This window comes from Abramis brama, assembly GCF_963993115.1.
Source record: "Abramis brama genome assembly, chromosome: 11".
NCBI lineage: Eukaryota > Metazoa > Chordata > Actinopteri > Cypriniformes > Leuciscidae > Abramis > Abramis brama.
The window spans coordinates 11,329,995-11,401,023 of NC_139973.1; the positions used below are offsets into that span (position 1 = coordinate 11,329,995).

At 37.0% G+C, this 71,029-nt stretch overlaps 4 protein-coding genes across 11 annotated transcripts in view; all 4 read left to right on the top strand.

Moving 5' to 3' along the window:
* The first annotated feature begins 368 nt into the window (after positions 1-368).
* Positions 369-3,379, top strand: pfdn5 (prefoldin 5). The gene is made up of 6 exons (XM_084128415.1): positions 369-469; positions 1,050-1,152; positions 1,247-1,278; positions 1,420-1,494; positions 2,152-2,257; positions 2,746-3,379. The coding sequence occupies exons 1-6, from the start codon at positions 404-406 to the stop codon at positions 2,823-2,825; spliced, it is 462 nt and encodes a 153-aa protein (XP_083984541.1). The 5' UTR covers positions 369-403; the 3' UTR covers positions 2,826-3,379.
* Positions 3,380-3,930: 551 nt separating this feature from the next.
* Positions 3,931-28,878, top strand: larp4ab (La ribonucleoprotein 4Ab). Of its 4 annotated transcripts, none has more exons than XM_084128409.1 (17): positions 3,931-4,084; positions 9,622-9,763; positions 10,544-10,657; positions 10,749-10,839; positions 12,321-12,457; positions 12,535-12,638; positions 13,101-13,211; positions 13,718-13,771; positions 15,471-15,671; positions 17,417-17,520; positions 22,729-22,770; positions 24,134-24,325; positions 24,635-24,728; positions 24,810-24,986; positions 25,100-25,224; positions 25,411-25,606; positions 25,717-28,878. In XM_084128409.1, the coding sequence occupies exons 1-17, from the start codon at positions 3,980-3,982 to the stop codon at positions 26,092-26,094; spliced, it is 2,367 nt and encodes a 788-aa protein (XP_083984535.1). In that variant the 5' UTR covers positions 3,931-3,979; the 3' UTR covers positions 26,095-28,878. The 4 variants fall into 4 exon arrangements, with proteins under 4 accessions (XP_083984535.1, XP_083984537.1, XP_083984536.1 ...); XM_084128411.1 differs by having other exon boundaries at positions 24,680-24,728; XM_084128412.1 differs by lacking the exon at positions 3,931-4,084 and adding an exon at positions 7,808-8,201.
* Positions 28,879-29,518: 640 nt separating this feature from the next.
* On the top strand, positions 29,519-39,139 carry atf7b (activating transcription factor 7b). 3 transcript variants are annotated; one of them, XM_084128550.1, is made up of 12 exons: positions 29,519-29,658; positions 31,048-31,123; positions 31,580-31,676; positions 34,424-34,554; positions 34,662-34,820; positions 34,916-35,070; positions 35,801-35,894; positions 36,678-36,797; positions 36,982-37,077; positions 37,286-37,474; positions 38,074-38,176; positions 38,261-39,139. In XM_084128550.1, exons 2-12 carry the CDS (start codon positions 31,076-31,078, stop codon positions 38,446-38,448), a joined length of 1,380 nt encoding a protein of 459 aa, XP_083984676.1. In that variant the 5' UTR covers positions 29,519-29,658; positions 31,048-31,075; the 3' UTR covers positions 38,449-39,139. The 3 variants fall into 3 exon arrangements, with proteins under 3 accessions (XP_083984676.1, XP_083984678.1, XP_083984677.1); XM_084128551.1 differs by lacking the exon at positions 29,519-29,658 and adding an exon at positions 29,676-30,899 and having other exon boundaries at positions 31,047-31,123; XM_084128552.1 differs by lacking the exon at positions 36,982-37,077.
* A 6,473-nt stretch (positions 39,140-45,612) lies between these two features.
* Positions 45,613-71,029, top strand: part of dip2bb (disco-interacting protein 2 homolog Bb) — a 34,785-nt gene continuing 9,368 nt past the window's right edge. The window contains exons 1-29 of one of the 3 annotated variants that reach the window (XM_084128547.1): positions 45,613-45,910; positions 55,977-56,048; positions 56,390-56,581; positions 57,439-57,564; positions 58,132-58,398; positions 58,576-58,593; positions 60,157-60,297; positions 60,601-60,618; positions 61,633-61,752; positions 61,846-62,043; positions 62,128-62,219; positions 63,512-63,622; positions 63,699-63,822; positions 63,924-64,033; positions 64,117-64,219; positions 64,327-64,391; positions 65,076-65,169; positions 65,242-65,361; positions 65,475-65,589; positions 65,667-65,806; positions 66,007-66,143; positions 66,238-66,318; positions 67,112-67,239; positions 67,339-67,453; positions 67,733-67,934; positions 68,058-68,170; positions 68,297-68,320; positions 68,444-68,524; positions 68,709-68,832. In XM_084128547.1, coding sequence (XP_083984673.1) covers positions 45,826-45,910; positions 55,977-56,048; positions 56,390-56,581; positions 57,439-57,564; positions 58,132-58,398; positions 58,576-58,593; positions 60,157-60,297; positions 60,601-60,618; positions 61,633-61,752; positions 61,846-62,043; positions 62,128-62,219; positions 63,512-63,622; positions 63,699-63,822; positions 63,924-64,033; positions 64,117-64,219; positions 64,327-64,391; positions 65,076-65,169; positions 65,242-65,361; positions 65,475-65,589; positions 65,667-65,806; positions 66,007-66,143; positions 66,238-66,318; positions 67,112-67,239; positions 67,339-67,453; positions 67,733-67,934; positions 68,058-68,170; positions 68,297-68,320; positions 68,444-68,524; positions 68,709-68,832 — 3,316 coding nt within the window. In that variant the 5' untranslated portion in view covers positions 45,613-45,825. The remainder of the gene's footprint in view (positions 45,911-55,976; positions 56,049-56,389; positions 56,582-57,438; positions 57,565-58,131; positions 58,399-58,575; positions 58,594-60,156; positions 60,298-60,600; positions 60,619-61,632; positions 61,753-61,845; positions 62,044-62,127; positions 62,220-63,511; positions 63,623-63,698; positions 63,823-63,923; positions 64,034-64,116; positions 64,220-64,326; positions 64,392-65,075; positions 65,170-65,241; positions 65,362-65,474; positions 65,590-65,666; positions 65,807-66,006; positions 66,144-66,237; positions 66,319-67,111; positions 67,240-67,338; positions 67,454-67,732; positions 67,935-68,057; positions 68,171-68,296; positions 68,321-68,443; positions 68,525-68,708; positions 68,833-71,029) is intronic. The other 2 variants (XM_084128548.1, XM_084128549.1) reach the window with 2 other exon arrangements.

Consider the following 71,029-nt stretch of genomic DNA (forward strand, 5'->3'; position numbering starts at 1 on the left):
TTAAACTGGTTTTATCTTTTTTCATGATTGTTGATTGAACATATTGATTAAATGATGATTTAGGCGTCTTTGATTTATCACTCATTCCATTTTGGCCTTCTTTTAATCAAATGTTCAAGACCCACCTTACTTATGTTGGAAAGTTTACTTTGAATTTTGGCAAAATACCATACGCATAAAAGTAAAATACTTGTTGCGCTGTATGGTGTTACAGAGTGAGACATTAAGGAATATTTGTAAGCCTTACAAAATATTTAAATTATGTACTTTTTTGTATTATGCTTGTCTATTGATTTTCATTAAAAGTTATAAAGAAATTAATGAAATGCAAAATCATTGCTAAAAGTCCTTCCAGTTGTGTCCGGTTGACCCGGAAGCTTTCCTCTCCTATTCAATTGTCAACATGGCGGTGAATCTGACTGAATTGTCTCTTCCACAATTAGAAGGCTTGAAAACTCAGCTTGATCAGGTAAATTGTGCTATAAATATAACAATTCTTTGATTTCAGATCCCTAAATTGCAGCTTACGATGGTATTTTTCTGTCAGTGGTTTACTGACATGCACGCAGCGGTTGTCATGCTGTCTGTGCGCGTGCTGCTGGTAACGTTAGTGCTGTCTTTAATTCGCCATTAAACGGATAACTTACTTGTGCCAAAATTGAGTGTTCTGTAATTATTTACCAACCTTCTTATTCTTTAAAGTCATTTTAGAACATAAAAGGAGATGCAGAATGACAGCCTCGCTCACCATTCATTGGATAGAATGAAAGTGAAGGGTGTCAAAACATAAATTGACATTTTTATTTTTGTCTATTCCTTTTTATAATTATTTTAACGAGTATAATATAATGAGCAAAATGACTTTTTAACCTCTATTTTTAGGATATAGAGAAATATAAATATATATTACTTTTTGTTTTGCTTGAACAGGACAGATCTGCATACATTAGTTTAGTATAAATTATCTTTCCCCCCTATTTTTTTTTTTACAAAGCAGCAGTTTATCAGAGCCATGTTAACAAATGAAATGACAAACATTTGTTTTCTAGGAAACAGAGTTCCTGTCATCATCCATAGGCCAGTTAAAAGTCGTCCAAACAAAATATGTGGAAGCCAAAGACAGTTTGAATGTCCTTAACAAAAGCAATGAAGGTGAGTATTACTGCTAAACTTTATATGATGCTTCTTCAATATAAATAGTTAATATGTTCACTGGCTTCTTTTTGCTATTACTTTTTTCTTTTAGGAAAAGAACTACTTGTCCCTCTCACCAGTTCTGTATCCTCCCCACAGCTGAGTGATAAATTACTGCTGATTGATTTCTTTAACCCTCAACAAAGTCACATGGGCAGTTTGGTGTTTATTAATTAATTTGCATCCATCTCAGATAAGTTGTTTCCCTTAACTACTGCATTGCAGATGTACGTGCCTGGAAAGCTTCATGATGTGAATCATGTCTTAGTGGATGTCGGAACAGGTTATTTCGTGGAGAAGGTGAGCCATGATTTTGCCGATCTGTTTAATAATTTGTACTTTTAAAGGGATATTTCGATGAATTTGAATTTAAAAGATGAATTTGTATTTAAATTGGGTCATATGAGTCATTTATGTAGTACAAATGTGAAATTATTTTAGAAGTTGGTGCCTTCTAGACTGAGAAAAGCCAGAAAATGTATTTTTGGCTCATGTGGATGAAAGACAACAACTCTCAGAATGCACTTGCTTCGCTGCCCTATGAGGTCACTCCCAAGCCACGCCTACCAGTTACAGAGGGCAGTATCGGAAAAAATTATACAGCTAGGCTACTAGTTGACTTGAAACTGAAAAGACACTGTTTTATCGTGAGATCCCACCCCCTATGGGCGGGTTGAAAATATGCGGAACTAGCTCCTACTACTGGCTGTAGTCTCTAGCCTCTGGACAAAAAAGCCTCATATAACGCAAAATGACGATGTTTCCGTCATCTGAGTTTTTTTTCCAGACACACAATACAGAAATCTCTTGTCTCCGGGGGACATGAGGGAGGGAAGCACGGTCATTCGAAAATACTACCGGGTTTCTACTGATACAAACCTTAATGCTAATTGGTGAAGTATCCCTTTAAGGAAATCAAAGTCTTAAGTAAATCTCACTGCTTTTTTATCTTTTCAGAATGTAGAAGATGGCAAAGAATTCTTTAAACGCAAAATTGACTTCCTTACAAAACAAATTGAGAAAATTCAGCCTGCCCTTCAAGAAAAACATGCTATGAAACAAGGTGATTTTTTTTTATACACACACACACACACACACAACATTTGAAGTGGATGAAAACCTTTCATCAAAGTTTTACATGAATTTTGAACAATACTCGTTCTTGTCTTAGGACAACTTTGATGAACTTTTTTGATCAACTTCAAATGTTGAACACTGTATATATATTTATATATATATATATTTACTATTTCCAAGTCAGGTTACTGTAAATCATAGTTATCTAGAATACTGGTAACTGGTATTCTGTAATTCTGGTAGTTATTAGTTTCTTTCAGCTCATATCAGTATTTCATGTCTATTTATTTGGTAAGCAGTCATGTAATAAGTAGGATAATGTACAGTCTTTACCACTATCACAAAAGAAACCCCTTCAGAATCATACAAGACCCCTGATCAACCTGTTGCATACTGTCACGTTTTCTGATAATGATAGGAAAACCCGCACAAAATCGTAAATGGATTAAATATGTTTTATCTGCCTCCTAACAGCTGTGGTGGAAGTCATGAATATGAAGCTTCAGCAACTGCACAGCCAACAGGCGTCACAGTCTGGCACCACCAAAGCCTAAAAACGGTTACAAGAAGCATGGCAGAAAATCCAGAGGAGATCCTGAGCATTGACCTTTCAGACGGATCCATTCTGAACCCTTGAAACGGAGAACCACTGCTCTGATGTCAACATGTTGTTCACATCTCCTTGGGGGAGAATGAAGTCCAGCACTTTGCCTACATTAAACAACTACTTTTTTTTTTTTCTGTTCTGTTTTCATTCTCATGTTTAGTGAACATCCTGTGGCTGTATCCGCGAAGCCTTCCAAGACTGGGATTAATGTCTTTGGAGGAGATTTACTTTGTGGCAAACACTTCGCATGGATTTTTTTTTAATGCAGCAAATATTTACTTAAGAAATCGGCTAAAGAAAATGCTTGACTAAAAGTGAATTTACGGAAATTTACAAGCAAAACAATGTCCAAAACAATGGCTTGATTTGTTGTCCCATGCAGGCAGATGATTTACTGGGGCATGTTACAGAGAGCAGCAACTTTATGACTACTGTAAAATGTTATGTACTATTTTCTACCCATGCTGAAACAAATAATAAAAATTGACACTTAAAACCTGACACTACATGTATCTGTCTTTTTCTATCTATCTATCTATCTATCTATCTATCTATCTATCTATCTATCTATCTATCTATCTATCCGAAAGATTGACTTTAATTGTCATTAGTTTGAGTGCGAAGGCTGCGATAATTATTATGTGTATTATTCGCTGTGTCATGGTTCAGTTGCCCGGCTGCAGAGTTTCGCTGCGCGTCTGTCTCTGTCGTTATGCGGCGCGGCGCGTGTTGCGCTCTGTTGCCAGGGAAGAGCGAGCGCGATGGAGGGGGTGGTCGCATTGTCTGTCGGGACGGTGGCGGTGTGTGAATTTCTGCCGTCTGCCAGGAACGCTCGCTGATCCCCATTAAGGCTCAGTATTAGGATATGAAGTACACCCCTACTGGAGATAGATTCGCATGCGTTAGTGTAAGCGCAGCTCCCTTTTCCCATCTTTGTTTAGTTTCTGAAACGGTAAGACAAACCGACCCTAACTAGCTAGAGCAAGTGCTTGTTGCATTCAGCCGGTGAGAGGAGGTGAGGAGTGGCGGATCGGGCGAGGAGGAGCTTGATCGCGGATCGGGGTCGAGAGTGGCCGGCCGGTGCAGAGCCGAAGGCGGCCGATGACTTCGGAGAGTAGCAGCCAAGCGCAACAGAAGGAGGAGGTCGAGTCGGGATCAGTCGCCCGAGATCAAGAGGAGAAAACCGGCGAGGACCACGGCAGCATGGTGAGCTCAGGCCTGTGGTGCTGAATCTGCACAACCCACTTAATCTCCCGCGAAACACGACGTTACTGTGTGTTAACTTTTCGTTTAGAGTGTAGCACTTCCATATTTAGAACATACGTGTTTCGACCACATGTTTATCGAACTGTTAAGCATCAGTATCTACTTGCAATATGCTGACAAACTACCTGTGCTTTTGCGCGCTACCCGGATTGTCAGTTCGTTACGTTTTACCGATCCACTGAAATTGTTGAGCTTAACAACTGCTTAGTTGAGTATTAGCTACGCCTGGCTAGCCGGCTTTAAGTCGGACACCGGTAAGACGACATTACTAGGCAACATAAACTAAATATATTGACGCCGAGGCTTCGTCTGCGCATAAATGACACAGCACGTGTTCGTATCCTGGTCAGCGGAGTGCTCTACTGTAAATGAGCAATGTTTGCATGACTCGAGGACGCGTGACTCAAGCTATACGTTTTCTATTACAAGCGTGTTAACTCGTTTGGAAATTAAAATACCCCACGACCACCTGACAGCTTGCTTTAAGTTACAATTAACTACTTTTCGAGATTGTTTTTCTAGTTTGAGAATAATTAAAGTCTAGTGTAATAATGTTGGGTGCATTTGTCAAAAACAATTCATTTTAATCATTTATATGTATTAAAATTATTTAAATAATTGAAACTTTATTATCATAATTAAATGGTTCTCATTTAACCAAGGTTGATGATATTCTAGTCTAACAAATCAAGATGCATGACTGGTTTTCCACTTAGTAAAAAAAAAAAAAAATGCTACTAATGTACTTTAAACAGGGTTTAATTTCTAACTGTGACACCACTGTGATTACAGGTACATTATACCTTTACCAGGCACATATTTCTGTTAGTGATTTGCACAGATTCTTGTATCATGCCTGTGTGTGTGTTCTTTTTTTCTTTTTCTTTTTGTGTTGAACAGAGACTTGAGGTGCTTAGTCACTGCAATGAATGTTTTAACATGGTGAGGAAGGTCAACTTTAAAGGGGTCAATGTATGTCATATGATCCTTATAAATGTTTTCCTTTTCCTTAGGTGTGTAATGTATCTGTTTGAACATGCATACGATCTGCAAAGTTACTAAGCTCATAGTCTCCCACAAAGGGATTAATTCTATCTAACAATCCAGACCTGCCTAAAACGCATTGACCAAAGTCCAGACTTATTACTTCCTCAAACGTCTACGTCACACTGTGAAAGATTAGCATAATTCCCTCCAAAGGCATGCGCAAAGAGAGAAGATGGGGCTTCGGTGAATTGTAGTGTTGTCGTCATGTCGCTGAGACTGTTTGTTTGGAGGCGAAAGCAAAAAAAAAAAAATTTGTTTGGCCTTCCGAAAACAGATGAAATTAGGAATCAGGGATTAAGATGTATACAGCTGTTCTTAAACAGTACAACCCAAAAGTTTGCTTGTGCATTGCACAATTTAACAGAGGTCAGGACAGCTTCCTATACGTTGCCGGTTTTATACAAAGACTAATTAATTAGCGCTGTGAAACGTTCTGCTCAAGTGGTTCAGATCGATAGGCTCAAGGTGTTTGGCTAATCGCAACGCACCGGGTCTGCTGGCCAATCAGAGCACTCTGAGCTTTTCGGAAGGAGGGGCTTTGTAGAAATTACTGCTTTTCAGACAGACTAAGAATAGAGGAGCTGCAATAATGTACATTATGAGAAAATTTTGTTTTTTGAACATTAAAGCATGTTAACCATCTTTTAACCCAAATTGAACAAAATAATGAACGCCTGGGATGGCGTTCAATTTTAATACTGTGGTACATCCGTATACGATGGTGCTCAATGATTACCATATTCATGTACCATGGTATTAACATAGTATCTTAAAGAAAATCATTGTACTACCATGTTTTTAATGACAGATGTGGACTTGCACCAAAATGAAGCTCGCTCTCTCTCTCTTTAAAATTATGCAGACATCAATATTTGAAGGCCCCATGACATTTCCAGTTATTTATGAGTTAATGGGTAAAGGATAAACAAATATTTTGTACTCAACATTTCTACCTCATAAAATATTTCAACTCGGCATAACAAGAAAAATGTATATTCATAATAAGAATGGCCATGGAGTTTTATTAATTTATTAATTTAAACTTATTTATTAATTTATGAATGTAGTAATTTACATAACCTATTATGTTGAGGTTTTTAAAGACAGTTATTGTGGGGGTGAATTAAGTAAGGATTAATTGGCAACAGGCCGTTGAATTATTAGAAAATAATGCACACCCGAGGTGGTAATGTGGCCACAACGTGAAGCAGTTACACATCTGATGTGTATTGTTTTCTAATAATTCAACGGACTGGAGTAAATTATTCAGCTTATACGGTTACCACGGTTAAACATTGTTCAGTAGTAGCTAGTAATGGATGCTTGAGCCATTGACAGTAGACTAATGCATTTATTAATGCAGTTGGTAGAGAGAGAGAGAGAGAGAGATTCAGCATGTGTGAATTACCAGAGTCTGTGCGTCTCTCAAAAGTGTTTGGCAGCAGCGTCTCTACTAAAAGCAAAACTGTAAGTTTATCTGCTTCAAGAACAGCGCCGTTACCTTGCTAGTGAGAAATGTCATGTAGCTTTTAAGTTGTCAAACTATTTTACTGATAAAATCATCAGAGTAGCACTGACAACATGTTTCTGTGCGAGTGTGTGTGTCCGTACTGTGTGTATGTGTTTGAGTGGGAGAGAGAACGGGAGAAAGAGAGTATGTGCTTTCCGTACATAATAAAACTTAATTTTGTGGGGGGAAAAACATGGAAATAATTTGTCGTTTTATCCTATTGTTTACTATATTTATTTGTTTGGTCAGTGTCATTGTGGGTTTTGGTTATTTTGCTGTTGTAGGCTGTAAGGACCTTTGAAATAACTGAAATCATTTGGTAATGTGGTCAAGACCTGGAACTACTTTAGCTGGGCATTTCCCTGAAAATACACTACATATTGCACTGCACACCTTAGAACGTTCGTCAGCCACCTTATTTTAATGCTAGTTTTGTCTTATTTTAAATAATTGTAATAATTTTGAGCCCCCTTGGAAGCTCAAACCCTAATAATTTTGGGGCCCCCTGGAAAAAACACTTTTTTCTGTATGGATACATGATAACATTCAATTTACTTTGGCTTCTGACAAGCTAGTATAGATAAAGATGTCCGGAATTAGAGTTTCAGCAGTAGAAATATAATTTTAGGGAAACTATGGACTTTCCTAAATAATAAACTAAGTATTGTACGTTAAATATTGTTTTGAACAAAATGGCATACTTGATTGAATTTTGTGTCTGACTTGCTATCAAAACACATTTTTATTAGACAGTTCTGGAAGACTTTTTATAGGGCTCTCACATTTTTTTCCAAGTCTCGGTTTTCGGCAGTTTCTTTTAACAGTGGGTAAATGCAGTGAGATCCACCCACCATATTGTCCATTGTCTAAATTAGGCGTTCCTAGTACTATTCGATGCCTCGTGACATTACGATATTAGACACTGTTATATTATAGTAACACGTAATACACAAATTGTATCATTAAAAGCCGTTTTATTGCTTCCAAATGTTGTGTTATTTGTAAATTGCTCATATTTTACTTCATTCATTCATTTTTTGTCAAGCCTGTACTGCATTTGTCTCAGCTGTCGCCACGTGCTCAGCAGTGATCTTGATGGCAGAGGTTACAGTTCCGGTAACTTGAACATACATTTGACAGACGAAAGCCCACTCCAATCACAGGGAGATTCCATATGACGTATTTCAGCACGCACCAATCCCGTAACGGTGGGCGGGAGATTTTCAAAATGTGCTTCAGCATGTGATCACAAAGGCGAAGGAAAGACGAGCGAACGGCCAATCAGACTCGTCAAACGCCGTGCCAATGCTTACGCAGAGCTAAGGGGATTGATGCAGATAGTGGCCGCGAAACTCTTTGGTAGTGAACTTGCACTTTTGCTTTAAACGGAAATAAGTGGAATACGTTGCTGCGTTATTGTAAGCTAGATTTATTCGCCTACAAGGTATCTAGCGAGGGGTAACGTTGTCGGGGGAGAAGACCATGCTGTTGTTTGTGGAGGTGAGTTTAAGAGGTCATTTTGGCGACCGCGAAGGTTCTTCACAGCTGCGGCATGGAATCGATGGCGCCTGCCATGAGTTCAACAAGAAGACTTTTTTTTTGTGTGGTTTTGTAGTGCTGCTACAGTTATTATTATTTGTTTCTGGGTTTAAATCGATTAGTTGGCGATAAGCAAGGTTGGTTAAGCTACTATGTAATGCCTTGTTTATGTGGATGCGAACTGACCGTCGGTTGCGAAAGATCCACGTGCGTTCAACAAATGCTAGCTATTTAGCCAGCCTCTTTTATTAGCGTAAGGTGCGTAACTTTTATTGGTGAAATTCACAACTAGTAATGACCACATCAAAAACTGAATGAATCCACGAATCGCATCGGCTTTTTATTTATCCTCTCGTTCAAAAATAACTTTAGCCCGTTCAAATCCAATAAAGCACTAGTCAGGGTTAACCAGGCTGCGTTACAGATGCAGGTTTGTAGCTCTTTGCCCTGAACTCTCGCTCTGGTTTATCGGAGTGGCTAATCAGATTAAACGGGTGGAAGGCCAACTATTTAAAACCTATCTGTGTGTCGCGTCGGGTAAGTAATAGATCTTGTGGATGATGTTCAACCCTGATCGGGCGCAGTAGTGTAAGTATAGAGAAGTTGGAGGGGAAGTTGTACGTTACACAGCTGTGGTTTTCAAACTCGTGGAGTGTGTTAATAGTTGGAGCCCTTGCCTGTTCTGTGGTGTTTGTTTTCCTTCACCGTGCTCTTCAGACGTCCTTCATCAAATAACACACACTTCCATTTGAGGGAGCAGTTATATTCGATATAGTTCAAAATTGAGACTTTACAGCAAAGTTTGAAGCAGTGTTGTAATTTGTTCCTCGGCGTGTCATGTGAAACTTTGATAGCGTCGTATCTGTTAACCCTTAAAAGACCCAAGCACTGACATTGCATTTTCTTTTTACCCTATTGAAAGTGATATTAAAATTCGTTATTTTAATCATATTTTGGATGAATGTTTGGGGGAACTTTTCAAAATTGCAATGCTGTGATTTCAAGGCTGCAAAAGTTAACCCTTATAATGAAGTATGCATTTACTTTCTTGAAGCCTTCAAAGGGTTTGTGTCAGATCAAACCACTTACACTGTTTATAGTTTCAAGATATGGGATATTTCTTCATCACCACTGACCACAGTACAATTGTGGTCCAACTACATTCAACACTTACTCCACTTTAACTTTGATAAGGTTGTGCCATGATAGATGGCTGTCAGTTTTAGACTGATAACGGGTAGGTCAATGACCGGTAATGTTGTAGTTAAGTCTCAATTCTGTTTACTGAATCTACAGTTGGAAAGCGTTGACAGATTTCTTCTGGTTTTATTCTACTGTGATCTGAAAATTGGATTATTATTTTTTTAACCTTGTCTTCAAGGTGACCACCAAGGGGGCCGGTCTGAATCCCAATGCTAAAGTGTGGCAGGAAGTGTCTGCACCAACCGCCCAGGCTCCGGAGGCGGCCACAGAGACGTGCCATTGGCCACAAGGAGAAACTGTCTCTACTGAGGAGTCAGAGGGTATGTATATTTATTGGCAGTTGTTTGGTGCTGCAAGTAATGTGTAAAAATGGACTTCATGCTATCTTCTCAAATTGTTCACCTGGATATGAAAATTGTCCACCCCTATTCTTTTATGTAGGAAACAAAAGGATTTTGATTGCTACACATCTCATTAAGTTAATATAATTATAACATGTTTACTTGGTTTCTTTGCTTAATAACATGCAGGTAAATAAAATAGTGTATCTTTTGTAAGTTTTATTTTGATTTGAGTTAATTAGAAAATTATTTATTTTACATTTTTATGATTGAATTGACTTTTCATAAACGCATGAACACCCTGAAGTTCCCTCTCAAACCTCCAGGGGTTTGGGAAGCCCTGCTGTTGCGGTTTTTCTGGTTAGACGTGGCTAGATTCTTGGCAGGTGTTTTAAAACGAATGAAATTACTCTGCGGGGGATTCATGCAATAGCAACTAAAATAATTTCAGACATGATGTTAAAGTTTCCTAAAACCCAGTGATGATCAGTATCGCGCTTGGAAGGACCCAGAACTATTCTCACTGTAGAGATCTTTCAACCTAATTTCTCCTCTTACTCCCTCCATTCTGTTCTTTCTCATTTCTTTCTCTAATTCTCAAACTAAATTTCTTGCTCTTTCTCGCAGTGGATTGGGTCTGGCCTGATGACTGTGAGATTATGAGATCTGAGGGTTGCATGACCTATTGCTGTTCTTGCATGGTAACTGAATGGAAAGGTTTCAAATGAATTTACTACTACTGTCATTCCTCTTCTGAAGGTTTCAAGGAGTATGTTGTTGGCTATGGTGACTCTGAGTCAGCCCCTCCTATGGAGAGCAGCATGTTGAATGGCATTGAGTCAGCAGAACTGGCTTACCCACTCTACGAACCAGGTCTGCCACAAATACCCACTGTCACACTTTAATTCCATCCGTGATGCTTAATGGCTGATTGTCATTGTTGACTGTATGTTTTGTTGCTCAGTGGAGGGCGAGACCGTCGAGGAGCAGCCTCCACTGTCCGAAGAGAGTCTGAAGGAGTCGTTGAAGAAGCAGCTAGAATTTTGCTTCTCAAGGTAACACCCACTCTACGCCCAGACATGCTTACACATGCTCTCCCATATTACATTATTATTTTATTTTTTTATACATAAGACCTTCAGGGATGAATGGAAATTCATAATCACCTGAACAATAAAGCAATGCTTATTCTACTCTTGCTTGAAAAAAATTCTCATTCAGTAATTAAATGCGATGTCGTAATGGACCTATGACACTGGAAGTGATTTCATGGACAATCTGATTTGAAGCGCTTTCATTCAGCAGTATTGTAATTGTTGGTTGTCAAGCATGCACAGTTGTTAATCTCTTTATAATTTAATTCGATATGAAAAGAATAGATCACCCAAATATTAAAATGATCATCTTTTATCTTTTAGTATGCTTATTGGATACCAGAAGTCATTTAGTTTTTGCGTGTCAAAAACTAACTTTGTGTGACTGATTGAGAAGTGCATAAAAGTGTTTATCGGATGGGTCACCGTTTCCAACAGCAGATTAGTGAGTTTGACTAGTGTATCTAGATTTTCTGTTTTTGTTTTGGTTAGTAGTCCACCATATGGATTTTTTTTTTTAATGGCTGATTTATAAATCGATATTTAAAGACTTCTGTCAGTCAGTCTTAGGTGCTGTTGACACGCATTGGCTATTTACATATTAGGCATGTGACTGTATCAAATTTGTATTGCGATAATTGCTTTTATCACGGTGTACGGTATTTTATCACAAAGTGTTCACTTTTTTTTTCTTATAACAAAAAGAACTATACACTAAACTATACAAAGCTGTACACAAAAATGTGTAAAGTAAACAAATGTTTCAAACAGATTAAAGTGCAAAAGAATAAATAACAATTTACAAAAAGGTCCTTTAGTTATTAATGTTGCATTAACCAATATTAACAATGAGAAATAGCTACATTTGTTACAGAAGTTATTATTTGTTAATGTTATTTAAAAAACAACTGATCATTGTTAGTTTGTTCGCTCAGGTCCATTAAATACAGTTACAACTTTTGATTGTAATAATGTGTTATTAAATGTTGAAATTAACATTAACTAAGATTAATAAATGCTTTAGAAGTGTTTTTTCCATATCACTCTGTTAACTAATGAATTAACTAGCTTCTTTAGGATCAATTAGTTGACTAGTTGTTCAGGAAACCTACTGACTAGTCTTATTTTAAAAATACAACCAGTCAAAAGAAACACCGTTTGTAGAAATACTTCTACACTTCGGTGGAAAAAACATCTGGTCTTTTTTCATTTGCACATGTGAACTTAAGCAAACATGCCCAGTGGTGTGATAACACAGTAATATTTGGAGTAATGGGTTTCTATCAATGGAATATGCAAATCATGCAATGGAAGCTTGTAGTTAGCAAAGCTGACATTAAAATTCTGCTTAATCTGTATTCAAAGGCTTTACCAAGTGAAACTTGAATATCATTGCAAGTGTTCAACATCTGTTCATTACAATTATTCTTTTTTTTCTACAGGGAGAATCTCTCCAAAGACCTTTACCTGATATCTCAGATGGACAGTGATCAGTTTGTCCCTATTTGGACCATTGCGAGCATGGAGGGGGTCAAACTGCTGACTACTGATATGGACCTGATACTTGAGGTGCTACGAGGTAAAAAAAAAAGACACTGGCCAAAGTTACAGAGTTTGTTGTTCATTCCTTGCATTTAACTGTGTTGTCCTTCTCAGCCTCTCCCATGGTGCAGGTGGATGAGAAGGGCGAGAAGGTACGGCCAAACCACAAGAGATGCATCATCATCCTCAGAGAAGTCCCTGAGACCACACCTGTCGAGGTGAGACCACTCTGTATGTTCATCTCTTGTAGCTGTATATGGTAGAGATTGGTTATTATTACTGTGGTTACCCCGATGATGATCAGTATCGCGCTTGGAAGGATCCAGAACCATTGCTGCTGAGATTTCATTGTCCTCTTGTTTAAATCCTCCTTTATCTGTACTTTATTCTTATTTCTCTCTCTCTCTCTCTCTCTCTCTCTCTCTCTCTCTCTCTCTCTCTCTCTCTCTCTCTCTCTCTCTCTCTCTCTCTCTCTCTCTCTCTCTCTCTCTCTCTCTCTTTCTCTCTCTCTCTCTCTCTCTCTCTCTCTCTCTCTCTCTCTCTCTCTCTCTCTCAGTACAGTGGATTTTGCCCTAATGACCGTGAGATTATGAGATCTGAGGGATATCTGACCTTCTGTTTTTCAGTAGTTTTCACTTATTATTTTGATTTGCTGACTAATGCTTTTGTCTCTCTGTCAGGAGGTGGAGGCACTTTTTAAAAGTGAGAAGTGTCCGCAGGTCATCAGTGTGGAGTTTGCGCACAATAACAACTGGTACATCACATTCCAGTCCGACACTGATGCTCAACAGGTATTATTGACAAACACATTCACAAACAGCTGTCTGTATAAATAATTGGTAAAATCTTTCTTACATATGTTTTTTTTTTTTCAAGATCTCTGCTACCATATTGAGTTAACTCGTTTTTAATTCAGATGTTGCAAGTAAAAGTTTTTTTTTCATGAATGGTTGTGATGCCCTTTTCCTGTGATATGGTTCATGACCATTTAATCTGTAATGTGTAATTTTCTGTTCACTATTATAATTCATGAAATATGGCCATAATGAAATCTAAAAAGCAGTAAAGACTTGGTTTATATAAAATTATGATATACATATAATATTAGCTAGCTGCTGATTAACTAGCTGCTCTGCTTAAAACTGAAAAGTCATTTTAACAGCCATAATTTGCTGATATGAAAACCAATATGCACTTTTGCTTTGCTGTTGCATGGATGAGGCGTAACGTGTTTTTGCATTTTGTCTGCTGATTTAATTAATGCAAATGGTCTTTATCTGGCCACGTTGTTTCACAGGCTTACAGATACTTGCGTGAGGAAGTCAAAACCTTTCAGGGCAAACCAATTATGGTGAGTGCACATTGTGTTGCTCTGTCTTATAGTTTGACCAGACTGATGATTTATGCCAGCATGTGCATATGCTTGTGTGTTAGTGAATGGATGTGTGAATGCGCACTTGTCATTTAAGGCCTCCATTTAGTTTAAAAATGAATGTGCATCATAATGGATGTTGATCTTGGATGTTCTGGGCCCAGTTGTTCAAAGTTGAATCTTGATCAGAATTATCTAGATTTGGAAGTCCCATGATTTGGTGCTTCAAATTGGGTTGTACATTTCACAGTGGCTACTAGCTATGTAAAGAACAGGTTGAATAGTCAATGTGGGGTCACTTCAAGGGCTTTTATTTGAAGAGAAAAAAATACAATCATCAAACATCCCTTCCATCTTCAATTTCCTCTAAACAATCAGACCCCTATGGAGGCACTAATGGTGATGGGGGGAAAAATATGAAATTGTGTTTTAATTAGAGATGCACTATGTTCTCTGCAGATTAAAGCAATTATTTTCACTATCACCCATTGGTCGATTGTTTAAAAACAGCCAATAATCAGGGATGATTATAACCTGTCAATCATAAGGGTGTGGAAAAACGTGTTCAGACTGCAACTCATACTGTGTGAAAATCTCTTGTGTTGGATTTAGACTATAACAATATCGCATTAATAGAAAAATAGTGACATTAAAGCAGTCTCTATTTGACCCTATGGATCACCCGTAGTTCAAGCAATGTCCATTTTATCATGAAATTCGAAACAATAAATGGTCTTTTGATGCTCTTAAATGTGACATGACAGATCGCTGTAATGCTTCAGATCAAGTGGCAGCGCCAGTCATCTCTTCCACTTTAATTCAAGTTATAGCTAAAAATAAAATTGCCATAAACTGAGCTGCATACAAACATTTCAGTTTTTATTTGTGTAATTATTATATCTGAAAATAAATGGCAGTTGAATACAATAACTTGTTTTTAATTTTATCCTCTAATATTAATGTATCAGATGAGAGGGTTCCCTGTATAGTTTGCAGCATTAATTGGGGAGAAAATAGAAATTCAAACTATCAGTATCTGTATCGACAGCTGTCATTCTGAATAATTGTCATCGGCTGAGAAATTTAATATCGGTGCATCTCTTATAGGCTCTTTAATGCTTTTGTGTTCCCCCAGGAAACTTTGCGTTTATTCCCAAAGAACTCAACAGTTTTGAGTGAACACAGTTTATTGGGGAATGCAGAACATTTGCAAGAGAACACAAACATTAAAATTCTTTTTCCTCCCAGACAATTTTTTTTTACTTTTTACAGTACTCAAAGGCTTAATAATAGGTAACCTAATGTCGAATTTGTTACTTTAACAGTTAAATTAATCAAGAGCAAAAAAAGCGTATATTATGATACAAATGTTGTATTTTTTATGACCAGTTTTAACGTTTTATTACATTTTTGTTTCTGAAATCCACCCTTTTGCTGGGATCAGGATAATCCTGATTTTTATTTTATTCCTTTTTTATATCAAAGGTATCCCAAACTTACTGAAAAGTTTTGAACAGCACAAACTTGATGATTTGATCCAGATCTATACTGAGATTTCCAATTTCAGAATCGTTTATCTTTTGAACAACCCATTTTCAAGATTTCCGATCAGATTACTTTTGAACAACGAGCCCTGGTTGTAATGCAGGTCTGTCTTTGTATGTTTTTGTCATGGTAGGCTCGCATCAAGGCCATTAACACGTTCTTTGCTAAGAACGGTTATGGGGCCGTTGACTCTGGAGTGTACTCCACTCCATCACAGTACTCGTCTCCAGTTTACCTGCAGCAGGTGTACCAGCCTCCGCAGCAGTACCCTCTCTACAGCCTTCTGCCACAGACGTGGACCCCTTCACCCACCCCTTATTTTGAAACGCCACTGGTGAGAACTTGAAATATATTTTATTAATAATATAATATATAAGTGTTTTACTGCTGAATTAAGAGATTCAAGTGACAATTTCCACATAAGTGAAATTGTGAACAGTGAGTAATAAAAATAAGAATAAATACACAAATTACAAGCAGAGATGGATACTAAATAACAAAGTATTCAGGTACAGAAATTAATAATTAAGTCTAAATGTAAAATAACACTGTTTACTGTAGAAATTAAATAGTTTTATCTTTGTTAAAGCTGTATTTTGTTGTTTTATTAACATTAATGACACAGACAACAGTATGAATATTAGGCGTCTGCTGTCACTAGTACCGAATGCACAGACCGCAAAAACTGGCAAACATCCAGTATCTTTCTCAACTGTTCACTTATGACAAACGAGAGAATACTTGCCGAGACGGGTATTTTTACATCATTTTGTGTTTGTGTCCTGTTCATTCAAGGGCAACAAAACGCGAAAGAGGAATCAATTCGGTGTTCGAGCGCTGTCTGAAACGCCCCTCTCTCACTCTCTCTTTTTGATTTTCTCCTCTTCCGTGTTTAAAATTGTTTGAATGTGTAAATTGGCAAGAAAAAACGCGTCCAAATTATAAACTTTCACTCTATGATGGTTAAATTTAGCAGTTAATCCGCGAATCACATGCGTGCCGTGGGGCCTGGTCCGTACGGATCAACTGCGATCCCTTCCACCCCTAAAGACGAGTAAACTACTCTAATATGCTGCTCAATCAACAGTTATTATCAGTTAAAAATGGTTGTGCTGCATTATAATATGGTAAAAACATGATACTTTTTTTTTATTAGAATAATTCAAAAGAAAATAAGTTCTTTAAAATGTGTAAAAAAAATTAAAGTCTTTATTGTCCCTTCAATTTAATGTATCCTTGCTAAATAAAAAAACATTTATATGGTTGGTAGTGTAAATACTAACTAAAAATATTTAAGAATAATTTTATTTTATAAAAAATATTTTAGATGGTTTAAAAAAAAAGTCATTAAAGGCTGCAGTTTCAAAAATAATTGATGTTGCCATGGTGCTATATGTTCAGAAACACAATTGTAGCTTTATATGAAAGATGATCAGAGCAGATTTGGTTTTGACCCAGTGATGATAAACTAAGCGCATAGAGGGAAGCAAGGAGTGTTCAGAATTTGTGGGGAGTTTTTTTTCTTCTCCTTTTCTCTCTCTTTCTCTTTCTCTCTCTCTCTCTCTCTCCCTCCCTCTCTCTCCCTCTTAAAGTTCACTCATGTCCCAGTGAGCGTAAAGATTATGAGATCTGAGGGTCACTTGTGGAATGACGACTAAATGACTTTTCAATGTCCAAGCTTTGTCATTTTTCAACGCAGTCATTTTTCAACAGATTTGAATGTGACTCATCCAATGAGTTCCTCTTTTTGAGAGCCTTTTTAGTTAAATTTGTATTGCAGTCATGGAGGCTGAATGTATGAGCTGATGTAGTCTCAGTAGGTCTCTGGGTTTGTAATCAGGTTTGTGATTGCAGGCTGAGCTGCAGGGGAGTTACTGGAGTGAAGCGCAGTATGAAGTCAGTCAGGGCAGTTGACTGCTTTCTAAATGGTTACCATGCCAACAGTTGTTTGGTTCATTTAGCGTTTCACATTAATGTTAAGAGGTGTTTTGGGCATGCGTCACAAAAATGTGAATTGAAGATAATTTGTAGGAGTTTGAGGATGTGTGGGTTAATCTCAGCTGTTGTTTCATCTTGCAGGCTCCATTTCCAAACAGCACATTTGTTAATGGCTTTGGCACAGCAGGAAACTACAAAACTGGCTCGTCTCCAATCAGCCTTACACGAAACTACTCCCGCAACCGGTAAGATCCCGAAATGTTGTTTTAAAAATCTCTTTCTTAGCCTATCCCTTTCCCTCTCTGCCAAAAACATAATCGGTTGTTTCTTCTACCATGGGAAATTTATATCCTAGGGGTTGGTTTTTAATAAAAACTGACTTGTTCAGGGTTTCTGCTGGTCTTAAAGTCTTAATTCACCCTTCCACAAATTAAAGGACAAATCCAGTGAAAAATGAACCTAGGGGTAATTAACACATGGTTACCGAGTCGATCGTTCCCTGCGATGCGTTTTCATGAAAATCGAATGTATAGAGTTTTATCTTTAAAAACAGATTAGCTCATAACACTAGTATATGGGGCACAGAGTAAGTAAAAGTAAATCGCTAGTTAATACCACTAACAAGGCTCAAAATAGCCTCACACTAACACGGTAGCATAACGAGGGTCCCTACATGCAAACCGAAGCATTGAGAACTTTGTAAGTGTACAGACAGTTTAATACAGGCGTCATCTAGGAAAACAGTCTCGACTAATCGAGTCATGAACGCCGTGCTAAGTGAGCTGGTCGATAGGAATTACGCATAGTGAAATCTAACGTAGCACGGCGTTCGTGACTCGACTAGTCGAGACTGTTTTCCAAGATGACGCCTGTCTGTAAACGCGTAATGTACTGTCTTTATAAAGTATCTTCTTATTAAACTGTCTGTACACTTACAAAGTTCTCAATGCTTCGGTTTGCATGTAGGGAGCCTTGTTAGTGGTATTAACTAGCGATTTACTTTTACTTACTCTGTGCCCCATATACTAGTGTTATGAGCTAATCTGTTTTTAAAGATAAAACTCTTTACATTCGATTTTCATGGAAACGCATCGTAGGGAACGATCGACTCGGTAACCATGTGTTAATTACCTCTAGGTTCATTTTTCACTGGATTTGTTCTTTAAGACTTTGAAAATGCCTTAAATCAAAGCAGAAAGTCTTGAATTCATGAAGTCATGGCATTAAATGTTGTATGCAGTGCAAAAATTCAACCTCTGAAGTTGGTTAATTAATCAATACATTGCATTGGAAATAATAGTTTGAAAAATGGAAAGAAGCAGTTTTTATGTTTTAGCTTTTCTGTTTTAATCTAATCATTTAAAGCCTCTAAATCACAGCGCTGAAGTACAAACGAATTAATCCGTGAAATACAGGCTGAACGGCAGGTCAAAACATCCAACTGATGCCTGAGCATTATGATAGCAAACTGCAACTCTCAGCTGGATAAACAAGACTTCATATTTTGTATCTCTAATAAATGCATCTTGATTTAAGAATCTTTAGACATTTGCTCTGAGGAAGAATATCCTTTTTTGCAGTGTAATCCAAAGGTACAGTAAAAGTTTTTTCCATATTCTAGTGGTTGGGAGCAGAGGTATTCAAGCTATTTTTTTGTAAAATGAATTAAAAAGTAACTGATATCAGTTGGAAGTAGAGGGGTGCAATTATATATCGTCTGCAATTAATATCGTAATGACATGTTTTATCGAGTATATCCCTCACACACACTCAGAGAGTGCATGCATACACTACGTGTAGTCTTGTAGATTAGACTAATGGACAATTGGACAAAAAATATATATAGATTGTTATTTGGCTATAGGCATGTGCATTCAGCTCGAGTGCACTGTAGTAATGCGTTTTTGTGCATGTGCGTAGTCTTTCTTTACAAAGTGACATGGCCAACTACTTTTCTGGCATGCATAATACAGCGGTATAAGTTGTTTCCGCGCATCCGTGTGATAGGGGATTGTTTTGATAACATTGTCATCTGTACAAAGAAAAAATAATTTGTCACTGCTGTGAACTGACCACCACACAGAATATGAAGAATATCATAAACTTCAGGAGTCAGCTTTCCACGGCAGTCCTAAACCTGCCATGGAACCAGCACAATAACGCACAAATATCGTCTATTTATCCTTATCGAGAAAATCCCAGAAAATAGTTTTTTTTTTTTTTTTTTTTTTTTAATCGCACACCCCTAGTTGGAAGTCGTATTTTACAACTCTCTGAAGTGTTGTTAATAGAAATCATTGTGTTTCTCCATAGACAAGGACATTTAGAAAACATAATGATGTATTGAGTTCCCTTTAATTTATTCCTTAGGTTTTCTTTACTTGGTCTTAAAAAGGTCTTGCAGTCTTAAATGTACCTGCATAAAACCTGCAGAAACCCTGTTTTATGAAGGTCACATTAAAATCATCTTGTAGACTTTACCTTGCCTTGCCACTCAGAAATGTGATATTTGTGGAAATTATTTATACTAAACTATACTAAATTATCCTGACTTTGATAAAAGCTTCAGCAATTGATATCGAAAGTTGCAAAACCTGGTGCCAAGGGACTGTCTTTGAGTGAGTCATTAAATCATTCATTCAGCTAACACGTTCATGAACACTCCATGAAATGTGTATATATATTGTTATATGCTGCATATTTCTAGACAACCTTTAACCTTATTTTGATTATTCTCAGGTTAGGTAAAGTCAAATGTGTCCTAAATCATAAGCATCTGAATTTTCATACTCACAATACATAGGTCAAAAGACTTCTTCGTGGTCTGTTCATTCATTCAGCTAACACGTTCAAAAAAGCAGATTCATTCAAAGATAGATTTAATGAAAACTTTACAATAGGGCTGTCGCGATAACTGCAATATTGTAGTACCTGATCCTTAAAAAGTGGAACTCAAAATTCAAAATAATTAACACCTTTTCATTACTTCTATCTTTTAATGACGTGTTTGAATGAACGGTTTAATGACTCACTCAAAGAACACACTCATTGCCGAAACAATGTAACTGCACGCTGAGTGACAGCCTTTCAATTCACTAGAGACGCTGTTTAGTTTCGGTTAACGTAGACTAACCATGTTCCGTACACTTTTCACCTTTCACCGCAAAATGCACTTGACATGCACTTTTCACATTTCAACTGCAAAAATTGACTTCAAAATTATCATTTGTGAGCTGTTTATTTATTTTAATTGTCTATTAAAGAATGACTATTTTAAAGCTGTAGTCTACGATGTTGAAAATCGGTCGAGAAAGCCTGAGAAGTTTTAAAAAACTCATCCCGCCCCTCCACACACACCCCCCTCCCCTCTGTGCTACCTGATCCCTCCCACCGGGAAACGACCTGAACAACGTCACTCAGTCAAGCTGTGATCACCGGTAGTAAACATCGGCGCATCTTGTTCAAATTCCGATCGGCTCGAACAGACCCGCTAGGCCTACTGAAATATATTCAAGCACTTCAAGAAATATAATTACTTTGACCCGTGATAGGCGATGCTAAACGGCTAACATTCCAATGCCGACCGGCAGCATAAGCATGTTGTCAGACTGATAAAAAGCTATTTATGTAACACCTCACACCATAAAAGTATAAATAAATGCTTACCTGCTCAACAAAAAGTCAGCCGTGTCAGCGTCGGTTTTTTCGGTTTGTTATTTCTCCATTGCTGAGCTGATGCTACTTTGCTAGCTACCATAGACTGTCAGCTGCTTGCCCGCGAAATTTCATGTCGCAGGAGGGGGGCGGGGTGCGGTGGGGTGGAGACGCGAGCGTCAAGTGGAGCGGGGGATTGGATGAGAGCAGTTGACCAATGTAAGCTGTCCGGCCGGACAGCTTACATTGGTCAACTTCTCTGCAGCTGTACACCCAATAGAGTGAATGGATTTTTTTCATTCTTTTTTCTCTTCATATTGTTAGGATTGTACTGTAGAACCATAACCAGCATCTAAACGAGGTTATTAATAATGAACAATCTTTGAAATCGTAGACCATAGCTTTACATGTTAAAATATTATGAATATAATCATCACTGCATGCAGTCTGTGTTGACAGACGTGCTGCATCTCTGCTGCTTGTCTCAGTGTGAGAGTGGCGCCAAGCGCCCATCGTCCGGAATTTACGTTTAAAAATTCCCATTTCAAAGCAGTTATTCAATAAAAGGTAATATATTTAATGATTTGTGATAACATAATAATCATTTCATGAAGACTATAGTACTGTGAAAAGCATTAATCCAATTGAAATGTACATTTTCACTGCTGTAATTGTCTCCCCACCTAAAGCTAATATCTGGGCTGCAGCTTGCCTATCCTCCATTAGCAGGCGCAGTGGGCGCACCTAGCAAACTTACTGAAATCTCTCTGAAACAAACGGCAGGGGATTCTCTTTCTTGGTCAGGGATAAAAGAGGGAGAAATGATGATAACACACATATATAGTTTATGTATAACCTGTTAGTATTTATTCAGCAATTGGCGGGAAAAGGTCATCTGTACGGAACATCGTTGTTGTACGGAACATGGTTAGTCTACGTTACTGAAAATGACCTCGTTTTTGTGCAGAAGTTGTTATTCTTTAATAACGTTAGTAAAAAAAAACTTGATCATTGTTTTTATTTTAATAATGTATTATATGTTGAAACTAACATTAAGATCAATAAATGCTTCAGAAGTATTTTTCATCAGTGTGTTTAACTATTGAATTTACTAATGAAGCCTTATTATGAAGCGTTACCGAACAATAATAAAGAATCAGAACGTTTTCAGTCAATATCTAGGGCATGTTGTAGTCCAGATTAAAATGTAAAAGTTTGAAATAAATAGCCTATAAAGAATTTGGCAGTGTGATAAACACCATTGCAAATACAAAAATCTGAATGGCTGTTTTAAACAATTAAATACTTTGTTTACAGGGGTTTCCAATGTAATGGTTGCATTTCTGCTCTTCCATAAGCACCATTTGCTGTCAGAGAGTGAATGCACATTGTCATTCAGTGCGTCCCCTTCACTCGTTCCGCCTTGCTGCTCATGCGTGTTGGACTTGTTTACATCAGAGTGCACATGCCTCTTTGACGCAGCACACACACAGTTGTACATTTTAACCAGTTGATGGAAAAGTATTCTTAATGCATTCTACAAATCTGAATATTTCCTAAATAATTATTCATGGTATTTTAAAATGCCCACAATAATACCGTGCATGTTCATTATTGTGATATGTCATATTATCGTATATCAGCACATGTCTATCCCTCCATTTACAATTAAATTGTTCAAGTGTGAAATATTGTTGAAGTTTAACTACATTGATTTCCTTGTCATGTGCAGAAAGTGAGGCGGAGCTCTGTGTTTGAGACACTGGAGTCAGACTGTCTTTGTTACTTTTACTTTCTAGACTTCCACTTTATTCCAGAAAGAATGTAATCAATGCCTTCAGGTAAATTCATCTTAAATCATAATCTTATGCACGTTCATCTTAGTGCTATTTAACCATGAGTAAGAGCTCCATAGTGAAAGACCATCATGACTCGGCTAAAAGCTGTATGTTGCATGTTGGCTTTCACAGTGAATGACAGTGCATTGTCATCAGATCCGTCATGTAACCCTGTCCTTGCATGTATCATCTGTTGCTCTGCAGGTATGAGAATTTCCTGATTGTGTCTTGAAGTACATGCATTATAAATAAAATCTGCATAGGTGTTGAATGATGAGGACTGGTGAGCCAGTGGCCTATAGTGCCAATATATGCTTAATCCAATTTAATGGCAAATGAGAGAGCCTAAATAAATGTAATTTTGGTTAAAAGGAAGTAGCAATAATATTTGTTCACTTTATATTCTTTTATGTACTTGCGTCGAAAAAGTAATTTTTGGGTGCTATGCACTTGTTGTTCATGTTGTATTGCAAAACACTTTTGCTGCTATTGAGGTGGGATGCGTGTAAGGTTAGGGACAGGTTTAGTGGTATGGTTAGGTTTAAGGGTGGGTTACGGTGTAGGGATTAAATGGATCATAGTTTATCCGTTGTTTGTACGGACCAGGCCCAATGTGATTTGTGGATTAATTGCAAAGTTTAACCATCATAGAGCAAATGTTTATAATTTGCCATGTTTTGTCTTGCAAATTTACACATTCAAGCGATTTTAATCTATTCCAATGCAAGAAGATGCGATAGATAACTCAATTCGGTACGCGCTCGCTGTTGTCTGTAAGCACAGCCGTGCACACACAGAGAGTCGTGTTTAAGACGTGTGAACACTCAATTGATTCCTCTTTCGGACACATACACACAAAATTGTCAAAATACGCATCTCAGCAAGCAAATCCTCTGCCATCGTCTTGTCGGTCATCTCTTCTTACTCTCTTCACTGCGACTCTGCTGCTAGTATTGTATGGAGTAGTGTTCGTTGTCCAACTGAACAAAATGGTTTTTATTTGAAAAAAAAAAGCGAAATGACATTGGCGGTGGTGCTGTGTCGGCCATGTAATGTAATCAGTTACGTCCGAACACTGTAGCACCGGTAAACCCTGACTACCGCAGCAAGCCTGCTACAAAAGAAATGAAAATGGTGTCACTTCAGGAATTTCTCTGCAAAACATTTTTCTTTTTGTCACTACATCTCTCATGCATAACATCTCCATTTGTGATGCTTGTTCTACACAGTGAGAGAGACCACCCTTAAAGCCCAGCTGAATAAACTATCTGTTCTACAGATGTTTATTCAGCTTTGCTCTGGCTTTTGAGCCATGGTTATAGTTAAATGCTATCACTTCTGAGAAACGGCTGATTTTTCTGTGCAGGAATCATGTAAAGCCACAGCCTCGTGCTGATGCGAGTCAGCTGACGGAGACTTCGTCCGGTGCCGGTAGTCCTCAGCCCCCATGCACCCCCACTTCAGACACCACTGCCGCCACCCTCACCCCGCTCTCTGAACCGCCAGTTTCCCCCAGAGAGAACCACCTCTCCGAACTCTGCATCAGCAGCCGGGCCAGGTCAGTACACACAGATAAGACATGTAGCAGCATTTTTCTTTTACCTGTATAATTTAAGTTAACTGTATAAGAATCAGATTTGGTTGTTTTGACCCAGTGATGATCAACTAAGCGCATAGAGGGAAGCAGGGAGTGATGGGAAGACTTTAGTTCTTTATTTTCTCTCTGATCACTTCTTCTCTTGTCCTTTCATTTCCTTTATCTCTCTCGGTCTCTCTCCTTAAAGTCTCTGTCACTCCTGTCCCAGTGAGCGTTAAGATTATGAGATCTGAGGGTCATCTGTTAAGTGCGTTCTCTGAATGCTGACAGGTTTGATGATACGAGTGTATTTAACGACTTAAGTGATGTGTCCAGGAGAGGAAGCTATCGTGGCATGAGGAGGAGAAGAGAAGATGAAAGGATGGTAAGTCCCAAGTTTATTGAATGGTTCTCCAAAATTGTCATTTTTGTTGTCTCTCGTTTCATTCAATTTCATTTTACACAGAGGCAGAATCCTGAATCAGAGGTGAAAACTCCGCCTCCAAAGTTTGACCTCGCAACCACTAACTTCCCACCTTTACCAGGAGGTGTGCCGAGTTGTCTGCCAGGTGTGACCATGCAAACGGAGTCTGTGTTGGAGAATCGTATGGCAGATGTAGTTAAGGGCATCAACAGGGACAAGGTAGTTAGAACTACTTCCTGTACCTGTGTATTCTCAATTACAATTGTTTCGCTTGTTCACACAGAATCTTCAATATCACTCAAGTAAAGTTGCAATTTTTCCTTGTGCTTTAGCCTGAAACAAATAAGCAAGATGTCAGTCAAGATCCCAGAACATGTCAAGTGGAAGCCCAGTCGACCGGACTCTCCCCTCCAGCGCCAAAGCTTCCCGCCACAAAACAGGACACGCCTACCACTAGGTACACAAATGCATGCACACGCATTAGGCATCATAAACTACTAATGAACATTACTTTCACAGCATTTATTAATCAAGATTTTAAATTATAAATATACAAATTATTTGTAAATAAATATGACTATTATTAAGGTTGTTCAAATAGAAGCAGGTTGAAAATCTTGGAACTCCACATTTCTCTGTACAGTGCGTCACATCAAGTGAAGAAACCAGAGAAAGAGGTTCAGACCTCTGACACGCCTCCAGAGCCTGCATCAGTGACCCCATCAGTGACCACACACCACCACGTCCAGCTCGTTTCCGCCCCAAAACCTTTGCGCAGCCAATCAACTTCAAGCACTGAAACATCTACTCCACCTCTGCCATCAATCACATCTTTTCAGGTAAACACCTTCATTTGCTAAATTATAAATGCTCCTGGAGCCTATTCACACATGAAAGTATAAGAAATTAGATTTCTGTTAACCTTTAAGGCTTTATTGACTCTCCTCAGGAGCCTCGGAAGCTGAGCTATGCGGAGGTGTGTCAGAGGCCACCCAAAGACCCTCCCCCTGCACCAGTAGCCCCGCCCAGCCCCAGTCCCACCCCTTCTCCCACCACAAACCAACCACTACGTGAACTTCGAGTCAACAAAGCGGAAGGCCCAGCTTCATCCCGCTGCAGCCCCGGTGAGAAAATGGAGAAAGGAAGCGAGAGTCGGACGTCCAGAGAGCAGACTGGCTACCAACGTGGTAACGGTCCCAGAGGGTCAGGCTTTAAGCTCAGAGAGCAACAGAGACGACCCCCACAGGGTCGGCGCTCCTCGCCACAGTCGGGGTACAACAGACGCAGTGGAAAAGAACAAAACATCCCACCCAGATCGCCAAAGTAATGCCTCTTATGCCCATGACACATGCACACTCGTGTGTATACTTGGATACACATCTTATACATAAAGCAAGAGTATATAAATCTATATATATATATATATATCTATATAAAAATCTACATATGAAAACTGGACTGTCGCACTGTGGTGTCGAAGAATCCTCTGCCTCCCAAATGACTTGAAATCTGGGAAGTTGATTCTTAAAAATACAGAAGAAAACTAGGAATTTAAGGAAGATGAAAAAACCTCTTACACTTGAACTGAGAAATGGAGGCCATGCTTCCTGTGTTGTCTGATTTACAGCGATTAATTAGCTTGTGAATGAGTTTTGATTTTACTTGGAGTGTTTAAGGTCCTGGCACTAGTGTGTACTATGTTGTACTTTTTTTATTTTATTTTATTATTATCTATAAATGATAGTACTGTTGGTGAGAAATCAAGCACAGTTTGTATGCAACAGATCACACAAAGACGGCATAATACCGCCCCCACCGGTCCATATTTCACCTTTGTGTGTGTGTTTGTGCACTACTTCCTGTGTTTGCATCAGTCCTGAAAGGGGCTGGGGAAAATTGATTCAGATGTGATGCTCTCCCAAATAATTCTGTAATCGACACAGAATTATTTGCGATTCAAAGTGGTTTGTTCTTTAATTTATTGGAAACATGCGCAAGATTAAGCATTACAGATATCGATAAAAGGTTCCCACTGCTCACCGTCCTTGAAAAATGGGGAATTTCAAAAGCGGGATTTCCAGATTTTTTGGGGGGGGGGGAAATCATAGAAATGAATGAAAAACAACTAATGTAATAAATATCAGTTATTTATACTGCTAGAAATTACTCCAAAATGATGAGTCAATTTCTCGAAGATAATTTCTAAAAAATCCTTATGTAGTCATTAATGACGTCTGGAAAAGTCAAGGGAATGTTTGGGAGCCCTGTCGATATGTGGCATGCAAGGTCCGCCATGCAGTTTCAAACAGAACTCTCAAGCAGGTATTAAGGGTTTGGCCTGATTCAGAAAGCTCAAAGCACTTTGTGAATTAATTAAAATTTAATCATGAGGTGCTTATTGATTCCCACCCCGGTCTAAAACTGGAAGACAAGTGTATCCTGTTCAGACAAAGCAAGAGGGAAATTTGTAGGTTTAAAGGACACGACTGATCAAGACTGACGAATGGATGAAATAGTACTAGACATCCATAGAAAAAAAGATCCAGACAAATCTAATACAATTTAAGGTGATTTTGAGTTGGTGTCGTGCTGTATAATGTCGTACGGTGTCATCTGTGATGTATGGTGTTTTTGAATGCTGGGTCTGTCAGTAACGGGAAGATCAAGCTACTTTTATGCTGAAAGAATGAATAGATATCATTGTGTAAATGAGCAAAGCCACTGTTTGTCTTCCTCTTCCTTTGGAGTGAAAGTCTTGCTGGTGTTTCTATACGGTCAGCCTTTGTTTTTTCCGTCTGCTGTAGATGCTGGTGACGATAATCAGGTTGGGTTTTATATGCTCTGAGTTAGTGTGCTGCTTCGGAGTTGCTGTTCATGTCCTAGTCTGTGATATAGTGTCAGTCTATGTTGTGTGTTTTCCTTCTATTTGTTTGTTTAATAATAATAATCCGTATTTGACACTTGCGTTTATGCCTGTACATTTCAGGTGTGATTACATAAAATATACCTGCTACAGAGCTCATTTACCCGTGTTATCCAGTCTCATGTCAGCCTTGGTAAAAGAGAGGGAACTCAGGACCTCAGAGGAAATTGGTGATGTGTACGACTGCACATTTTTGTCCAATACTTATTGCAGGATTTTTTTGGTAGCCTTTTTTGAATTCAGTAATCACATTAAACTGTTTAGGGGTCTTAAGTTTCAGTTAATAATGTGTATTTGAACGTTTAAAAGATGTTTAATCAATCACACTGTTATGCATGATTCTCTCCTCAATTTGATTTCCTCCCCTCTTTATCTCATTCTCATGTATGGATGGGTTGTGCACAGATCCAGACCAAAGTCAAATCAGCAGAGAGACAATCTCAGGAAGTGCTGTTTAAATGCAGTAGCTCCTCCCTCACTCCTCTCTTATTCTGCCACTGTTTGAGCGAGTGCTTATAATCATGATTGTTGATTAGTGAGTCGAACTATGTATGTTTTAGTTTTTGAAAAATCTGTGTGCGTGTGGAACGTTATAAATGTGTCCTAATGAATAATTTCTCAATCCCCTACTTTTGATTTGACAGTTTTTAGAAGAAACATCGGAGGGAAATTATGCATCAGTTTTGTTTTAATTTATTTTGTTTTAAATTCTGTTTCTCTGTTCAACTTTAATTGTGGCTTTCTTGCCCAAACATATGCCTGTTGTTAGTTTGAGATGTTTTCAGATTTTTATTTTGTTTGGCGACATTATCCTTGGGCGCAAATTACATAGAGACTGTGCCACTAAAATTAGAAAAATCAGTGGAACTGGTTTTATTTTTTTATTATGTTAACTGAATTAATGGATTTGATTCATAACTGGTTGGTGAAATGAAATGATTACGTTTTGTTCCTAATCTTATATCCTGTGTAGGCTGTAAGCTTTTTAGACACCATGAAATGGCACGGTTACAAGTAGCAAGTCTTTAGCCAAAAAAAAAAAAGGAAAAAAAGTATTCATCCTTTCTTTTTAATTTTATAGGGGGATAGACATAGCAACTGCTGAGTGAAGTGTTTTGGATGATATCGTAGATGTTTAATGAAAATGCTTAAGGAAATGGAAGAAAAATAAATAAATGATAAAATGATTTTAATCTGTGTTTGACTTTTTTTCAACTTGAAAGTACAACCTAGTAATTCTATAGGGATTTTAAAAAATATTTAATTTAACTTAAATTTCATGAAGTATTACCACCACATAACACACAAAGTAGAACAAGTATTTTTAGAGTAATTTAAAATTGTTTGTATTGTAAAACCCTGTGACTTTCTGTATCTGTCCTGCTGCAGTTTTTTTTAAATTTAAATTAAATGCAAGTATTGTTCTGATAAAGATAAAGTAGCTAATATCCAACATAACTAAAGGGAAGAAACTCTTGTAGCATCTCCAGTAGGATTTTATATAATTTGTCCCAAATTGTGGTAACTCAATGGAATTGGAAATCATGTACAGTACACATGAGCTTTGTTATTTTGTAGTAATAAATCACAGTGCATAAATTGACGGTATTGTATTGGAAAATGTGAGCGAACTTTTGATTGCAATTTTGGGGGATTTTTAATTATTTAAAGATAAGTCAACAAGTAATGGTTAAAGCTTTACGAGCTATAGGTTAAGAGCTTTATTCTATCTGTAATGTCTGCTTTTATTGCGTCATTCGACGTGTACGGTGTGCAGCACAGACATGCGCAAACTAGAGCAATGGATTTTTCATCACTGCTTCAAATCTGTTACGTAACGACTTTAATCTGGTTTCAGTATTACCTCAACATATCGCGAGATTTACATATTGTGAGCAAGCTGGATGAAGGAGTTCCAAAGGTGGGAACGCGGAGAGAGAGGGAACGAGCGAGAGAGGGAGGAGCAGGGTAAGTTTGTAAACACTGAAATCCTTGGCTGAGGAACAGGTGACACGCAACACATTCGGATTACCTGATGCATTAAAATTAGTGATTTCAAGTGTAGCGGCGCTGGTCTCGCGAATGGTGGAGGTGTCATGAGCACCGTGTGTACACACTGCACGAGACGCGACACAATTAGAACACTCCCATTAGAATCAACGAAATCCGTGCGCGCTCGCATTGTAGATTCGTTTAATATAATGGGAGTGTTCTTGTTTTGTCCCTTCGCGTCGATCGCTTGCAGTGTAAATAGGGTGTTACAGCCTGTTGGCTCATGTGTGGTTAGCATTAGCCAGTTAGCTTTAGTGATGGGAAGTCCGACTCGTTTTCGAGAATCGGTTCTTTTGAACAGTTCGTTTTAAAGAACCGATTACACACGGATTCAGCTATTCTGTATTCAATCACGTACTTGCGTCATCTCGTAGTCACTGATTTTGTAAATCTTCTTAATAATAATAACAGTTGTATTGTAATGTAATTTGTCTTGTTTCAGTTGTTGTTTAAAAAGCCATTTAGAACCTTACATATAATTTTTTTATAACATTTTGTTTTGTTTTTTTCAATAACATTTTTTTTAACATCTTTTTAAGCTGTCATGCAGTTAAGTCATGAACATATTTACAGTACATTTTAATTGTAACATTTCTGCTATTAAGTTATTAAAGTAATTTACATTTCAGTTAACTCCAACTGCTCTTACTGTCAGTTCACTCATCGGCTCACTGATTCAGTCCGATTTGTGGACGAATCGTTCGGTCTGGTTTTGTGCATTTGTGTATTGAAAAGATCCGATTCAAAAGAACGATTCGTTCACAAATTGGACACCGCTAAGAACCATTTAAACGAAACACGGCGCGTTAGGAGTTGCGACAAACCCTCCGAAATGTTATCGTGTGGTTAACATGGTTGTTATGGCTTTGTTACATACTAGTGGCGGTTAATTTTATTGTGGATATCTTTCTGGAAATGCTTAGAGAGGAAACGCATGCTAGCTAGCGATATGTGTGGTAAAGCTATTGGGTCGAAGCTGGTTTAATTTAGCGGAAATGTGCTTTAAACGGGGATGATCTCAGACAGTAGGCAAATGAAAGCGTCTTATCATGTAATCGTCATGCACATTATGCAATCAGTTGAACCCAGCAGGCCTCTGTGCAGCAATGAAGTATGGATTCCTGTCATCTGTCAAGAGACTGAACAACATATCAAATGGAAAGTTGAGGAGGAATTTATATTTTAAATAGGGGTTTTATGTTCAGATTATTGTTCAAATTGAGCTGAAATTAATAGAAATTAGTCTTTTAAAAAGTCTGGATCTCATAAGATAAATCACATCTGTTCTTTTTGGATGGTCTTTAGAAGTAACACAGGAAGTAGTTGATCTAAAATGGGAGACGATCGACCTTTTGTCTGCACTGCCCCAGGCTGTGGACAGGTAAGAGCTGTTTTCTTTTTATTATTACTCTCAAATTCTCCTTTTCATGGTGTTCCTGTCCTACTGTGTAAGGAATATTTACAGTCCTGATCCTTTAGTCCAAGTGTTCAAGATTTTGGGATCCCAAATAGGAAGGTTTAAGAATCTTTCCCCTTAATTTCTTTTATGCCCCTTAATCTTGGGGACAGAAGCAGATTGTTGGCCAAAACTTTTATTCTGAAATCACTCCAGCTGTTTTAATCCCTGCTTCCACTGGGCAACTGTAAGAGGCTCCCATAGCACTGCATAACTGGATAACATAAGCCGTCATCAAAACAACAGATGGCCTGATATCATCCATTGCTTCTCTGTCTCTAGCTTCCATCTGATTTGAATTAGGACCCTGAATGAGACCCAAAATGACTGAAAACTTTACTGTGGGTGTGCATGTCTCTGTCAATGTTTTTCTCACGTCAGAGGTTCACCAATGAGGACCATTTGGCAGTGCACAAACATAAGCATGAGATGACGCTGAAGTTCGGACAAGCCAGAACAGATACAGTTATTATTGCAGGTTTGTGTCCCCACATAGATGCATTTCTGTCATTCTGTTGGCTCAGTCTGCGTTTTGTTCATAGTAGGTGTTGCACTGACTAGTCGACATGTCAACTTTAATGCTCTGCCATGACGTCAACTAGTCGCTGATCATGTGATTTTGACACTAACAACACGGCTGCCTTGCAAAAGACCTTCAGACTGTTCTGACTTAGTGTGCTATATCTTTTCTAACTGATCGGAGTTAAGATTTAAGTATAAATTACAATCAAAACTCCAAAAAATCCCATAGATTTACACTGGCTGTAATACTAGTTCTATAGAGGATAAGAAATCTTTGAAAACCACTTTAACTTTCCATTTCCATCAGTTAAAATGACAAATAAATGCATACTCCGAGAGCGCTCCACTAGTTATGTTTGTTTATAGTACTATCTGGATACTCAATATTGATCGGGTGAATGCACCTTTTAAACACCTATTGTACAGGTAAGTTAATAAAAAAAAAGTAAAACTAATGTGCTGCTACATTGTAACACACGCATAAACATACAGACAGAAGCTCGCACATCACATGCAGATCACGCGCACACAGAAACATTCAGGAGTGCAAAAACTTACCATCTGCTTTTGAACTAAAACCCACAGCTTTACTATTAGTTAAGAAATATAACGACCCATAGACAAAATAACTGAAACATTTTCTGACACGCTGCAGCTGTGCACAAGGCAACCCGAGTTTGAGTCTCGGCTCGAGGTTCGGGTTACTCAAGCCAACATTAAGATTGTTAACAAGCTGTTGCAAATTGTGGCATGTTGCAAAGCATTCCCATCTCTTGTTTTAATTAATTACATCTTCGGTGATTAGTTGACATCGACTTCAAAAAAATCTGAGGTTGTTTAACCCGTAGTTCAGAGTAAGTTGCAGTAAGGCCCGTTCACACCCAGAATGATAACTATTTTAGTGTCCACACCAACACACAATAAAATTGTGTTTATCGTAAGCCTGCGCTGCATTTATGTCCTCTGCTGCTGCAAACGTTTAAGCTCTTTAAAGTCGGGTGGATTCTGATTGGCTGTCAATGTTTTTAATCATTAATCAGTTGGAAAAAAACATTCTGAAAGTGATTCCAATGGTATCCTCCTTTTGTGTCGTTATCGTTAAGGCCCGCTCTCACCAAAATCAATAAAGATATAGCTATAAAGTTTTAATAGTCATTTTAATTTTATGCGAATAGGGATGACCATATTAACTATAACGATAATGACACAGAAGAACAATATCGCTGGAATTGCTCTCAGACCATTTAATTTTTTAGTTTCCATCCAAAGTTGTGAATTTAACTTGATTGGAACACCATATAAAACCTTTGTAAATAAAGTACCATTTGTAAGAGAACAAAATCGTCAGTTCCTGGGAAACTCGCACAAAATATCTTTAATAAGATGGAAGTTGCTGTAATCAGGAAAGCCACTGTGGCTTTTTTCATACATGACTTGCACCGCAGAGCGTGCAGACGAAATGCAGTAAGTACTGTCATGTCCTCTTGCGTTCAGATGCCTTGGGAACGCAGTCGTGCAAGACAGTTCTGGGAGGTCATTATACCAAATACTTTTGATGACGGACATTGGCTCAGGAATTTCAGAATGACTCAAACAACATTTGAGATGCTCTGTAATGAATTTGGTCTGCTGTTTAGTCCAGTTATCCAATCACATTTTGTTTTGAGACAAAAGCACGCCTTTTTTTTTTTTTTTTTTCATTGAGGGATTTATTATGTAAATGTGTTTCCATTGTAGTTTATGTGCATGTCTTCTTATCTGATAAAAAGCGATCCGCCTTAATTGAGCGCATACATTTTTTATGCATATTTTTAGAATTTATGGGCATCTCTGACTTTCAGTCCAGCCTTTTTTTCGCAATATCCAAAAATTCATATAAAAATAGGTGGATGGAAACATAGCTAGTGAAAGCCAATCAGAATCCATCCTGCTTTAAAGAACTCAAGTATTTAAAGTGGCAGATGACATAAATTTAGGGCATACCTATAATATACGGAATGTTGTCTTCCACTAATAATAATAATTCATTACATAGCGTTTTTCTCTGGACTTAAAGTGCTTTACATGGAAGGGGGGAATCTCCTCAACCACCACCAATGTGCAACGATGATGATGCGACGGCAGCCATTGTGCAACAGAGCGCCCGCCACACACCAGCTTATTGTTGGACAGGATATGAAGCCAATCAGTATATATGGGGATGATTAGGAGGCCATGATGATGGACAGAGGCCAATGGGCAAATTTGGCCAGGATGCCGGGATTTTTAATAACCACAGAGAGTCAGGCCCTCGGTTTAACGTCTCATCCGAAGGATCCACTAGTGTGGATACTAATGTGGTTATTGTAATAGTTATCATTCTTTGTTTGAATGGGCCTTTATAGTTATGGACTTCCCTGTTCCCTGTAACAGAATTACAATGATTATTAAAACTTTATCATTATAGTAATCGCTCTGGGTGTGAACGGGCCTTTATGTTTGATTTTCCTAAGAATCATTATTTGCTTGTTAAGCTGTGTATACGTTTTGTATATATCATAATTGTACACTTGATTTCAAGATAATAAATGTCAAGATAATAGTAATTAAGCTGTATCACACAATCAAGCGTGCCGTCTGGTTGTGATTTAGATGTTAATATAAATTTTAAAGAAACGTGCTAAGACTGTGTTTGTGTGTGTGTGTGTGTGTGTGTGTGCGCAGATCAGACACCCACTCCCACCCGGTTTCTTAAGAATTGTGAGGAGGTGGGTCTGTTTAGTGAGCTGGCTGGCTCCTTCGAGCAAGATCTTCGCAAAACACACGAGGAGGAGGAGAGGAGAATTAAGGGCACGGTAAGATTTCAAATAAGGAAAGTGTAAAGTATCAAAGGTTATCAACTTGTATGCTTTGTTTGACAATTGTTAGCATGAACTTGACATCTTGAATCTTGCCCTCAAAGCTTCAAGCTCTACAGACGCCTACAGAGGTTAAAGAGAGGGAAGGTCCTCTTGAAATTGACTCCTCCCCTCCAGACAGCCCTGACTCCACCTCCAGCATGACAAACAGCAAAGATGCAGTTGCCATGGCAAAGGAGCCTATTGCCTTGAGGAAAGCCATGGTGAATTTGAGACGAGGCAGATTACAGTATTTACAGTGCAGGTTTTTTTTGTTGTAGTGCAGAATATAATATTGTCATGTAACTCACTTTTACAGGATGTTCCTCCACGAACTGCAGCAAGTTCCACCCCTACACCAACCATAATGCGCCCAGGCTCGCTCCCACTTCACCAGGTATTCGACTCCATGATCCCAACTCAACCCTCTCCCACCTCTGTTATCACCAGGACCCCTCCGTCAAACAGACTCAGGTACACACTAGTTGACCTCATGTCAAAAAGGTTTTGTTTAGGATTGTCACGATTCGTCTTTTAAATTCGAGTACTTGATTAAAAAAAAAATTTTGATTGCAATTTGCCCGTGTCGATTAACTGCCAAAATACCGGAAGTGTTCCACGGATGAGAATCCACGGATCTCATTATTAGACAGTTTTCAAAGGCTGCACAATATATTAAAACCATTTAAGAATCATAATATAGCATAGGACTATTGTGAAATCAATTCAGTTTAATAAAAATATGCACTGCGGGCTTCAGGGTGAAGCATGACGCCTTTAATTACTTACATGTGTGCAGGTTCCGAGTTTTTTCCGACGGTGCGATTAATCGTGATTCAATATTTGAATCTATTGACAGCCCTAATTTTAAGTTATTTTAATGGTTATGGTTCACTTAGGTCTATTTTTATGACCACAAAAAAACTATCCGATTAATAATAATATCAAAATAATCAACAGATTATTTGATTACCAAAATAATCGTTCATAATCATGCATTTTGGGTGTTCATCCACTCAAATAAATAGCTAGCCTGAGTTTTTGATAGGATGTGTTGATCCTCAGCATTGGAGCAGACTCACTTCTTTGAGTTGAAACTTTTTTAATTTGCATGAGTCATTTCAGTGTTGTTCACACCTCTGATTCCTCACCCTGTGTGAGGAAAAATGTCCTAAAATAGTTCCTCTATAACTCTCTTTTTTAGCTCGCCGTCTGGTTCTTTTCCTATGCTGATGCAGCTTCCAAATGGTCAGACTGTTCCTCTGCTTCCCAGTCCAGGGCAGACTTCAGTCATATCGGTATGGAGGTCTCACATACGTATGATTATTAATCCATCATTTAACAAATCAGCTAGTTATTATGCATTTTATTTTGATATTTTTTTTATTACATTTTTTGGTTTTAAATTTTTTTATAATTTAATATTAGCTTTAATAATTTGTAGCTAATCCTTCAATACATTTAAAGACAACTACTTCAAGACAGTTGCATTCAAATACTTCAAATTACCTGCTGTTTTTTTACATAACCTGTAGTTCTCTGTTTTGTGTGAAATATAAAAAATATATAAAATACAATTTTTTATGTATTTTGTCTTCTTTTTTTCAATAAAGTTGTAGTTATTTAGCCTAAATATTTGTGGAATAGATGTTACCCTTTTGGGGGAATGTGTGTTCTTGCACTCTGCGGTTTTCTTGCACCATCAGCATATCAAGTTAAAAATAGTTATGCATTCTGCTGCACCCTGTCCAGCTGTTTTTGAATGCAAGAATACATCTGATGTGAACATTACCCTAAATCATTTTAATAATACAGACAGTCTTTTACCACTGACTAGTCAATTATGAAAATATATAGTACATCTCTACTTGTGAAAACTTTCCACAGACATACAGTATATTGCTCCTAAGTCAAAATAATAGTAATTGATTTTACTGTATCTGTGATTACATTTTCAGCAGTATGAGCCTCGAAACAAGTACACATCTTTTTTGTGTTTGTGTTTATGCTTTTGTGATTATAGTATGTTAAACTTGTGTTGCTATGTGTGTCTGTGTGTGTGTGTGTGTGTGTATATATAGCTTGCCAGATCATCAAACACAGTGCCCAATATCCCAGGGATTCCAGGCCCTCCTATTGGTGGAAGCAGCAGTGGCTCCTCCTCTCCGTCTGGATACAGTACACACTCTGATGCCAAGACGGTGAGAATGAGCACGCGTACACCCACGCTAGCACATGTAGACTTTACATAGGGATAAATGCTTTACAACGGGCTTATTATATAACGATTAACTTACTACACAGATGTAACACACAGGTTTTGAGCGTTAATTTACACGCTGTGGTGTTTCCTTGTGTTTGTGTATGGGATTTGTCTCCATCTAGAGGCTAAAAGCAGCACTATCTCAGCAGAGTCCTAGTGGACCAGCACCAATACAAAAAACAGATCACACTGAGACACCATCACCTGCTCAACCACAGGTGCTCACAGACACCTCATGCCTGTGTTACATATATGCTAGTATTTGCCTGTTTTTTTTAATAGTTTGTGACGAGTTCAATTAATGGGTTTAAATGGGATATATCAGTAAATAAGCTCAACTGAAGCATTATGTCAGTATACACTGTTTAAATGCTGACATATGCTTAAGTTCTCACTGTATCTGACAGCCCAAGCAATATCTTGTAGGTATCCCCTGCTCCCCCAAAAGGTGGCCGTAGACGACGGGGTGCAGATATTGAACCGGATGAGCGCAGGCGCCGTTTTCTTGAACGGAACAGAGCAGCCGCTTCCCGTTGCCGGCAAAAACGGAAAGTGTGGGTTAGTGCCCTGGAGAAGCGCGCCGAGGAGTTAGCTACTTCTAACGTCACGCTCACCGTGAGTCATACAGACAAGAGTGAAAAGATACAGGAAATAAGATGATTTTATGTTGTTGAAATGTACACTATGGTTGACAAATCTAGAAAGGACACATTGCAGTGATCAAAAGTGACAATTAAGACTTTTGTACTGTTAAAAAAAAATTATATTTCAGATAATGCAGTTCTATTCAACTCTTTATTCATCAAAGAATCCTGGAAAAAAAAATGTAGCACGGTTTCCACAAAGATATTATGCAGCACAACCATTTCCAACTGTGATAATAGTGAGAAATGTTTCTTGAGCAGCAAATCAGCTTATTAGAATGATTTCTGAAGGATCATGTGACACTGAAATTGTTAAAAATTCAGCTTTGCTGTCACAGGAAAACATTCAATTTTAAAATCAATTAAAATAAAACTTTTTAAGAATATAATATTTCACAACATCGCTGTTTTTTGCTGTATTTTCAATTTTTTTTAAATGCAGACTTGTTGAGCATAAGAGAGATCTCTTAAAATACATAGTATAGTTAGTATAGTATAAATAGTATAGTTCTATTTTTGATCATGCCATTGGTTGAGTCTATGTTGCTGTTGTGTACATGTGCTTGACAGGGTGAAGTGTCCCTGTTGAGGACTGAGGTGATCCGGCTGAAGGAGCTGCTGTTGGCCCATAAGGACTGCCCTGTAACGGCCATGCAGAAAAAAGCATATCTCGGTAAGATACACCCACATATTTCCTTTATATGTCATAAATCCTTCATGCCTAACATTCATCCTTCCTTCATTTCTCTCTCTTTAGCTGCAGGAGTAGATGAGGGTTCGGTGTCGGCGTTGGTGATGCCCGTGTCGGTCCCGGCTCCGGTGTCTGTTAACGGTCTGAGCGTGCGTGCGGCGGAGGCTGTTGCTGTTTTAGCGGGAATGGGCTCGGGTCAGTGGAGTAGCACGTCTGGAGATGCTTCCTCCCAATCACAGCCCACATCCAGATGATGAGCACGTCGTTCAGCCAATAGGAACTAAATATACTTTGAGTCTTTCAAAGGAGCGAATCCCCGTTTCCCCTCAAAACTCTCAGTCACGGTGTGTTTGTAAATCCTCTCATGTGACAAATGGGAACCAATGTTTCCACGTTCTGACCACAACCCCGCTCACAGACACTCTCCGGGCGACAGTGGCGACATCATAGAACGCCCCTGTCAGACTGCACAGACTAGGAAGCACTGCAGTGGAAATGAATTATCTTCTGTCATCTCGAAAAAAAATCCACCTTTACCTAAACTTGTATAGATCTTCTCACTAATGCATTCTTGTCTCGTTTGCAGATATTTCTAATTATTTTGCATTTTATTCAATGGTTTTTCTAATATAATGATTCGTTGCATGATTCTGGCCACATTAGAAAGATGATTTCTACACTATGCAGATAAGTTTAACGCCTTCTTTCTCAGTCTCTCTTTGTGACGCTTTCTCACACATACTCTCACTCACCATTTCTCCCAGTTTCCCTTTCTCTCTTCCTCTCTGTTCTAATTTTATTATCGTATGTACAGTAATTTCTCTCAGGTCTGTGCTTCTGTGGCTGTTTTGGTGAAGATCGTGTCTCACATTAGTGTAACCTGGCGCCGCAGAATGGACTCGCAAAAGCTTAAGAATGGAGAGAAAATATATTTTTATATTTGAATATCGTTATCAGTTTGTCTGCATTTTGCAATATATATATGTATATATATATGTATAAATATATAAATATATATATATATATATATATATATATATATATGGATATATATATTATATATATATATATATATATATATATATATATATATATAATATATATGGATATATATATAATATATATGGATATATGGATGTGACGGGTAGCTTAACCATGTGGACATGTTTTAGATCAGTATGATTATGATATGCTCTGCTGAATTATAGGTATCTTTAACCAAAATACATAAATCCTTTTGCATTAGAGGTTAGACCCTAAAGTTTAAGTGCATCTGGTCTCTTATTAGGGAACATGCACACAAAAACTCACACGTAATGACTCGTGCTTGCATTTTGTGAATGTACAGTAGTTAACTAACCCAGCTATGAATGTGAGGCCTTGTTTCAAAATGGTTTGCAAAGCAAAGTTGAGTCTTAGAAGCTGTTATAGAAATTCAAAATTTCTTTTTTTGGGGCCTGAAAGACTCGCACTTGGCCATCCTGAATGAATTTCATCTGGAGTGCATAACTAACACGTAACCTAAGTTGTATTCCATTAAACGGTTCACGCCTGATCACGTTATCAATAGGAGAATCTGCATTAGTTTAAGCTGGGCTTGTTATCAAAACCATTGCAGTTTTTTTTTTATTAATTCAACTTTGAATATCAGTTTTTTTATGGAAGCTCATTTCTGCCACATAAGAAAAAAAATGATAAATTATGATTTGGTAAAAGTTGAAGATAGAACTTTGATAAAAGTAGAAATTATGAGATATGAAGTCATAATTATGAGATCAATTCAAATTGTTGCTTAAAATTCATAGTTCTAAATTACATCATACTAGGTTGTAAATATATTAAAATTGAGTCATAACTGACTTTTTGTCTCATAAATATTACTTTTAATGTCATAATTATGACTTTAATTTATAATTACGATTTACTGAAGCATGATTATTATTATTTTTCTGATGTGGAGGACATTTTTTGAGGAAACATTTTGATTAGATGGTATGTAGACAATATTTAGGTTTTATTTTAATGACCCAGCCAGCCATATCAGTTTCTGTCATTGGCCTTTTTTTGCATCTGGATTTATCATATTTGGATGTAGAACATACTGCTTTCCACTGTGTGTATAACTCACTGATCCCAAATTGTGTGACGTGTCAGTGAAGCCCTAAACTAGAGCTGTAAATATGAAATGAGTGTCAGCATACAAACATTGCTTACTGTATGATATTGACTAACTGAAACGGTCCTTAAGATATGTTAAAATTAAACATTGATGGAACTCTAGCCTCTTGTACATTTAATGAGATGCTGCTTTTTGTCATTTTGTTTTGAAGGTGTTATATTCCTTTGTGTATATAGAAGTGGTGTGGTGGGACTTCTCTGTGTATATGGAATAGCTTGGATGAGATGGATATGCATTGTGTTTATGAGTGTGAGCAATATATTATAAACCTTGTGTAATGCCTTTAATTTGGAACGTCTAAATCATGTTTAAGATGATATTTACACAGGTAGCACGTTTCTGAACTAACATTTTGTCCATCAACTTAATCCTAACCCCACCCTTATCTCTATAGTCAAAATCGACCTTAAACTTTAAAATTAGAGGACACTGGTTGGTTATTTGGATTGTTTTTTTCCAGAAAACTGTATAAAAACGTTAACTGTAACTTTAAGAATGTGAAAATGATATGGTAAAAATAATGTTAATTGGTTAAGGGTGAGTATAAAAATCTGTAATAGCTCTAATGGGACTTGTCATGCACTTCTACAGTAAAATACTGTTAAATGTACAGGTTTTGGATCTAAGAACAAGTCATTTGCAGAACATTAGAACAAGTCTTATAATTTAAAAAAAAAAATTACATTCGCAGATTTCCATGTGACACTTTTTTTGTTTAAACAATTCAGTTTCTTAGTTTTTTTTTTGTTTTTGTTTTTTTGTTTGGTTATCAGTTATGTACATTAGGGTTTTATTTCACATCTTCTGTTAAATTATTGTTTATTGCATTATTTTAGTGTTGTGTGTTCCATGATGTTTTTTTTTATTTTTTTATTTGTGTGTACAACACCATGCACCATGACTCTGCTTGTGGAAAAGACTTTGATTCTTTACCAATAATGTTTTTTATGGTGGTTGTCAATGTTAAAAAGGTACAAACCAGATTTTAGTATATTAACATTATACCAGTTAAAGAAATGTTATTTTTTACCGTAAATTTTAAGTTTTTACCATAAATTTCACTGATTTATCTCAGTGTATGTCAAAGGGATAGTTCACCCAAAAATGTTGAACACAAATGTCAGTAACCAGACAGTTGTCGGCACCCATTGACCTGCATTGTAGGAAAAAAAAAAATATATATATATGGGTCCCATCGGTGAACATGATTTCACTAAGTACCACATGTTCCTGGATCAACATCTTTGTTGATCCTGGAACAACTTTCCAATCAACCAATCAGATTTGAGGGACAAGTTTACAGTTTATGTCAAGTTTAGGCTTAGAACCAGGGTGCTTCAACATTTAGGCTTCAACGTCAGTGTTACTCACCTATCATTTTCCTCTGATTTTAGGGAAAAGTTATGGGTAGGGTTAGGTTTAGGGGTAGGGATAGGGATAGGGTAAGGACTAAATTTTGGGACAGGAATGTTATTCCAGGATCAACAAAATATGTTGATCCAGGAACATGTCTTACTTGGCAAAATCACGGTGACCCGTGATTTCACCAAGTACCACATGTTCCTGGATCAACATCTTTGTTGATCCTAGAACAACTTTCCAATCAACCAATCAGATTTGAGGGACAAGTTTACAGTGTATGTCAAGTTTAGGCTTAGAACCAGGGTGAGATGCTTCAACATCAGTGTTATTCGCCTATCATTTCCCTCTGATTTTAGGGAAAAGTTATGGGTAGGGTTAGGTTTAGGGGTAGGGATAGGGCAAGGACTAAATTTTGGGACAGGAATGTTATTCCAGGATCAAGAAAATATGTTATTCCAGGAACATGTCTTACTTGGCAAAATCACGGTGAATGGGTGCCATCATATGGCAAGCCGTTTTAACTTTTATTCATTTCCAGGATATGAATTCTTGATATCAAGAATTAAATTGTTGATATCAACAATTACATTTTTTGATATCAAAAATGTAATTGTTGATATCAACAATTTAATTTTTGATATCAACAATTGAATTCTTGATATCAACAATTTAATTCTTGATATCAAGAATTCATATCCTGGAAATGAATAAAAGTTAAAACGGCTTGCCATATGATGGCACCCATTCACCGTGATTTTGCCAAGTAAGACATGTTCCTGGAATAACATATTTTCTTGATCCTGGAATAACATTCCTGTCCCAAAATTTAGTCCTTGCCCTATCCCTACCCCTAAACCTAACCCTACCCATAACTTTTCCCTAAAATCAGAGGGAAATGATAGGCGAATAACACTGATGTTGAAGCATCTCACCCTGGTTCTAAGCCTAAACTTGACATACACTGTAAACTTGTCCCTCAAATCTGATTGGTTGATTGGAAAGTTGTTCTAGGATCAACAAAGATGTTGATCCAGGAACATGTGGTACTTGGTGAAATCACGGGTCACCGTGATTTTGCCAAGTAAGACATGTTCCTGGATCAACATATTTTGTTGATCCTGGAATAACATTCCTGTCCCAAAATTTAGTCCTTACCCTATCCCTATCCCTACCCCTAAACCTAACCCTACCCATAACTTTTCCCTAAAATCAGAGGAAAATGATAGGTGAGTAACACTGACGTTGAAGCCTAAATGTTGAAGCACCCTGGTTCTAAGCCTAAACTTGACATAAACTGTAAACTTGTCCCTCAAATCTGATTGGTTGATTGGAAAGTTGTTCCAGGATCAACAAAGATGTTGATCCAGGAACATGTGGTACTTAGTGAAATCATGTTCACCGATGGGACCCATATATATATATATTTTTTTTTCCTACAATGCAGGTCAATGGGTGCCGACAACTGTCTGGTTACTGACATTTGTGTTCAACATTTTTGGGTGAACTATCCCTTTGATATCAATTTGACAACAATTGAATTCTTGATATCAACAATTTAATTCTTGATATCAAAAATGTAATTCTTGATATCAACAATTGAATTCTTGATATCTGTAATTATATTTTCACTAGTGAAATCTCACCATAGGCTGCCATTCAAAATCAATTGTTGATATCAAGAATTGATTTCTTACTAGTAGAAATATAATTTTTGATATCAATAATTACATTGTTACTAGTAAAAATGTGAATTACTGATATCAATAATTCAATTGTCACTAGTTGAAATATATATTATTGATATCAACAATTGAATTGCAACTAGTAAAAAAAATCATTTTTGACATCTGAAAATGTATTTCTGATATCAATATAATTTCAGATATCTAAAATGGCTTTCTTACTAGTAACAATCACATTCATGATATCAGAAATTAACATTGTCACTAGTGAAAATGGAATTATTGATATCAAAAATGAACATTGTTACTAGTAGCAATTCAATTGTTGATATCAAGAATAGACATTTCAACTAGTGACAACTGAATTCTTGATATCAAAAATAAAGGTTTTTACTAGTAAGAATTGTATTTCTGATATGTGTATTCAGAATTTTAACTAGTAAGAAATAAATTTTTGATATCTGTAATAGTTTTGTCGCCCTTTTAACATTTAAAACACATGTAGGATATGAATTGTTGATATCAACAATTAAATTCTTGATATCAACAATTAAATTCTTGATATCAACAATTCAATTCTTGATATCAACAATTCAATTCTTGATATCAAAAATGTAATTGTTGATATCAAAAATGTAATTGTTGATATCAACAATTTAATTGTTGATATCAACAATTGTATTTTCACTAGTGAATTGTCACCATAGGCTGCCATTCAAAATCAATTGTTGATATCAAGAATTGATTTCTTACTAGTAGAAATATAATTGTTGATATCAAGAATTACATTGTTACTAGTAAAAATGGCAATTACTGATATCAATAATTCAATTGTCACTAGTTGAAATGTCTATTCTTGATATCAACAATTTAATTGCTACTAGTACAATTTTTCATTTTTGATATCTGAAAATGTATTTCTGATATCAATATAATTTCAGATATCTAAAATGGCTTTCTTACTAGTAACAATCACATTCATAATATCAGAAATTAACATTGTCACTAGTGAAAATGGAATTATTGATATCAAAAATGAACATTGTTACTAGTAGCAATTAAATTGTTGATATCAAGAATAGACATTTCAACTAGAGACAATTGAATTCTTGATATCAAAAATAAAGGTTTTTACTAGTAAGAATTGTATTTCTGATATGTGAAACTGGAATTTTAACTAGTAAGAAATCAATTCTTGATATCAACAATGGATTTTGAATGGCAGCCTATGGTGACATTTCACTAGTGAAAATACAATTACAGATATCAAGAATTATAGTTTTTACTAGTTGAAATTCAATTGTTGATATCAAGAATTATCATTTTAACTAGTGAAAATGTAAATGCTGATATCAAGAATTAGCATTGTTACTAGTGGAAATGTAATTCCTGATATCAAAAATTGGCATTGTTACTAGTAGAAATCTAATTCCTGATATCAATAACTACCATTTTAACTAGTGAAAATTTAGTTGTTGATATCAAGAATTCATATCCTGCGAATGATTAAAAGTCAAAACGGCTTGCCTATTGCCATTCTCAGGATATAAATTGTTAATATCAAGAATTATAGTTTTTACTAGTTGAAATTCAATTGTTAATATCAAGAATTATAGTTTTTACTCGTTAAAATTAAATTGTTGATATCAAGAATGAACATTTTTACTAGTTGAAATGTAATTCCTGATATCAAAAATTGCCATTGTTACTAGTAGAAACATTATTCCTGATATCAACAATTATAATTTTAACTAGTGAAAATTGAATTGTTGATATCAACAATTCATATCCTGGAAATGAATAAAAGTTAAAACGGCTTGCCATAGCCATCACCCATAATAACTATCCCTTTAAACAAGTAAAAAAAAATCAGTGTAAAGGAATAGTTAACCCAGAAATCAAATTATGCTATTATTTATTCACCCTTATGTCGTTTATAATCTATATAAACTCTTTTTTGATAGTCTTGGTTGCAATGAACTAACCTTGCAAGGAAAAGGTCTGCGTGAAGCCTCTTCAAAATGTCTCCTTTTGTGCATCACAAAAGAAATGACAACCTACGGATTTAGAAAGACACAAGTGAGTAAATAACTACAGAATTTTCATTTTAGTGGAAGCCATTTCTTTAACCATAGTTGTTCAAGAGATTGCATTGGATAAAGATTCTCTCTCACCACAGCAGAGGGAGCAAAATCGCCACGGCTTCTGACCACAGGCTCAGGCTCCTCATCCCGAGCCCTGGTCATGTGACTCTTCCCATCGGTTGGGATTTCTCTCTCTGCATGGCGGAGATGATGGAGCTCGGTCTGCTGTCTAATACCATTTGTTATTCACTGTGAGGAGGACACGGGCATTTTTGTTGTCGGTAAACCTTTCTGCGCCGTTCTTTCCCCCGGTTTGTGGCCATAATGGCGGAGCGCGGTGTGGATGTGTCCGCTCTCCCCCAAGAGGTCCGGGAGCAGCTCGCTGAGCTGGACCTGGAGCTGTCGGAGGGTAAGCCTTTAAACAACAAGGGCTTTTCCTCTCTTGTTTGAATGCGTGCGTTTGCATAGATGTGTGTTGATTTGACAGGCTCAGTCGTGCATCCTCAATAACAGCATCCACACACAGGTTCCGAGCTGATGATGCTTCAATGTCGCCGCCGCTCGCGGAAACATACTGACCTCTTTTTCTGCATCTCACTGGTTCAACGTCGCGTTTATCTGCATTTTAAACGTCTGTTCAGCTTCGTTTTGCTCTCTAGACATTGGTCTAATATGTTTCCTTATTTACTGTTATGTTGTGCAAAACAAAAACACCGAGTCTGTGAAGCGCTGGACGTATTTATGTGATTATTTAGCCTACAGGCCATGGATATTCTGCATGTGTCCTCATATTTAGGCTACAGACTTCATCAACTACTAGTATTCAGTGTCAGTTGTAGCCTATAGTTGGTATTTACTGTCATTGGGAATAATATTTATATGTATAATAGTTTTAAAACAATAGCTTCAGCAGCCTATTACAATATAGGCTAATATAGGTATTCTCTTTATGGTCAATCTATATTGGGTAAACTAACGTATATTTTAATGGTCGATGCTTTATTAATAAGTGTAGGCTCCTGCTTGACACACTGACAGCGCTATTAATAGACCGAAACTCATTTTTCCCCCATAAACAATCAACACCCATAGGCTATAAGATACAATGAGAGGTCAGGTAGGTATGGCAAGCTATTTAAACACTTACTAACAAGGTAATTCTTATTCCATGGTATTCAATTATTTAGTTAAGAATATTATTTCTAAATAATCTTTATGAAATAAATGCAGGTTAAACAGAAGTGGACTGTCAACATCCCAACCACAGACCACCATAGAAATCACTGACAAAATTTTTGCAGTTTATATCCAGTAAGTACTAGTGTCTAGAAAATAGTCAATTGCAAATTTGACAAATATACAAATCACTACTGAATTACTTGTAATAAATAGTATCATAAAAATAGAAACTTGTTCTAAGGAATAAATGTTTAAACAGCTTGCCATAGGACATCACTCACTCAAACAATGGAACTTGGCATAGAGTGTGAAACTTTTTTCTGGGCCTTTAAATGAATAGCATCAATATAATGCAGTATATATGGATGTGTATGAAATTGATATAAATAAAATATTACTCTTTATTTAACATTTCAAATGGTTTACAGCATGAATGGTGTGTCTAAACCTCTGCTAAAAGAAATACATTGAAGAATTATAACACAGATGTGCGTGTGGTTGTTTACATTTCAGTGTGCCGTTATTGTCATTGTGATTCACTGCAGAAGGGGCTCGGGTTTGTTTGTGTGTGTGTTTAGTCATCCTTATGTGTTATATAAGCCTTTCAGCAGTGGTGTGTGAAAGATTCAGAAGAGCAAAACAATATCTTAAACAGCATTACCCAAATATAAAAAGAGATTCTCATTAATCTCTGCATCAGAGAATTGTTTGGCATAACAGCTGATCTGCCATCAGTGCAGCCTGGATTCATTCTCAGTATGTCTCCCACACAGCCAATCAAGAGAGCACCTGGAGGCAGATTACAAATGATGGACTAGTTTGCTTTTGGCTTCACTTACTATGGTCGGTGTGTTTTTGGATTCCATGGCAGTTGTGAACATCATCTTGTGTCCTTGCTGGTGCAATTTTGCAAACATACACCCACTTTATTCATCCTTTCTTTCCTATTATATATTATGTTTATGTGTGTTATGCTAAGACTGCGTATCTGTTTCTCAATGCCCACAATGCAGTCCTGGCACAACTCACAATCCCCACCTACAGTCCTCACTTTTTGGCTCTTAGACAGGAGATGCCTGCTGCAGCCCTTAGAATACAGTTAAAACTGACTTTTTAATTAAGTAGCGAGGTTTGCTTTATAGAAATGTTTGTCATGTATATGAGCATATGTTTAGCGTCACGCCCATATCTTATGTCCTTTGCACTGAAGACTTTATAGGTGACAGCACAAAGAAAATGTCACAATGAAAGACTCTTTATGTCAATCTCTGAAGGACCAGTGGGAGTAGTAAACCTCTTTAGTGGTGACTACCTCCAGCTCACTTCTGCTGATGATTTTTGTTTGAGTTCAGACATAGTAGAAGTACGGCCATAGACGATTTTTATATAGAGCTGCTGTTATTTCTATCCTGCTGAGATGGCAGGCTTTTTATTGTTTTAATAGCAGAATAATGTGTTATGACATTATTAACACATTTGCATGAATAGTAACAGTTTTTACTGTACTGTAAAATATGATTGGATATGTATTCATGCAATTGCTTTTTGGATCAGGGTTAACTAAAACTAAAGCTAAAACCATGTGGGGAAAAAACTTTTACAGTGCTTGAAATAAAATAAACGTGAACAAAAACCTTTACAGTGCTTGAAATAAACTAAACGTGAACAAACAAAATAAAATATATTGGTATAAATTTGTTTTGACTTATTTTATTTCAGCTAGTAGCTAAGATAATAACCTCTTTTTTTTAGTTTAACTTGAAGTACTAAAATAACTAAAAGTAAATGAAAGTAAAATAAAAATGAATAAGAACTACATGGATATATAAAAAACTAATAATAATAATGATAAAATACACAACAAAATTACTAAAACTTTAACTAAAATTAAAATAAAAAAATGGAAAATATAATAAAGACTATTCCAAAATATTAATAAAAACTAGAATAGTATATAAATTATACTAAAGTAACACTTTTTTTGTACATGTACCACACAGGTGACAGAGGATGGTATGAATCATTAATTTATACAGTATAATTCTCCCTCTCTGTGGAAGTGCATTTACTGCCCATTTTACTTCTGTAAAGTGACATATTTCAATGTGAGATATAGGAGGATATTCAACGACAAATTGCTGTAAAAAGATGATTTAATAAAAAAAAATTGGAAAATATATATTTTGTAAAGAAATCATAATGTTTAAAAAGCCTTAATATTTAATAAAAATATCCTTACATATATTTGTGCATACATTTAAAAAAATAAATTAAATTTTTTTATTATTTTTTTCCTGGTCTAGCATTATGAGACAGCTGAGCATTGTTGAGCTCTGTAAATTATGCAAATTAAGGCATATACTCTACTTATATATTATAAATATGAAAGCAATAAATCACATGCATGTATTTGTTTACAGTAACAAGATGAGTCTAGAGACTGCACCATCAGCACATATTCGTTATTTGTAATGAACGTGTGTTGTGAATGAAAGAGTTTGTCTCTATGTGTGTGTGTGTCTTTGTGACAGAGGAAGAGGGGTGGAGATAGGAGGTTTTGACACACTCACACACACAATGAGCACCATTGAAAGCATCAGGGCTGAGCAGTCGTGATCTCTGCTTGAATTCCCAGCACATACTCAGACGCTTTTATGCACTTAAGCTGATCAAATGAGCTGTGTGTGTGGAAATCCTCTTCCATAGCTGGTCAGCATATACTTAAACTAAAGAGGCTTGGACTAACTGTATAATGTCTGATTGTGTGCATCTGTTCAGGTAACCTCAGTAGCTTAAGCACCCACTGTGACTGTAGGAGGACAGGCAGGTTTTTTGAGTTGTAAAGAAAAAGAGAGAGAGAGACAGAGTGGGAGAGAGAGACCTAGGGACAAAACAGAAAGAGAGAGATTATTTTAATCTAGGTCACAGAGCACCGGGAAGCAAATATACTCATTTACCCATGATTCACAGAAAGCTTTCTAACATGTTGCTCTGTCTCTCCCACGATCTCTCTTTTTTCCTCTTTCCCACCATCCTTATCCCATCCTTTAAAAAAACTCCTTGTTTGCCTAGCTAGCTAGCTTGCTCGCTCTTAAGCGCACACCACACAGGACATGTTAATAGTTAATATCTTTTGCTTGCGATATGGGTTCCTCACTAACTGAATTATTCACCAGTGTGTGATGGACATCAGGCTCGAAAAAGAAGAGATGCACACTTTACACACACTATATTCATTCAGAGAGCAGAGTTTTCCAAATTGCCAGTTGGAGCTTAAATATCTCTCTCATAACACTTACCACTCAGGTAACACTTAACTAGAGCTTACGTGACTATGAATGGTATGAATAATTCATTTGTATATTATAACACAGCTATTCTCGGCTATGTTAATGTATGTTTGAAAGTTTCAGAATTGGAGTTAGACTCTTTATGTGGTCTGAAGTCCTAAGTAACAAAAAGTACCATATTTTTGGATATTATTTATATATGTAAATAACGTATATGAATATAGTAATCATTCTTGGTGCAAATCAAAGATCTGAGTTGTGCATTTTATCTGCTAAAGGACTGAATGTAAATGTGAAGTGGATGTTAATAACAAGATGTTAGTAGCAAGTCTGAGTAATGACAAATAAAGTTGAATGCCACAGACATTTTTTAAAGGGGTCCCATAATGCCCTTTTCACAAGATGTAAAATAAGTCTCTGATGTCCCCAGGGTGTGTATGTGAAACCCCACAGATATTTTTATAGCATGTTCAAATTGTCACTTTTTGAGGGTGAGCAAAAACGCACCATTTTTGGTGTCCCTTTAAATGCAAATGAGCTGCTGCTCCCAGCACAGAGGGCGGAGCTTGTTAGCAGCTCCAATTACTTCACACAGACACGCACTGAAAATGTAAAAAACATTTAGTCTTTTATGTTCAAACTGGAGACTTGGAAGATGGACAGACTTGAGAAGAAGTGACAACATGTAGAATGCAACAGGACATGTCTGATTGGTTAGTTAATGAATTTATGTAGCTGATGTGGAATTAATTTGTTCTAGTCATTGAATAGTATACTCTGTCATGATAATCTATGAATGTAAATTTTAGGGTAGTGATGTCACTAACCCATGAAGAAGCTCATTGTAGTCCCTACCAGCCGTTTGTTGTAGTCCTTAAAAAGCGATTTCTGTAAAAGAAAATATTTATGCTCAAACAGCAACATTACACTAACTAAAGTTAAAAAAGTGAAATCATAATCAACCACCCCTTTAAGGTAACTGTAATGGCCCCATGAGTACTAAGGTTTGTTAGCACAAGTGCAACGCAGGAGTGTACATTTGCATTTGTGTAAACTGTTTCCGGTCTTACATTCACACAGCAATTTTGAGCGTTCCTGTTCTTTTATTATGGCTAAAATGATTTCTCCAAACATGCATAAATAATGTCTTATTGTCTGAGTAGGCTTTTGTGTTGTTTTGGTATGTATATTTGTGTGTGTATTTGGGTGGGTTTTATTTAGAGTCATAGTTGCTATGGTAACAGTTGAGTTTGCCTTAGGCTGTTCTCATTCATAACAAATAAAGCTAAAAGCATTAAGAAGCACATATGCCACAAGAACAGCTAAAACCCAACAGCATGACATAAAACCTTTTAACCGTATTACTCACACCGCATAGTATGACCTTTATTAGAGGGCTGCTGAAAGGTGAAATGTGTAATTTTTGTGTCACAGCATAATTGTGATAATAGCTAGAGACAGGCTGAATGGTGCTTTCCTGCACAAATCTTGCTGCCACAATGATAGAGGGTTATGATTGTTTGCTAGAGTGTTACTACGTAGTTGAAAATGTGTTGAATGTTTTTTGTATTGTTGTTAGGTGGTTATTCTGGGCGGTGGCTATTAGGTGGTTGCTTATTAGCCCAAGTCGAGTCTTTATGATAATATGGTCCCCATATATGGCTCCTTCAGTCTTAGTCTGTGGGAATATTTTTTGCCTGTTTTATTATCTGCCAGGAAACAGTGACACCTTACTCAACAAGCCAACAGATTTGTGGTAATATTCATGTTCAAAGCATAAACAATGTGCCAAAATGTAATACTTATGTTTTGGGGTTGGTTCAAATCCCTAACTTTAAGTTATGAGCATTAGTACAGGGATGATTGTCTTAGAAAGGGGATAAATCTCACAAAACCTGTAAAGAATGTCAAAGTCACATTTTACCCCAAAATAAAATAAAATAATATTCCTTTCTATACGGACTACTAAGGCCATTCGGGGTTTTTTGCATTGTGACATTTATTTTCAGGAAAATTATTTGATATGTTCTTTCTCATAATTTTTTTAAACAATTATTCTCATAACTGTAATTATTTATTTTTACAATCATTATTTTACTGTATTATAGTGAAAAAAAGTATTTTGCAATGATTTTAAATGCAGTACAACAAATGCAATATTAATGCTGTTTTGACATGCTTTACATTTTTATACAAAATACTTGTATAAATTATACATTTTAATTATTTGTTACAATAATTAGATTGAGACTGAATTTCACATTACTGTAATGAGAATTGAGGACTAAAATGTGCTTAATTGTCCCTAAAATAATGTCATTATGCAGAATTATAAGGTCCTAAAAGTAAACTTTGTTTTCCTTATTTACTCTTGCACATGGTAAACCACACTGTAAACACAGGTCAGATCATTCTATACTGTATTGCAAAGTGAATTAAGAAGGTTACACCTGACAAGGCATGTTCCCAGGTGTGTGAAGTGGTAATCTGAGTCTTGTTGTCACCTGCATGCACACACCCTGGTAACCCTGACTTTACTGTTTCCATTAGCAAGTTTTCAAAGCCGGTTTGTGGATCTGGTTGTATAATGTAGAAAGAGGCATGAACAGATAAGAATGAACTGAACTCCCTGTTGTGTCTTTTTCTCTGTCACTCTCTGTCTGTCTCTGTTTCTCTCTGTCTCTCACAGTCTGTTTTTATGTTCTCAGCAGAACAGGAAACCATGTCATAGGGTAGAAGATTTAGCACTGGAGAACATGACATCATCCAGAGGGAAAGGAAATGTGTGTGTGTGTGTGTGTGTGTGTGTGTGTGTAAAGAGAGACAGAATGTTGGATGTGGACAAAAGAACAGGAAAGAGGGGCAGTGAAATTCAACTTCAGGACAGTGTGATACAGTGTTGGAAGTTGCTGAATGGTGAGTCACCATCTGGTGGTGGGTAACCAAGGCTGTGTGTGTGTGTGTGTGTGTGTGTGTGTGTGTGTGTGTGTGTGTGTGTGTGTGTGTGTGTGTGTGTGTGTGTGTGTAGACACAATAGAGAGATAGCCGTATTGTGTCTTGAGTGAAAGTCATTGTGTGAGAAAGTCATTGTGTCATAGTGTTTCAGGGCCAGTGATGCAGCACACAAGAGGGAGGGTGGATATGGGTAGTTAATGCTTTTCAAAGGAACAAGACTCTCAGAGACAAGTTCTCTCAGTCAATAAAAAAAAAAAAAAACCTTTAATTTGTTTCTCCATCTTTTTCTCTTTCCATACATACACTCTACTCACTCAGACACAGATCCAAGATCTTTCCCACAGTCTGAGCAGCTGGTGTGCATGTCTGTTGTACAGAAAGTCACTGAGAGACTAGAAGGTTCAGTCTCTATTGTATTTATCTTTACAGAAAATGCTTAATGTGAAATCATTAACATCAACATAATTTTTGCAACATTGAAGAAACAAACAAACTCTTCCACTCTTCCTCATTCCACAAAAAATCTTCACAAAAATCTTAAGCAACTGGTTTCAACATTGATGATAACAGGGAATGTGTCTTTAAAAAAATACATTTTACAAATTACATTTTAAAATGTATTAAAATAGGAAATTTTAAATAAAAATATTTCCCAATATTCAAGTTTTTACTTTATTTTGAGCAAATAAATGCAGCGTGGGTGAGCATAAGAGACTTCTTTCAAAAACAACTTCTTTCAAAATCTTACTGACACCAAACATTTGAATGTTAGTGTTCATATCTTTTATTTATTTGCTAAAGCCGTTTTTTTTTCGTTTGATAAATATGTAATGTTAATGTTACGCATTTAATGTAATATACATTAAAACATTATTTAATAATAAAATAAATGTATTTTATTGATTTGTAATTTTGTATCAAAGGTTGTTTTCATTTAAAAAAGTGAAAACATAATCATCCACCCCTTTAAGGGTGTTTTCATGCTGTTTTCAAAGTTTTCATTTAGGTTACTTGTACTTGCATATGCTTTTATATGCTTTCTGTCTTGATAATCACAGTCCGACAATAACACTCATGTAGCTTTATCTCTTAAAGGAGTGACCTCCTCTTTTACCAACAACAACAACCAAAAATCCCTATGTTTCTGTCTGTTTGTGCATGCGTGCCAGTAGTTGTTTATGTATGCATAAACTAAATAAAAAATGACAGGAAAAAACTGCTTTACTGAAAAAAGGTCACTTGTCATAGGACTTTTGCCCATAATGCCTTGCAAATACAAGATTACAGAGCTATCATGATTAAATCGATTTTCAAACCCTCTTGATGTTCGATTATCAGCTCAGTTCAGATGGCCGGAATACAATACAAATATAATTTTTGCTCATATTTTTGCCCTGATTTGCAGTCTGGATGAGTTGAAAATAGTTTCCGAAAATCTGCACCAGTGATGGCTAATGTTTTAAAATCTGTTCAGACTGGTTGGATTACAGAGTGGATTTATGACATTGATTCTAGTTAAAATAAGATTTGGATCTCAGGCCAGTGCAGTTTTGGGTTGTAGTCCTGGAAAAATTTACCTTTTTTCAGGACAGGTTTGCAAGACAAGGGTTAAAACAAGGGTTTGCAAATTAAATTCAGAATTAAGGTTACATTTTGGCCATAATGTCTGGATTATATGTTAAAATTATTGTACAGATTACATGCAGGTTATCCTGGTAATTTTACTAGATTACTTAAAAAGGAACAGTAAGGAACAGTAATAAAATTCCAAATTTAGAATTATGAATATGATTTTTGGAAGTAAGATTTTGAGGTAGTATTGTAGCATAAATGTTACAGGTTTACAGTTGCATGGACTGACAGTGTCTAAGTCTTGGCCATGCCGTGTATGAGTGAGTGATCAAGGATAAAAGTAGATTTCTGCCTTAGTCTGTTGTCACTCACTTCACATTATCATCACTCCCCCAACAACCAATCACAATCCATCTGAGCCTCAGTGTGGACTGGACCACCTTAGGCCACCAATAAAACCGTCCAGTTTGCGGTTGAATTGGAAGAGCGCATTTATTTGTGCCATTTATTGCAGTCCAAAACATTCTTTCTGAATAACACTCAAATAATCATATACAAAATGAACACATATACATAACCCCCTTCATAGCTACATGTGATAGAACAGTCTGTTGAAGCTAAAAATATCCCATAGTGCAGCTGGGTTTGGTCCTCATGCATTACTTATGGGAGTTGACTCTTCCTTCTCTATTTTCCATTTTTCTTTTAATGTGGAAAATGCTCTTGAAAGAATGGTTTGTTTAGTGGCGTCTCCTTATGAATCCGTGCTGTTTGCTCTCAACGTTTAAGCGTAATGGCCAATCTGATTTCTATGGGATAATAAATATTTTCATGTTATCTCTTTTGAAATCTTGCCCCTTTAGGGGATGTGTTGAAATGAGCTAGAGCTGCTCACGTATCATAACCAAAGCTCTCTCCATCCTGCATAATCCCACTAGATTACACATTCTGCTCTCTTTCACACTCACAAGCAGAATCCAGCATTAAATCGCACAAATCAACTTGGCTGTCAGAATGTAAGAATGTGATGATCTTTTAAGATTTCGGTGTTTAGGTTTTTCTAAACAACTGTTCCTCCTTCATCAACTCCAATAATGCGTTCCTATTATACTTGATATTATTTAGCATTACCATTAATAAGTTTGGGATTGGTTTGGTTTCAGAGCATGTTTTCTGATGCTTACCAACACAGTAAAATCAGAAAAATTGTGAAATATTATTACAATTTTAAATAATTATTTTTATTTTATGCAAAATCAAAATATTTCAATTGCTTGGATGTTTTGTGATCTAATGCAGTGTCATTCAAATTTGACATTTTGGGGGCCACTGTATGTTAAAAAATTACACTGCAAGATCAACTGCAAATATAAACCACAATCTATCTGACTGTTCAAAGACATTTGAACAAAAAAATGAATTGAATTCATGCTGTTCGTGTTTTTAACTGGTAATTTAACATTATCTCTCATTTTTTAGGTGACATCACACAAAAAGGATACGAGAAGAAGAGGGCCAAAGTTTTAGCACCCTACTTGACACAAATACAAAGTAAGAATTACAGAAATATCCTTGCTTTTTCACCCTCCTCCTTTTTTTACTTGGTCGTCCACTGACTCATATGATAATGTGGTTATGAAACATCTTCTCAGGCTGTTTCTCTTGAGGGTTCCATCCAAAGTCCCTCTGCGCTGCCTTCTACTGCTCAAATATAGGACTGCAGCATGAAACATTATTTTATTGTCAGTCGCTGTTGTGAGATAGAATTGTTGTTTTATTCTGGAGATATTTGAGATGAAAACCACAGTTCTTCGTATTAATATTTCCCATTTTCTGTAGTCATTGACTGCATCTGCCAGTTTTAATGAAGTTCACTCTTATTATCTCTACAGATTTGGCTCCGCCTCCGGCATATGATGCACAGTCCCCTGGTCCAAGCTCCGCCTCCGCCTCGGCACCTGAACCTGAACCTGAACCTGAACCTGAACCTGGCCCGTCAAACTCATCCTCCTCCTCTTCACGCCACCGGCGCACACGGCGACCACACCGAAGCAGCGGGACTAGAGATGAACGCTACAGATCAGGTTAGAACAGCTTGACAACATATACAACTTTTTTTCTGTTACATTTTCTTTACGTTATTACAGTGCAGAGTTTGACTCTTTTTTTGGGGGCACTAAACAAAATAGCAAAAATGAGGATATACAGCCCAAGGCTTACTTATAAACTTATTTATATGGGTTACTTATAGTGGTCTTTGCACTTTAAACTGGGATAGGAGAACGTTTTTCAACACTGAACAAACGACACACTTCACCTATAAAATGTTGTTATATAATTCCATTAAGCTGTATATAGACTAGTCTTTACTTGAGATTTATGGGGTGTGAGGTTTACAGAGTCCCTGCAGATGGTAATATTTGCCTGTTCTCTGACCACATCCTTGTAAGAACTGTTTAGTCATCTGCCACGGCAGCCACGCTTGGACAAAATGGTTGCCTAGATGAAATGGGTCACTGTGGATTTCTGGTGCTTTGTGGCAATAGAAAGATAGTAGCTTGCTTATTTGATTGTGTAGGTTGTTTGTTCAGTTGCTCGCCACAGACGTGTATATATATTTTACGGTCCTACTGTTGTCATAGAGCATGTTCATGACCTTGTTGTGTAATTAGTACCAACACTCTGATGGGTGACTGCCTATTGGCTAAGAAGCTTTGCTGATAATACAAAAGTTACTGATTTGAATCGAGATAAAGGCAGTCAGTTAATGAGATTCAAATCAGTCTTGTACTCTGGAACAAAGCATTTAGCCTCAGGATGTTCAAGGTTGACTTTACCTGTCACTTTGGATAAAATCATCTACTGAGGCATCTGCTAACATCACACTAAGTGCAGATGTCCTAGGAACAAAACTGTCTGTCTTTTTTTTTGTCTGTCTCAGATATCCACACTGAGGCAGTCCAGGCAGCATTGGCCAAGCATAAAGAGGAAAAGATGGCGCTGCCCATGCCAACCAAACGTCGGTCCGCATATGTACAGTCACCAATTGACAACTGCACCCCACCTGGTAATGTATACAAGCACCAAATAAAGAAATGAAGATATATATTATCTTATATTTAATAGATAATAATAGTTAATCGAGATCTTACACTTTTCCTGTTTAAAATGGCAAAGTACTTGTATTTCTCAGTAAAACTCTGACAGCGTCAAATCCTCACCCTTATGTATTTTATATAATAATCATGCAGGAAAGATTACACCCATTATTTAATTTTTAATTAAATCAGATTTCTTTCTTTTCTTTTCTTTTCTTTTGTATTTTTCATTTTTTTTAAACATTTATTTAGCTACATTTAAATGTAATTATGTATATCTCATAAATAAGTTTATCTAATTTTTATATCTTATAAACTATTATAATTTTAGTTACTTTTTAAATCTTTAACCTATATTAATTCAATATGTATATGTGTTCATTTTTTGGTGTGGTTTAAAAATTATAAAATGTAGCAAGTATTGATATTTTGGTATTGTGACAACTGCATTTACTATTTTTTTCTTACCTTTATTCTTCTTGTACTTATTCTATCATTCTCTTCCTTGTCTTTTAATTTCTCTTTCTCTCTGTCAGACTCCTCATCTTCCTCTGATGATGAGGCCGTGTCAAGTGAAAGTGCGGGGCCTCAGCAGTCTCCAGACACCTGGATTAATAGCTCTCTGCACGGCTCCTCCACCTCCTCCTCTGCCTCCTCCACTCTCTCACATGGGGAGTCTCGGCCCACCCAGGCCCCTCAGCCTCAGTCTCAGCAGGTCCCACCTCCACCCGCACCTGCCCACCCACCCCACTCCCACTCCCAGCCCTCCGCCCTGGCCGAGGCCCTCGCTCAGACACGCATCGGTGAGTCACCATTACCCCCACACACTTTGTGTCATTGTAAATACACTTTAGATTTTACCATTTGGTTTTAAGTAATTTTAGCAGCTTAACCAGGCATTTTGTGCAAGTGTTTTCATTGCTTCATTATTTCTGCCCAATGTTTATTTTCTGTTCATTTATATCTTTTGTGACTGTCAGTGAGAAGAATAGGAAGAGGTAAAGTCAAGTGTTAGAAATCTTTCACCTTGTCCTGTGTGTTTAAGATTTGTTGTGAGTTACGAATATTATCTACCCCCTCCACACGCTCCACCCTTAAGCCTCTGCCCCACCTGTGTGTTTTAAAGCCTATGAATGATTGGTCTGTCCATAGGAGCTGATGAAAAATTAATAAAGGTTCTCAGAGATCTGGTTGAGCTTGTTATGTGGTTCAGGACTAATCATCTCAGGACTTAATACACACTTGATCCCAGACTGTACTTATTCAGAGAGTGTGCTTTTCCTGCACATGACATACCCCTGAGTGTGTGTGAAATTGTTAAGAGATGTAGACAATAGCTGTAGACAGCATGCAGACTGTGGGGTTAGCCAAGAGGAACTAATGAACTCATGTTTGCAATAGACTTGAAACAGAATATTCTGTAGGCTATGATGTTATATTTTTGGTTAATGATACGTTTCTCTGCCCTCACAGCCTTGGTCTACAGAGGCAGAGAAAGTTCTTTCATTTTAAAGAAAGATTATGAAAACAATGATGTACGATGATGATGAGACACAGTAAAACCAGAGACAGTTATGTAAGATATAACATACAGTCAGTCGATCATTAAGGCAAAATAAACCTTGACAGGGTGATGAATATTGTATCACCCTGAAGAGGTTCGAGAAGAAGAGCGAGTGACTGTATCTCATAAATTACACGTCTACTTAGCAAATAACTAAATCAAATAGCATTAAATATTAATTTGAGTTTACGTTACTTCATAATGTGAGAAGAAAGAGACTGCAGAGTGATATGAGAGTTTTTGAAATAAGTATCTTGATCACCAAGGATGGATGTATTTAATCAAAAATACAGTAAAATAGTAATATTGTGCTTAAAATAGAACTTAAAATATATGTGTTATAAAATATAATGTATTCCTGTGATGGCAAAGCTGTATTTTCAGCATCATTACTCCAGTCTTCAGTGTCACATGATTTTTCAGAAATCATTCTAATATGCTGTTTTTTTTTAAATACATATTTCTTATTACTGTCAGTGTTGAAAACATCTGTGCTGCTTAATATTTGCTGAATAAAATTATTTATTTATATACAGGTATATATGCATGTATGTGTGTGTGTGTGTGTGTGTGTCTCTTACTGACCCAAAACGGAAGTGTATATAGGAAATTGTATAGAAGCATTTGAACACAGAATGATTAATAAATTAGAATTAAGTATTTAAGAAATCCATATAATAATAGCAAAGTAAATACTAAATAGTAAATAGTTTGATTTCATGTTACCTTCAAATATCTTTGGCCTTATCACTAGTTTACGCAATTGAAGGAAGCATGTACTGAAAGCAGTCCTGAATGGACATAGTTTTACACAGACTCTTAAAGGAATAGTTCACTATTGGATTAAAAAAGCACCTCAAACATGATTCTACTATATTTCTCCTTTTGTTTTCCGTGTAAGAAAGAAAGGTGAGCTATTCCTTTATGAGCAAGGGTAAAATATCTTTAAAACTTTGAGGGTTGATTATGAGTGTGTAATATGTGTTATTTTGACCAGATCCAGGAGGAGGAGTCGGGCCTCCTGATGTGCCATCCCAAGCTCAGGCCAGAGGCTCTCGTGTGGATCTGCCTCCCAACGCCGTGGTGCGAGGCATGAGTCGAGGACAGAGCCGGTCCAGCATGATGGAGACAGCAGACGGTACTGAGTGTGTGTGTGTGTGTGTGTGTTTAGAGGGGAAAAAAGAGTAAAAGAAAGAGATATAAAAAGAGAAACATGTATTTGTTGTGTGCTGCATTAGACATACATACTCTGAAAATGTATGTATACTCTTTTCATAACTTTCTTCTCATGTCTCTCAGAACTTTGTGTTAACATCTCAGTAGGGACATTTCAATAAGTCTTTATGAATGCTGTGTTTATGATTGCTTCATTAATCGCATCCCGTTTCTTTTTTCTTTTCTACCTTTTATCCACTTGTGTCATGTTGCTTTTCTCTGTCAGTGAGAAGAATAGGCAGAGGTAATGATTGGTCTAGACACGTCCTGTAGGTCGACTTTAAAGCTGTGTGTTTGTGTTTGTATACTGTATATGTGTTACACAAAGATGAACCAGTGTGTGAACCAGAGTGAAACCCTGTACTTTTTTAGGAAAATAAATAAATAATAGTAGATCACTCATCCCTCCAGCTCTGCTTACATGTGGTTTTTACTCAGTCCTGATCCTTCATAACACATTAGGAATGCTTTACAGGTGAACCAGTGATATTTAAAGGAATAGTGAAAATAATTGACTCATCCTCATGTCATTACAGTTGGTCACTCTCTTCTATGCAGTACAATAAATGAGGACTGAAGGTTCAGAAATATGCAAAAGCACCACATATGTATGATAAAAAGTCAATATGTCTTTTGCACAAGTCTTTTTTTATTTTTTATATTGAATAAATACAAATATATCAGTATAAATAAGTAATAATACACTACAGTTCAAAAGTTTGGGGACATTAAGATTTATCTGATTAAGTAAAATCAAGATATTTTTCCAATTTAAATAGTAATTTATTCCTGTGATAATTTATTCCTCATTACTCCCGTCTTCAGTGTCCCTTCAGCAATTATCCTAATATGCTCAAGAATTGGTGCTCAAGAAACATTTCTTATTATTAAATGTTGAAAACAGTTTCTAGATTTGTTTTTGCATCCTTGCTGATTAAAACTATTGATTTCTTTAAAAAAAAAAAAAATCTTAGTGACACCAAACTTTTAAATAGTAGTGTATATATAATTTAAATAATAAGTTTGTAATTTTAAATAATAATAAAAAGTTTAATTTGATCTATAAGCCATTGTATATCAGGATATCTTTGGACCAGGACTGATAAATACCACTGTAGGAGAGTGTAAAACATGTATATACATGTACACATATAGTCTAGTTGTGATTTACGAATTCCCAGTTCAGTTGAAAGTGTGCGGGAGTGTGTCTTTGTTCGTCTGTCTCATCCCACCCTACCTGACCCCAATCCTGGTGTAGGTGTCCCGGTGTCCAGTCGTGTGTCCACAAAGATCCAGCAGCTGCTAAACACGCTAAAACGCCCCAAACGCCCGCCACTCAGTGAGTTCTTCATGGACGACCAAGAGGAGATCGTGGAAGGTACTCCAGGATAAATTCAGTCCTCGCCATTTCTCAGACACACTCTGAAAGAACGGTGCATTAATGTAGATCGACGTGTTTCTTCCTCCTCAGTTCCTCAGACAGATCCTAACACCCCTAGGCCAGAAGGTCGGCAGATAATCCCAGTGAAGGGGGAGCCGTTGGGTGTGGTCAGTAACTGGCCTCCTGCTCTTCAGGCAGCATTAACTCGATGGGGTGCCACACAGGGCAAAAGCCCTGCCCTCACAGCTCTGGATATCACAGGAAAACCACTCTATACACTTACGTATGGTAAGCAAAGCACTTATCTTGATTGAAAGCAGATGCTGGGATTGGCAAGAAAGGTCTATGGGCTGATTGGTGTGTGATTGACAGGGAAACTGTGGAGTCGAAGTGTAAAGCTGGCCTACACTCTCCTCAACAAGCTGGGAGCAAAAAATGAGCAGATCATCAAACCAGGAGACCGGGTAAAAAAACAAAACAACTCTTTGTCATTTAAGATCATTTCCTCTTAATATAAATCTCAGTTATAGGTGTTTATGACAAGTTTGTGCACATAAACCAGTGTTATTTTAGTATTATTAATATGTTTTTATCATATTTAGCAATATTTTTAGGTTTTTTATATTTTGAGTTTTCTTTTTTAATTTTAGCTTAGGTTTTAAAGCAACACTGAGGAACATTTTTTACCTTAAAATAATGTTTCCAAAATCGTATCAGTGGTTCATCAAGTCGTAACAGGGTGAAAGGCACTTCTGGATTCGCTTTGCGTCCCTATATCTGATATAACCGCACTATGCAAGTTTGCCAAACCGGGTCGCGTTTCTGTAGTTCGAATGAGACATAAGAAAACTACAAATTTGACTTGCTTTACGTCAAGCGTTACAATAGTCATTATTTAGTTTTTCTTCGTTTCTGATGTCGCAAAACATCATACTTTCATGAAAGCATGCAACATACTCTACCTTGTCTGTGGACATCGTTCATTCCAAAGCCGGTGCTGAATAAACAGCGAGCGTGCGTGCGATGGTAGGCTGCGGGCGGAGAAATTATTTACGACAGCGGTAATGGACAATTCCGCTTCCAACCTGTAGGGGGACCGAAGAGGAAAAGTTCCTTAGTGTTGCTTTAACAATTTTATGTGCTTTAGTCATGTTTATTTTATTTTTGTAGCTTTTTTTTTTTTTAGTTTAATTCAATCAGTTTAGATCTTCAAGTTCTTTTGTTTTAGTTAGTTGCTAAAGTACGGAGCCCCTAAAGGGACATGGTGGTGGGAAAAAAATACGACTTGGTAGGAAAAATATTAAGTTAATGCTTTTGCATTCCCCCGAGAAACTTTGTGTTCGCTCGCAAAACATTTTTCGTTCCCCTGAAAACTTAGCAGCAAAGTTTCAAGGGAACGCAAAGTTTCGAGGGGGAAAGCAAAACATTTGCTTTCCTGCCAAAGCATTGACAAATATTTTTTCCTCCATCTCATATTTGTTTCCTTAACCCAGCAACATTTCTATTTAACATTTCTATTAAATACTTTTTAATTTATTTTTGCCTTATTTCAATTAAGAATTTTTTTTATTTATATTTTTCGTTTTTGTTTAAAAATGCAATACTGATGTAAACACTCATTTACTTCACATTGCTATTAGTATTATACATATACATATATTAGTATATTATATATTGTTAGAAGCAACTTTTATTTTGGAAAAATGCTGCTGTTGCACTTTAATTATTTGCAAGTAATGTTTTGTTATTGACCCAGGTGGCGCTGGTGTATCCTAACAGTGACCCTGGTATGTTCTGGGTCGCATTTTATGGCTGTTTGTTGGCAGAAGTCATTCCTGTGCCAATAGAGGTTCCACTATCCCGAAAGGTAGTCACTACAGCTAAATGGAGTGCTAACAAATCATGTTGCTATTGTGGTCAAAATGTTTTCCATGTGTTTACAGGATGCGGGTAGCAGCCAAGTTGGTTTTTTGCTAGGTAGCTGTGGGGTGGGTCTGGCTTTGACCAGTGAGATCTGTTTGAAGGGTTTACCCAAGACCCCCACTGGAGAAATATTACAGTTTAAAGGTCAGAGACTTCACACATGCAAATTACATCCATTTCTTTTCAAAAGCCAGTCGGTGATGAGAATTTTATGATGGATCTAATACTAGTTGGGTTTCTGACAGGCTGGCCCAGGTTAAAGTGGGTGGTGACAGACTCCAAATACCTCACGAAGCCTTCGAAAGACTGGCAGCCTCATATCCCAACAGCCAACACAGACACGGCATACATAGAGGTAAGATCATGTGCTTCATGTGATTCTGTGTGTGTATGTTTGTTGAATACATGTAAATCTCCTCATCTGTTTCTCTCATGCAGTATAAGGCCAGTAAGGAGGGCACAGTGATGGGCGTTGCGGTTTCAAAAGTTGCGATGTTAACACATTGCCAGTCACTCACTCAGGCCTGTAACTACTGTGAGGGTGAGTGATGCTGTTGCTGTGGAAACACCATCCTTTTGTTGCAGTTACACTAAACCAAAGAACTAGCTAGTTTGTTTGGAGATGTAACGGAATGCGTCTGCACGCAGGTGAGACACTGGTGAATGTTTTGGACTTTAAGAAGGACATGGGTTTGTGGCATGGAGTTCTCACGGTGAGTGACAAAATGTGGATGTGTCATCAATGCTATTACTACACATTTATTCAGATCAGTGCATCAAATATTACAATGATTAGGGATGCACCGATATGAAAATTTTGGCAGATAACCGATAATTCTTTATATTTGTGAGTCGATAACCGATATATTGGCTGATAAGTTTTTATATAATTTTTGAGAGGCTGATTACAAAAACAAAAGTCTCACCATTAAAATCCATGTCCCAAGCACACAATTATATTGATGTTCTCATTATAATTTTATGTAGCCTATATGACAGACTTGCGCTGCACATGTTGCACTTAACTGTATTTTCCTTTTTTGAAGTGATTCTAATCATATTTCAAGCAATTCAAAACCATCATGGCGAACAGTGCGCATCTGAAGTGTCTCAGCTGAAATAAAATCCATTATTTATCAGCTTTAATATAAGCCGATATCGATATGGTGGCCGATATATCGTGCATCCCTAACAATGATTTGAACTTTTGTATTATTTGCAATGTAAATATAAATAATATAGATAGTTTTTTCAGTAATGATAATGAGGTTACTGAGAATTGTAAGAGGGTATGTGCTTTATCGTATGGTCTTAAAATAGGCTCTTTCTTTTTTAATTTTGGGGTGAAAATTTACCTGGGCAGTTTTCCCCCAATAACATCTGTGTGTGTGTTTCAGAGTGTGATGAACCGAATCCACACCATCAGTGTTCCATATGCAGTAATGAAGGCCTGTCCACTGTCCTGGGTTCAGAGAGTTCACATACACAAAGGTACAAGACCAAATATCTGTCTGTCGTCTACACACATTTGTTTGGATATGATAAACGTCTGTGTTTCTACAGCACGTATTGCCTTGGTGAAGTGTCGTGACCTGCATTGGGCGATGATGGCTCACCGAGATCAGAGAGACACCAGTCTGGCCTCCTTGCGCATGCTAATTGTTGCTGATGGAGCCAATCCTTGTGAGTTACGCTAACAGGCCTCCTGCAGACACTTCACGGGAGATGATGTTCATTTAATATTTATATTTAACGATTTCACTTTTTTTGTCTCTCTGTATCTGTTTCTGGCTCAGGGTCGGTTTCATCATGTGATGCATTTTTGAACGTATTCCAGGCTTATGGTCTGAAGCCAGAGGTCATCTGCCCGTGTGCTACATCACCTGAGGCCATGACGGTTGCCATTCGCAGGTATATCATTTTTAGACAATCCCATTTTAAATGAAATATATTAGCATTTGTTCCCTGATTGTGTGAACTTTCTCCAGGCCTGGGGTCCCCGGTGCACCTCTTCCAGCGAGAGCCATCCTGTCCATGACTGGGCTGAGTCATGGGGTCATCAGGGTCAACACTGAAGACAAGAACTCTGCTCTCACCGTCCAGGATGTGGGACATGTCATGCCAGGAGGTGTGTGTGTGTGTGTGTGTGTGTGTGTTGAATTGTATGCGTGTGATTCACATGTCTACACTTAAAAAAAGAATCATGATATTACCTTGGGTGTGTATAGACTATGTTAATACTATGGTATTGTCACTCAAAGTTTAAAATCTGTTATTATCATATGTGCATGCCTGAAGTCAGCATGTGTGTGCATTGATGTGCTTTAGCATTGATGTGCATTGTGAAACCGGATGGGCCGCCCATGCTGTGCAAGACGGATGAGATCGGAGAGATCGTGGTGAACTCTCGTGCTGGTGGAACCATGTATTACGGCCTGTCTGGAGTCACTAAAAACACCTTTGAGGTATGACGATCAACTTAACACTCTCATACACTGAAGATTATAAAACTTTGTACTGAATTGCGTACCATAAACATATTTTTATGGTATCTCACAGGTGATCCCAGTCAACGCTAGTGGTGCTCCTATTGGTGAAATCCCATTTGTGCGGTCGGGATTGCTGGGTTTTGTTGGACCGGTAAGAGTGTGAAAGAGGAAAACAAGAGAGGGACAGTTTAAATTTTAAACCGTTTAACCCGATCTCGCTTCTCCGTTTGCAATCAGATCATTTTTAGCCACTGAACTCTGAGTTTTCAGTCCAATAATCCAGGAAGCGAATTTATTCAAACAATCATTCAAACAATCAGTCCAAAACAGTCCAAAACCATGCTGATTACATCAGAGATGGCAGAAAGAATAGATTCACGTTGCGTTTTCAGTGAATTATTCATTCCAGTGTGTGTTTCGCTTTTAAACACCGAGCACTGTCATATTCTGTCATTGTTTCTGAAGAGCGCGAGCCTTCACGCATTGCGCTGTGTGAAATACAGACTGAACGGAACATCAAAACATCCCACTGCTGTATGGCCAGATGATACGCAAACTACATTTCTCAGCTGGATAAAGCAAACCACTGTCTCGCTAGTAATGTTTTGATGGATGAGGATTGCAATCAAGGTAAAGATGATTGCGGTGACATACAGGAGTCATAGGCTACTTTAAGCACGCGTGAGTCCGTTATATTGATGCGCAAACATGATCCTGTTCGGTATCGCAACTTGACTTATCTAAAATGTAAGCAAGTTCTTTGCTGTTTGCGCATTGTCCACAAACTATACACAGTGAATTTTTTGTTCATGTTCTAAAATGAAAGTGTGAATGGTCTATTCTTAATTTCACGATAAAAAGGGTGCGATTAATTGTGATTAAAAATTTGAATCTATTGTCAGTCCTAGTTAAAATCTATTTTTTCATCTCTCCTCCTTCCGCAGGGTAGTCTGATATTTGTGGTGGGTAAGAATGAGGGCTTGCTAATGGTTAGTGGTCGTCGTCACAACGCTGACGATCTAGTAGCGACAGCACTAGCAGTGGAACCAGTCAAAACTGTGTACAGAGGCAGGTGAGGGTTCCCCTTTGAATATACAGAGGGAAATTTAGTCTTAACCTTTGTTTTAATGAGAATAGATATTAATCTGATGTGTGGGTGTGTGTTTTGTAGAATTGCTGTGTTCTCAGTGACTGTGTTCTATGATGAGAGGATAGTAATCGTAGCTGAGCAAAGGCCTGATGCCAGTGAAGAAGACAGCTTCCAGTGGATGAGTCGGGTTCTGCAGGTACAGACATATTTATTCTAGTAATTATAAAATAGATTGTTTTATACTTTAAAATTTGATCGGATGCACCATCTTAAAGCTCTGGTACATTAGCCAATAAATACACACCTGTGACTGTGCTGTCAATATGTGCTATGGAAAATTCAAAGTGTTGAGTGGCTTATTGCTTATATACAACAGTTATTTGATTGTTTTAGTTTAACACACAAATGTTTGATAATCCTTTATGTATGCTTTATTTATTTGTTGGTTGTTTTGTGTATTGTTTCTCGACTTCAGGCAATTGACAGTATTCATCAGGTGGGATTGTATTGTCTTGCACTGGTTCCTGCCAACACCCTACCCAAAACTCCCCTGGGGGGCATTCACATCTCAGACACCAAGCAACTCTTCCTGGAGGGGGCGCTGCACCCCTGCAACATCCTCATGTGCCCCCACACCTGCGTTACCAACATGCCCAAACCACGTCAAAAACAACCAGGTGTGTATGCAGGGATTAAATGGAGATCTTGGAGGTGAGAGAACCTTCAAATCTGGAGGTAAAAAAAATCTGTCCGATGTGATATTTTTCTCACAGTGTTCTGTCCTGTTATGTCTTTCATAGTCGGTGTCGGCCCTGCATCCATCATGGTGGGTAATTTGGTTGCTGGGAAAAGAATTGCACAGGCTGCAGGCAGAGATCTGGGACTCATAGAAGACCAAGACCTGGTCAGGAAGGTAAACTCAGATTTTGCATTGTATTGTGAGGCCATATAACAGGAAATAAATAATGCATACAGATTATTTTAAGCTGTTTATGTAAAATGCACTGTGTGGTATTTTAATGCTTTCGTGTGGATGCAGCTGTGTATGTGGCCTACAATGATGGTAAGAAATATGATCATTATGGCACAATCACATGCCACAGGCATGACACAATCATTTAATGTGTTATTAATGTTATATGTTTGAAGGTATTGTTGATGAAATGTCTGACTTGCCTTTTTTTAGCATCAGTTCCTTACAGAGGCTTTACAGTGGAGAGCACAAACCGATCCTGACCATACGCTTTATGTACTTTTGAATGCCAAGGTAAAAAAAACACTCATTCATTCCAAACAAATAGTTGAAGGAATAAACTCGCTTTCTGAGAATTTCTGATTTTCTGGCCTATAATGTGTTTTAATGTGAGAACACAAATGTGTTCTCTCTCTCTCTCTCTCTCTCTCTCTCTCTCTCTCTCTCTCTCTCTCTCTCTCTCTCTCTCTCTCTCTAGGGAGTGGCAGTGTGTACAGCTACATGTGTTCAGCTTCATAAAAGAGCAGAGAAGATTGCTGCTGCTCTCATGGAGAGAAGTGGTATTAACATCGGAGAGAATGTGGTGCTTTTGTATCCACCAGGTAAATCACACACACTATGTCCTTTGTTAAGACTGTTATTTAAGAACTGGACAGTTAAAAACGGCTTTTTATTGAAAAAGCACTTTTCAATAAAAACCAATGACTTTGCTGTTCACTCAGCAAAGTCATTGGTATTTATTGAAAAGTGCTTTTTCTCATTTCACATTTGAAGAGGGTGTTAACATATAGGTGACTTTAAAATGAAACCTAATGAAAATTAAGTCAGTTTTACTCCTGGTGTTTGCTTTTCGGACCACAAAAGAATGTCCCACTCATGCATTTTTATTAATCTTGATTTCTCACAACTTGTGTGCTTTTTCTGGGCTAGTCGAAGTGAACTGTTGCGCTAACAGAGTCTGACAGAAGACCAATGGCTAATGATTTTTGTTAAATAATACATTCAGTTTCTGTTTATTTTTCACGAAACCCTATCGTATACCCACAGAACACTTGGAATATATGACGTGTGTTGCATGGGATCATTCTGTGATACTTTTGCATTTTTTTAAAAGCTTGATGCTGGTCGCTATTCACTGCCATTATAGTGAGTAAGTAAGTAAATTTTATTTATACAGCACATTTAAATTCAGCTTACACTAACCAAAGTGCAGTACAAAACAAGCATAAAATACAATAAAATATCAAATAAAATAGAGTAGATAACAGTTACTAATCTGATAACAGTTACTAAAAGATAACAGTTACTAATCTATAAATTAATAATCAGGAAAGGCTAAAGTGTAAAGATGTGTCTTAAGTCTGGATTTAAAAACAGAAATAGAAGGAACATTCATAATGTTAGGTAGCAAACTTGTTCTCTGTTCAATTTAAGACGTGACCGTGGGACATGTAGGAAAGCTTTATTGGCCGATCTGAGGGACTTAAGATAAATAAGTTCAAATAATAATGAGTTCAAATAAATAAGATCAGAGATGTAAGATGGGGCTTGTCTGTTAAGAGCTTTAAAAACAATCAGCAAAATCTTGAATTGAATTTAAAAAAAGACAGGAAGCTAGTGAAGAGAAGCTAAAATTGGACTGATATAATCACCTTTTTTTGCACTAGTTAACAGTCTAGCTGCTGCATTCTGAAACATCTGTAAACGTGCCAATGAAGATTGAGGAAGACCATTATATAAAGAATTACAATAGTCCAGCCATGATGTAATAAATGCATGAAAAACTTTTTCCAAGTCTTGAAAGTAAAGTGTCGATTTAAGTCTAGAAATAATTCTTAATTGATTGTAGTTGTTTTTCACAACTGAGCTTATTTGTTTTTCAAGAAAAAGCTCAGAGTCAAAGATAACATCTACATTTTTTGCATGTGACTTAACATATTGAGTGAGATTGTCTAAGTAACTAGCGATAGAGTTTCTGGTTTTGGAGGTACCAAAGATAGTCACCTCAGTTTTCTCATTGTTAAACTGGAGGAAATTATTTGCCATCCAGCATTTAATATCCCCAAGACAGTCCATGAGAGGCTGCAGAGAGTCTCTAGTGGAAGGTACAGCTGAGAAACCTCGGCATAGAAATGAAAAGGAATTTTATATTTCCTAGAGTGGAAGTATGTACAGATTAAAGAGTAATGGCCCCAGAATGGACCCTTGGGGAACCCCACAGGAGATAGATGCAGAATTTTATGGACGAGCAAGAGTGAGACATTTATTTTATTTCTCCTTTTGTGGTCCGAAAAAGAAAGAATGTCATACCTCATTAGAATAACACCAGGGTGAGTAAATGATGATTTAACTTTTATGGATGAACTATCCCTTTAAAGGCAAAGCAGCAAAAAACTGTGTTGTTATTGTTATTACAATTTTACTAAACTATTAATACTATTTTTTTTTTTTTTTTTGCAGTAATTTAAATGAAGCTGAAATAAATTAATTGAAATTTCAAATAAATTGGAAAAAACATTACCGTAAAAAAAAACTTAAATGAAATGAAAATTAAAAATGTTGCCTTGGCAAATAACTGAGATAAAAACGTATTAAAAAAGTATTAAAATTACTAATGTAAACCTGAAACAAAAAATGAAAGCTAAATGGAAATATAAAAACAAAAAATACAAAAATATAAAAATATAAAAAGAAAACTAAAAATATATCAATAAAAGCAAAATATGAATCAATATTATAATAGTGTGTATATATATATATATATATATAAATGCTAAAATAACACGTATTATATATATA

Coding starts and splice junctions, on each gene's coding strand:
- larp4ab (XM_084128409.1), top strand. CDS start 3,980: ATGACTTCGGAGAGTAGCAGCCAAGCGCAACAGAAGGAGGAGGTCGAG. Junction 9,764..10,543: donor CTCTACTGAGGAGTCAGAGG/GTATGTATATTT, acceptor CCTCTTCTGAAG/GTTTCAAGGAGTATGTTGTT. Junction 25,607..25,716: donor CATCAATCACATCTTTTCAG/GTAAACACCTTC, acceptor GACTCTCCTCAG/GAGCCTCGGAAGCTGAGCTA.
- pfdn5 (XM_084128415.1), top strand. CDS start 404: ATGGCGGTGAATCTGACTGAATTGTCTCTTCCACAATTAGAAGGCTTG. Junction 1,279..1,419: donor TTGTCCCTCTCACCAGTTCT/GTATCCTCCCCA, acceptor ACTGCATTGCAG/ATGTACGTGCCTGGAAAGCT. Junction 1,495..2,151: donor CAGGTTATTTCGTGGAGAAG/GTGAGCCATGAT, acceptor TTATCTTTTCAG/AATGTAGAAGATGGCAAAGA.
- atf7b (XM_084128550.1), top strand. CDS start 31,076: ATGGGAGACGATCGACCTTTTGTCTGCACTGCCCCAGGCTGTGGACAG. Junction 34,821..34,915: donor TTGCCTTGAGGAAAGCCATG/GTGAATTTGAGA, acceptor TCACTTTTACAG/GATGTTCCTCCACGAACTGC. Junction 37,078..37,285: donor CATCACCTGCTCAACCACAG/GTGCTCACAGAC, acceptor AATATCTTGTAG/GTATCCCCTGCTCCCCCAAA.